General features: G+C 38.9%; 3 protein-coding genes across 3 annotated transcripts; all 3 read right to left on the reverse strand.

Annotated features, from left to right (window-relative positions):
* Window positions 1-18,234: 18,234 nt before the first annotated feature.
* On the reverse strand, window positions 18,235-18,612 carry LOC134840026 (zinc finger protein 2-like). The gene has a single exon (XM_063855653.1). It carries the CDS (start codon window positions 18,610-18,612, stop codon window positions 18,235-18,237), a length of 378 nt encoding a protein of 125 aa, XP_063711723.1.
* Window positions 18,613-24,139: 5,527 nt separating this feature from the next.
* Window positions 24,140-26,828, reverse strand: LOC134840073 (probable palmitoyltransferase ZDHHC24). Its single transcript, XM_063855728.1, has 3 exons — window positions 26,508-26,828; window positions 25,287-25,518; window positions 24,140-24,602 (listed from the first exon to the last, which is right to left on the reverse strand). Exons 1-3 carry the CDS (start codon window positions 26,819-26,821, stop codon window positions 24,309-24,311), a joined length of 840 nt encoding a protein of 279 aa, XP_063711798.1. The 5' UTR covers window positions 26,822-26,828; the 3' UTR covers window positions 24,140-24,308.
* A 4,315-nt stretch (window positions 26,829-31,143) lies between these two features.
* Window positions 31,144-47,091, reverse strand: LOC134840667 (myosin-10-like). The gene is made up of 9 exons (XM_063856635.1): window positions 43,322-47,091; window positions 42,707-43,072; window positions 42,456-42,623; window positions 42,231-42,389; window positions 41,529-41,834; window positions 41,137-41,412; window positions 33,388-33,533; window positions 31,958-32,121; window positions 31,144-31,392 (listed from the first exon to the last, which is right to left on the reverse strand). The coding sequence occupies exons 1-9, from the start codon at window positions 43,736-43,738 to the stop codon at window positions 31,223-31,225; spliced, it is 2,172 nt and encodes a 723-aa protein (XP_063712705.1). The 5' UTR covers window positions 43,739-47,091; the 3' UTR covers window positions 31,144-31,222.
* Between the last annotated feature and the right edge of the window lie 24,998 nt (window positions 47,092-72,089).

Genomic DNA, 72,089 nt, shown 5'->3' on the forward strand with positions numbered 1-72,089 from the left:
CTGAGTGAAGAAATAAATTTGCAAGGTGAATGGAGAGTAGCAGTTACAGAAATTACCTTCCCTACTCAGGTAAACAACGTAACTGACAACAACATTGTGTACTACAAAAAAGATCGGGTTATAGCAAGCATGAAAGTTGAGAAAGACAAGATCTCCAGACCTTACCTTGGAGAAACAGCAAAAATAACAAAAGGAGAATATACGAGCATTGATCAAATACTGGACGAGATTCGTCGAAAGACAGAATTAGAGAAATTGGATTACGTAATAGATCCAATAACCAAACATCTTTCCTTATGGCTGCATTATTGGGAAGGTATAACTTTTTCAAGCCCGCAAATTCCTAGCCTACTTGGATTCAAAGGCGTCAGAGATGGAACTGGTTATCATATAGGTTACAAACAAGGAAGCACGAAACATAGCACATTCTCTACCCAAGATCTTATTGCTGACTATCCCGTTGATGTATGCGCTGGTACTCAGCTTATGTTTATTTATCTGGACATAATTCATTATCAAATAGTCGGAGACACAAAAGCACCCCTTTTACGAGTCATTGATACAAATCGTCGAGTGAAAAACGGTTACGCATGTACAATTGAACCGAATCATCGTAAAGTGTTTAGTAATTTGGATTTTAAAAAACTTTTGGTCAATAATATTTCCAATATTTCTGTGAACTTGCGCACAGAAACTGGAGGACTTGTTCCTTTCGCTGGAGGGGGAAAAGTTGTTCTGACTTTGAAATTTCAAAAGTTTAGCAATTGATCAAAATGGATTCATATTACCACAACCAAGCAAACCTACCACATTTCTCGGGGCATTATAGACAACGAGGCAGTGGCTTCGGTGCATTAGCCTTGGGAATAGGAAGAGTCGCACTTCCACTGGCTCGAAAATTTGTGATACCCGCGGCTAAAAAAATCGGAAAAGAACTACTTCTTCAGGCAGCTCCAGAACTGATAGAAGTTGCAACAAAAAGAAAAAGTCCTAAGCAGGCACTCAAAAGCACCGTTAGAAAAACAATCAAAAAGCAAGTAGGAGGAGGAAGTAGATCTCGGAAAAGTCATCCGAAAAGAACGACGGCGTTTAAACGAAAAACGAGACGCGTCATTCCCAGAAAACGAACTGCACAGAGAAGTCGCTCCGATTTCTTTACAAGGGTTAAAAATGATTTCTAATTTAATCCCGAGTGAAGCAACTCACAGCTCCTTGGACTTATTTGAGAAACCGCCTTTACTTGTCACTTTTGAAAATGCATTCACCCAAAAAATTGGACCTTCCTTTTCTCCTGATGGTCCTATGCTCGAGTTTGAAGTACTCGGCGACAGAAATAATTTCATCGATCTTCAACGTACTCGTTTGGAAATAGTTGCACGAATTGTTCGAAGCAATGGAAACGTGCTTCGAACGCATGCTACAGAGGCGGCAAACAGAGATACGCCGTATTTTGTTAACAATCCTTTATCTTCATTATTTTCTGAGTGTACACTGTCTCTGAATGGTGAAAAAATATCAACTACCAATGCTAATGTTGCCCATAAAAGCTTTATTGAGACCGAGTTTTCATACGGTAAGGATGCCAAGAAAACATGGTTGGCTTGTCAAGGTTATTATTATGAAGAAAATCCATCAGCCATTGACGGTGCTGGAAGGAGAGCTGATGATGTTACGGAGCGTAAAGGTCTCGTTGCGGCCTCGAGCGAGCTGAAGCTATTTGGTAAAATTGCTTGCGACTTTTTGTCGTGTGACAAGCATCTACTTAGCGGTGTGACAATAAGATTGTCTCTTAGACGTTCTCCTAATGATTTTGTTGTCATATCTGAAGATGCAGCTAAACACTACAAGGTCCAAATAATCGAAGCTAACCTCTATGTCAGAAAGATGACTGTGACTGACTATGTTCTCTCATCAATAGAAAAAACTTTGTTGAAGAACCCGGCAATTTACAATTACATCGAAGTAGTACCAAAAACGTTTCTCGCAACTGCAGGAGTACAAAGCTGGCGACAAGAGGATGTTTTTGCAAAAGAACCTGTTCGAAGAATGATAGTAGCAATGAGCATAAACGAAGCATATTTGGGTACTAATAGAACAAACCCTTTTCTTTACCAGAAATTTGGGTTGAATGAGATCATTGTGTACAGAAACGGTCTACCCATTGCCGGAACTCCCATCTCAACATCAGACAATAAAAGAATTTATTACAATACGCTTGAGGCTCTTGATTTTGTTTTAAACACTAGTCATGGAATCAGTCTCGCTAATTATGATAATCATTATATTATGGCTTTTGATCTCACGTCTACTCAGGAGGCTTCACACGATTTTATTCATCCTGAATTGACCAATTGCACTATTTCGCTCGAACTCAAGTTTGACGCAGGTCTCGGTAATAACGTCGAGTTATTGTTTATGGGAGAGCGTGCATCAACAGTTTATGTGCGTTCAGATAGAAAAATTACCAAAAAACACTCTTATGACCTAAGATAGACATGGATAATCTTCAACTAGTAGAAATTATTAACCGTTGTAAACATTTGAAACATCGCTTTAGAGGTGTTTTTCCGGCAGATTTGCCATGCTCTTCAGTACTGAAAAACGATAATACGTTCATGATTATGAATGCCTCACCATCGGATCAACCTGGAACCCACTGGTTGCTTTTTGCTCAAGCTGGAGGACAGATATTCTTCGCAGATCCTCTAGGTAAACGATTATGTGATTATCCCCTCGTGTACAAGAATATGCGACGTACAATTCACGAGGGAAATCAACTACTGTTGAAAAAACCAATACAATCAGCTGATTCAGTGTTATGCGGACTTTATTGTATTTATGTTGCTCATGTTATAATTACAAACAAATTTCCAATAGGTTTCAAACTTAATGATCATGATTTGATAAGATTTGCCAAACATATGTTATTCTAAATTAATTTGTTGATGTTTTTGTAAAATTTATAAAATCGTTTTTTTTTTTTTCAATTCATTCTTATTAACAACAAAGTTTTTTTTCTGCAAGTTTATGCGAACCGCGAAAAGTTTCATATCAAGTCCTTCGAAATATTAAGGCATGGCCGTTTGGTTTAAGGGGCAATAGCTAACCCGGCGTTGCTCGTCGCTACGCTCCTCGGGAACGCCTCCCGCTTGTGTAGTAACATTTTTTTTGATATACAAGAGCGAAAGAAAACCAATATTTAAAACTTGAATTTCTTCTCCATGATAAATTTCACAAACAAAGTGTTTGAATCAATTTCCATACAACCATACCCACTTAAAATTATGTCAATTATTTTAGAAAACTCAGCAGCGTTTTCACCATTCAAAATATTAGTAAAGCGTTCAATTGTTACGTTAGTAATCAGGTCAGTTTGAGTTTGAACAGATTTAGTCTGCGAGCCGAAGCAAACTTGAGGCAATCGTCTGCGAACTGGAACACCACTAACATCTAAGTTGTTGATGGAGTTATAATTCACAGCTATTTTCAGTTTTTCCATCAGAGGGCCAGACAATTCATAGTTGGAGCAACCCAAAATTAAATATTTCAATGTAGAGAGAAGACAAGGAACAACGAAGGCTTTTGAAGTCATCGTGTTAAGTAAATCGGTAGACTCTTTCGTAAATTCGACCAGCACATGATAATGTTTTTCGTTGTCAATCGAATGGTTGCAAAAATCTAATTTATTCGAATGGGAGGATACTGCAAAATTTGCTTTTGAAGCGAAGCCTGAAAAGTTGGGTTCATGATTCAGGATGAAAAATTTGTAATTTTTACGGAACTGTTTGAAATAATCAGGGGATTGCTCATACATTGCTTCAACCATTGCTTTGAAGTTTCAATAGAATAACGAGTTGATCATGTTACACCACCCGACAGTTATCATCGTTTTCACTTTCGCATTCCTTTTCAGAGCATGAAGATTTTTTAGATTTGTTTCGCTTTTTTCTAAGTTTTTCAGTCACGTCGCAGTTTTTTGCTGTCGTCAACCTTTTGATTTTTGTATAATTGTCCGCCAAGGACTCGAATTCACCAGTTGACAAAGTTATTCCTTGTCGATACTTGAAAGTTCCCTCTTCGTCTTTTTTGTACAATTTGATAGTTATGTAAGTACCAGTCTGTGCGAATGTTTTTGCACCGACTCTAACTAAACGTTTATCATTCGAAGATATATCCCTAAAATCATCGAAATAGTCTACATCCGTTTCAAGAGAAGCGTACATTATAAATGAAGAACAACCAACTGGTTTTTAGTGTGGAACGTTGAAGAATGACTGATCACAGTAAACGAGACAGATCATGCGCTCCCAAAGTAAACATTTAGGTGATAAAGTTTACGAGCGCCCTAAGCCATATTGATAAGACTTAATCACCAAGGATATAATTTCTTTAACGATAAACCTCTTTTTATATGGGTATTTAGTTACTTTTTCCCCCGGCTATACTCTAAAAATCTTCTAGAGTTATTTAATGTGACGGTTATTTTAATGACTGCTATGAATCATGGTAATGAATTTCTAACAGCATAACAAAGAATGTCTGGCAAACTATCATGAAAACTTGATTTTGAGTGCTTTCGCCCGTAGCCACTATAATAAAGCTATCACATAAATCTAAAAAATCGGGTTTTCACATTCATTCCTAACATGACCTCAGGCGTCATGCTTAAAAGAATGAATAAAATTTGATAGCCTCGCCTAAAAAACTATTAGCTTTGACCTAATTGAATTATGCCACCCCTTTCCTGATCTCATTCTCATTAATAAACTTTTCATACTTTTCATTCTCTCAATTTCATTTCGGTAGTTCAGTCATTTCATTTTAACAAAACTTTAAACCTCTTCAAGTCATGACTAGTCCTTTACAAATAATCTCAGTGTCTGATCGAGAAAGAACAATTATCTACCAAACATACACGAGAGAGTCGATTGCAGTCATCCATCAACAGAAAGAGAGAGTCTCTCCGTCTACAGCAAGTCCGTTCAATGACTTGGCTCCCCGAAAAAACGACGAGAATCAAAACGAGGAATGGACTACAAAAAGTCATATCATGCTACCGAACTACCTCCTTGATCACATCGATCTACTTAGACAGAATCGAAAACGAATGTACGAGAGTTGCACTATTCACGAGAGCTATCCGGCATTAGAAAAGACGGAGATAAACGACACAACCTCGCTCGAGCAGTCTCCAAGAAAAATTCTCTTCGCGTATGACTGCGAGTCAATGCCGTTGTATGAAAATCAGGAGGGATGTATTCGTGATTATGCAGAGCGCGAAGCGTACTGGGATATTCCGACAGCAATGTCTCCCGAGTCGTTTGTTAGGGGAGCAGTTTCAACTCCAGAACATTCAACTTCCTATTCGGATGCTCGGGTTTCATCTAGTGCGGAGACAATTGATCTAGTCACCCCAGATCTCATTCAAGGCACTCCTCCAAATGCAGCTTGCTATGCGCCAAAAAAGAGAAAACTACAGTTTCGAGGTTTCTAATAACTTAAACAAAAAACTTTCCTTTGTTTCAAATATTATTCCAAGGTTTTATATTTTCATTTTTGTTTGATTTGACTTCTAAGCTGTTTTAACATTACTGTGTGTATATTTTTTGTCTCAGTTTTTATTTTGCTTAATAGATCAATTAAAGTTTGCCCCCTAAAGTTTTCAGCAAAATGTTAGAGAAAAACTAGAAAAAAATCACAAATCGAGAATAATTTCACGCTAAAATTGTTGTTTGAGAAAGAATGAGAGAGAGAGAGAGATAAATACACTTGCTCAGTAGTGAACCCCATTTGGAATATCCTTTTCGGGATATTGCTTTCTTTTCAAAAGAAAGATAAATATGGAAGGGTCCAACATTTTCGTGTTGGTAGTCCAACCATATTTATTTGGCTTTTTTATCAAACACTCTCTGTCCTCTCTCTCATCATACTTTGTGCCCGGTGGGGTTAGCCAGGTCTTACGCAAAGTAACAGAGAGTGTTTTAAGCCATAAATCTGCATTATATTACATTCATATACATGTTTTGGGTGTAAAACGGACAATTTTTTGGTAAAAATGTGAAAAAAAAAATTTGTTTTTTTTTTTCGAAAAATGAACATGACCCTTAACCCTGCTCAGAAATTCATGGCAAATTGATTGATGGTAGTTTCAATGGATTTGGAGAGAAAAAATTTTTTTCCCAATTTTTTTTTCAATATTTTCACAAAAATCAGATTTTCTCAAAAAATCACAACTTTTTAAGCGTCTACTCTCATTGATTGGGCTATAATTGTTTTTTTTTAATTTCTACGCTTGTCCTAATTACGTATCAGATAGCTCCTAAAAATTTCAAACCACATTCATTTGAATTTAAAACGAGAACGAATAATTCAAGCTAAAAATGAAGGAAAAAAGAAGTTAAAAAATTATGTTTTTTAAATTTCGAACTTGACCAGTAGAACTGTGCTCGAGGTCCCACAAAACTTACTGGTTTTTTTGTTGATAGATTTAAAAGACACTTTTTTAAACATTACTTTTCCTTTTTTCACAACATAAAAAGTTTGAGGTTTTCCTTTATTTTGAAAAAAAAAAATTCCACTTGAAATTACAGAACGGGAGGCGTTCCCGAGGAGCGTAGCGACGAGCAACGCCGGGTTAGCTATTGCCCCTTAAACCAAACGGCCATGCCTTAATATTTCGAAGGACATGATATGAAATGTTTCACGGGACACTGAATGACATGAAGGAAACTTTGATTCCGATATCTTTTACACATTCAAATGACAATCTATACTTATCATGAATCGGTAACTATCAAGGTGTCAAATTTGCAAAATTTTCATTTTTTAAGTTTACTATTTTATTTCAACTTAATTAGTTAGTTGAGGGCTTTACTTTCTGAATACTTTTATCTCATGTTTCTACTTTTTATTATACCTATTTACGCAAACCAAGAAGTGGGCTTGAAATCATTAGGAAATTACTGTTTCACGGTTAAAATTAGTCAGAAAAAGTTTTAGGCTCTATCTGAATCATTCTAAGCTTTAAATTTTGTAATTTAGTGCTGAAATGTTAATTGAAAGTCTAAACCAGTCCCCTAAAAAATGCCAAAACTTTATCGCTAACCCTTAAAATTAACAGCAAAAGTTTGAGGCTGTAAATGAATCAGTTTTTAGTATACAAAACCCCTGCACTTGAGCAGAGTGATGAGACATATAGAGCTTAAAGCTAGAATAAACCCTGTTTTTGGAAAGGAAAGTACTTATTGTCAAGACGGCGAAGTATAACTCTCGTTAATGGCTTCTACTTGCCCTTACCCGCAAAGTTTTTTGGTGCTAGTCACTTCTCGCTTTTGCTTTTTCATAACCAGTTCTACTTCTTGAAATTTTCCTGAATTACATCAATAACTTCAACAAACAATGCCGAACTCTACTTCTATCGCGACACCTGTTCCTTGCCAGCAGTGCGGAAAAATACTGAGCTCTAAAAGGAACTTGAGAAGACATGAGCAAAAAGTTCACAAGATCCTTCCTCCCCCTCCTCCTCAAACTGTTTGCGATGAGTGTCTCGAGTCAATCGAGAGTTTGTCGGAAGCCCGAGAGCACGTCGAGCTGGTACATGACATGACTTCGAATAGTCATTGTATCTATTGCCATACAATATTTCTCACCGCGGAAAGCTATGGACAACACTTGCTGAAGAAGCAAGCATTGCCAGTTTGGGACGGCATTGAGACGACGTCTTCCGCTGCCCCAACGGAAAGCGCGTTCAGAGGCAAATTGCGTCGATACGATCTCAAAGTTGGTGAAAAAAGAAATGGATTTGCTTCAAGTCATGATGCAAAACAAGGAGGAAATAGATGCTCTTATACTGGAAAGGATCAAAGAGGGTCCGAACAAGGTGCAATTCCACGTGGAAGTGGGAATGATCAAAATTCCCACTGTGCAAGACGGGGACAGTGGAAACTTCGAAAGGACCAGGCTGTTTCTGAACACTAAGACATTGACAGTGTACTTCGAGGGAATAGCTGGGGTTCAATTCTTGGAACTGATTGAACATATGGTCAACCAAGTCAATTCGTTCTCTTCTCATGGTAGCGGATGGATTATTGACAGAATTGAAAAATTGCAAATCAGTTTCGCGGCCTTCTCACCAATAAGAGCAGGATCCTACCTCGAGCTACCTGATGCAGTCAGCGCAGCATCTACTCTGCTCACAAATATCAACACTAAAGATGATGACCGTTGCTTTCTCTACTGCTTTGTTGCCGCATATCACAATGTGAATGAGCCGGCCCTCTACCCCACATCTAGACGGTGGCTGGAGAAAAACGAAGTCTCAACCTACAATCTTGACAAAGAAGGAATTGTGAAAATCAATGGGGAATACGAAATGCCAATGGGTCTGATGGATATGGACAGATTTGAAAAGTTGAACAATTGTCAAATCAACGTCTTCCGGTAAGCAAATTCTAATTGCCTTCTAAAAATTTTAAAATTCCTTCAATAATGTTCTTCACCTATTCAAACACCCTTTTTATTTCATTCCAAACCTAGGTATAAAAATTATTTTTCTGTTCAGGTACAACGATGGCGAATTGTTGCCCATAAGAGTATCGAGCAGATTCACTACTAGCCTGATTGTGGACTTGTTGCTGCCGACAGATGGATCAAAATATCACTATGTGCTGATAAGTGATCTCCAGAAACTGGTTGAGTACGTGCGGCACAAAGTGCACCGATTTCAATCTGAGATTTGTCGCAAATGTTTCTACACATGCGCTTCATTCGAAACTCTGAGAAGACATCAAGAACTGTGCTACCAAGACGAAGATGTCGTCATGACAATGCCCAAGCCGGGAAAAGATGACCACAAGTTCAAAAACTTAACAGCTCGTTGGTACGTACCCAGAGTAATCTACTTTGATTTGGAGTCACTGCTCTTACCAGTATACGGACCGCAACCTGATCCGCGAAAATCTAGCACGCAAACAATTGAAATCCATCAACCGTGCGGCTACGCGTTAGCAGTAATCGAATTTGGGAAAAAAGACCTGTTAAAGTTTGAGCTTAAAAGAGGACCGAATGTGATGGAAAAGCTAATTAGCTCCCTTGAATCGTTAGCGAGACAAATTTACGTAGAAAAAAGGAAATATTACACTTTCACTGGTATAACAGACCAGGAACGGGAAGATGCTACAATTTGTTGGATATGCGAGAATGATTTTTCCGACAATGATCAAGTGGTACTTGATCATTGCCATTACACCAACAAGTTCCTGGGTTGGGCACACAATGAGTGTAACGTTAATAGAAAAACAACAAATTACATTCCAGTGGTAGCTCATAATTTGTCAAATTATGATTTACACTTTATAATCAAAGCGCTGGCATAAAGCGATTCGGAAAACACTTTTTCCGTAATACCCGCATCTGAAGAAAAATATATATCCTTGACAATCTCAGTCTACATAAAAACGTACACGGACAAAAACGGAAAAATCAAAAAACTCTACGAAAATCTGAGATTCATCGATTCGTATAGGTTCATGCTAGCATCGTTGGCAAAACTTGTCGATAATTTGCCCAACGAAAAGTTTTTTCTGCTGGAGAACTATTTTGAAAAACTCGGCCACTCACGTGAAAAAGTCAGTCTGTTGAAACAGAAAGGGCATTACCCCTACTCATACTTCAACTCATTCGAAAAATTCCGAGAAACTCGCCTTCCCCCACGAGCAATAAGGAAAAATAGTCTAACAGGAGGGGATGTGAGTGTTTCAAGAAGCGAGTACAATCATGCCCTTAAAGTTTTCACCGAACTGAAGTGTGGCTCACTTGGTGATTACCACGACTTGTACTTGACTACAGATGTGCTATTGCTTGCTTCCGTTTTCGAAGCTTTTCGTGAAGTTTGCTATCAAACATACGGGCTGGATTGCGCCTGTTACTTCACGGCAAGTAACCTTTCCGGGACGCCTTTCTAAAAGTTTGTAAGCCCGAACTGAAACTCTTACCGGACCGTGAACATCTAGACCTTGTGCAGCGAATGATACGAGGAGGCATGTCGTCGGTTTACGCGCGCCGATTTTACAAAGCAAACAATAAATACCTCGACGATTTTTCGCCCTCAGATCCATCAAGCTACATCCTCAATATTGATGCAAACAATTTGTACGGGGGGATAATGAAACACTGCCCTTTGCCCTTAAACGATTTTTCAATAGTTGAAAAAAGTCTGGCAGACATACTGCTCACCAGCGAAACCTCAGAGTGGGGTTATATAGTTGAAGTCAATTTAACCATACCCGAAGAGCTTCACGACTTCTTTGCTGATTACCCCCTTGCCCCCTCTCGTGAAGTAGTGGACATCGGTGCAATGAGCAACGAGCAAGTCGACATGTTGGGAAAATTGGGAATCACCACACTGCCAAAAGTGCCAAAGCTTCTACAGACCTTGCATCCTAAAGAAGGTTATGTTTTGCACTACCTTACCCTAAAATTGTACCATGAGCTGGGAATGAAAATAACTCACCTCGGAAAAGTTCTTCAGTTCCGCCAAAGTCACTGGATGGCACCCTTTGTCGACCTCAACACCCGCCTACGAAAAGCCGCGGTAAATAAATTCCAGGAGAACTTCTACAAGCTAATTGTTAATTCAGCTTTCGGTAAGACAATGGAGTCTAAGTTAGGAAGAAAGAAGCTGGAGATTGTAAGGAATGAGAGAGAACTTTTACAAAAAACAGCTCTGAGCACAATGAAAAGCTTTCAAATCATTGACGATCAATTAGCCACAATTAGCTTTTCAGTAACAAAAATATTGTGGGATAAACCTATGATAGTTGGTGCGACCATCCTAGACCTCGCCAAGCGTTTCATGTTTCAGTTTCATTATCAAAAAATGAAACCAAATCTAAACTTGGAACTCCTTTACTCCGACACGGATAGTTTTATTTACGCTATAAAAACTGATGACGTTTACCGAGACTTGGAGAAAATAAAAGCTAATTTCGACTTTTCAAATTACGATAAGGACCATTTCTTGTTCGAGGATACCAACAAGAAAGTTGTGCTGAAGTTCAAAGACGAGACTGGTGGGAAGCCGATCAGAGAATTCATCGCCCTAAAACCGAAACTATATTCGGTCGTCCTTAATGGTAAATAAAATTTAAGCCACCCTTCCACCCCCCATTCCTACCTTTTACAGAACAAAAATACCACCACCAACCTACCTACACCCCTTAATTTGTTGCATTAAACTATGGGCATTTAGCTGATTTAGGCAACATTATACAATGTTGCCTAAACGTTGATTTATCTGACAACATATTCCCTCTTTTTTCCTCTTTTTTAATCATAATTTAGAGTCTTCTGCTCTTTTTGGTAAAATGAATCAATTTTTGTTCGGTATAAATTGAGTTGCTGAAGTGAAATGAAGCTATCCCCTACGGTTTAGAAAAGAATACTAATTTTGCTTCTGTTTAGAAGGCACTCAAAAATTGAGTGCCAAAGGAATTAAACGGAGTGCACAGAGAGAACTGGTCCACCAAACCTTCAGGGACACATTATTCACTGGAAAAACAATGAGAGTGTACAACTATAATATAGTTTCGAAAGGTCACACCAATATGACAGTGAAACAAAACAAACTTGCATTATCACCATTCGACTCAAAACGTTTTCTACTTTTCGACGGAATTTCGACAGTGCCCTTTGGCCATAAAGCCGCTGAAGAAAATGCTTTTCTAGAAGACATTTACATGGACACCGAGTGGGCCAACTCATACAATGAAACTGATAACAGTTCTCCCGATTTAACACTTCCGGATTGGGGATTTTTACAGCGGCCCTACTCAGAAGCAGAGCTGCAAGAAGCAGAAGAAGCTTCTAGTAGCCGAGTCCGTGAACGTCCCCCTATAAAAAACCCATTTATTTTATCTGAAGCTTCAGAAGAACGACCATCTAAAAAACAGCGCAAAGAAAACCAAAACAATAAACATTAAAGTCTGAAACATATATTTTCAGATGATTTTTACTGTTCGTCCTTTTTATACTTCGACTTGTATATGTTTTGGTTTTTACCAATTTACAACTAATAAAATACTCGTATTGAGCTCAATCACTGTTTTAACATAAATAGCTTCAGGCAAATAAACTAGTAGACGCAAACCAAGTGTTAATTCAAACAAATGTGTGAAATCCTTAGGCTTGTTTTCAATAACAAACTTTAATAGCATGACAAATCTTTGACGAAAAGAAAGAAAGCCAGGAAATGATATCCACATGAAACTAGGACGAAAAAAGAAAAGTTCAGGAATTAGGACGATTAATTTTAATTATCGCGGGAAAAGGGACCGCTTTCAAAGGAATTAGAAGGAATTATTGTATCGCGTCCCGGTTGTTGAGCTCAGCTTAACAAGACCCTAAGGAGGGGGTCTTTTACTTTAGGAGTGGGAACTTGCGATCATTTACAAAATCCTAGGATAGGGGTCCTCCAAAAAATTAAGGACCCCTTTCCTAGGATTTTGCTTTACGTGAGGACCCCCCCTTAGGAAGGACCCCCCCTTAGGATCCGGGACACGATACAATACTACTCAGGAGCACAGTCAATCTAAGTAATGACTGTTTAAATCAGAAAAAAACCGATGCTTAGAAATTGAGATAGTAAAAAATTAACAGACAAACAAAAATCAGGCAGCTCAATTTTCCCGGAAAAAAAATCAATTTCAAAAATACTGAAAAAACATGGTCAGGCCGCGATTGGAAGCCAGGCCCTAGGGTGCACAGGTAACCGCGTTACCTCAAGACCAAGTGGCAAAGAGTCTGTAACTTTCAAAATTCAATAGTGAAGCAAACTCAATTTCTAAGAAAAGTTATTTAAGGAAAAAATGCAACCAGCAAAATACTCACATCTATTAAAAACATCTCAAAAAAGCGTCTTTTCTCAATTATTACATATTAAAGCTAAACGTACCTAACATAAACTACGGGAAAACAATTTCAATTGACAACAAAAATAATTCGTTTCTGCCTTTGAAACGAAGAATTAATCAAGAGTTTAAGAAAGGAAAAATCTATACTGGTTTACTTAAACTTAACTTTTATTCAAAATAAATTCACTGCAATTATCATTTTTTTTTGCATCTTGTACGGTACTGAAACAAATTTAACACAGAGGCGGAGCAAATCTAGTGAATAGTAAACGACACAGAAACAACTATAGAAAAAACTGAGATAAGAAAAACAATCAGAAAAACATTCAAAAAACACTCACACGCAACAAATAAGCTTTTGGTATTAATTTAGCCACATAGCCGACAAAAAATGGGATGACGCCCATTGAGCCGAAAAAAATGCCCTGAGAAATTGTTGTCATAAAAGTTTGAGAGATTAAGTTTTCAAACTTTAAAATCTTTCAACAAAAACTACTGAAAATTTTTGCCTTTGAAGCAACTCAAAATAAAGTAACTAAACCGATAAACCAAGTAAAAATAAAAGCTTTTTAGCGGAAAAATGAAAACCAAGGAAAATATACAACGTCGAGACTATTAAATTCACAAATAACAGGAGTAAATTAAAACTATTTGTATCTACGATGAAAATTGCTGTCAGCACAAGAAAATTCCCGAAAGTTATCTAGCGGTAACAAAGCCGGAAATACCTTAGCAGAATCCCTTTAGGCCGAAAATTTAAAAAAAATCAAGTCCCCCACACCCTCAAATAAGCAAACACACACACACACACACACACACACAAACACACACAAACATTATTCACGCAAAAAGAATTTGAGACTAATATCAAGTTAATTAGTCCCCCTCACACTCAAAACATATACACAGCTCTTGGAACGACGCAATATGAGGTGACTGAGCTGACGTAATAAAGGCCGAAATCTATCAAGACGAAAAAAAAGGAAAGATAAAACACAAAAAAAAATCAAAAATTTGTGAAGAGAAATAAGAAGTTATGAAGTCCCCCTCCCCCTCAAAACACAGACACGCACACACAAATTTTTTTCACCTATCGGAAAAAGCCGTTGTCATGAAAAACTTGAACAATAATTTCTATTAAAACTTTTAGCATTTTGGAGCGATCCAGAGGTGAGCTTAAAAATATTGCTTCCCTTGAAAATACTCAAAATTAAGCCAGTAAGCCGATATGAAATAAGCCCAATCCTATTAAGCCGAAAAAAGGACACGAAAAAAAAACAAAAAACAAAATTTTAACATAGGCCAAGCTGAGCTTCGCACAAATTGCGATACAGCACAAAAAAAATCGATTAACGAAAATGTCAGAAAAACCAGATCTATAATATCAAGGTTTATAAGACATGCAAAAAACATGCCAAGACAATAGAATGTGGAACTAGCATCGGAACATAATTTACCAAACGGTAACAAATCTCTTGGTAGAAAACTTTTGAGCCGAAAAAAAAACTTTTGAAAATTTTTGAGCCGAACAAGATTTGAGATTTATGAAAAATCCCACTCGCCCTCAAAGCACTCAAAAAAATTATTTGCTTGTCAAATGGTACATTAAGAGACAACTAAGCCGATATAATATAACGCGAAACCTATTAAGCCCCAAAAAAAGGAAAACAAAAAACTGAAAACAAAGAAAGACTAATAAGCAGTTATTAAGCCCATCTCGCCCTCAAAACCATACAAACACACTTTATTCCGCTCGTCGATGAACTCATAATGAGCCCGATAAGCCGATATTATATAGCCCAAAACTTAATAAGCCCAAAAAAAAGGAAAATAAGAAAAATAGAAAAACAAGAAAGACTAATAGGAAGTTATTAAGCCCCCTCGCTCTAAAACACAGACACACACAAATAAACTTTTTTCCTCATCGATGGACGCAATATGAGGCCGATAAACCGATCTTATTTAGGCCTAAACCTATCAAGCCGAAACAAAAAGGAAAAAATAGATAAAAAATTGTCATGAAAAATTTGAATTATATTTCTATTAAGATATTTATCATTTTGAGCACTCCAGAGGTAAGCAAAAAATATACGTTTCATTTGAAACCACTCAAATTTGGGCCAATAAGTAGATAAAATACAGGTTGAAATCATTTGTGCAGAATAAAGTTTTTAATCGAAAAAAAAAGTAATATATACGATGTCAAGGTTTAAAAAAAATTACAAACAAACAGCAGAGGTGAACCAGTACACCTATAAAGAATCTGTAATGAAATAAAGCATCTAAAAAATTTTAAAAAACCAAACAAGCGATAGGTTGGATGGTAAAAAAAAAGCGGAAACTAAGCCAACAAAAAGTAAACCGAAATATCATAAAAATTCGAACAGCGAATTTATCGGAAAAACACTAAAAAGGATGCACAGTGAGATTAATAGATCAATGAGCGCAAATACGCACATACGGAATGCATGTGCATGCACGTCGTGTCGTGTATTGCATGCAGGCTGAAATCTGTGGACAAAGTTGTTTACGGGAAAAACGTCTAGTTCCCGATTGCAATACCGTTGCTATCGCAAGGTAATCAAATGCTTTCAAAATTTGAAAAACTTACATCAACATATTTTCACATGTTTGTTTAGATTGATGTTAAATTTGAAGGAAACATACCGAGAAACACAATTGCCAGCGTCAAAAAAGCGCAAATTGCCGCTCGGAAAACATAAAAACAAAAATCAGCTAATCCACTAATAAATATACTAATATAATACAAAAATAAATGGAAATTACTTATATATATTGAATCACTGCTTAACAATAATCTCAAAAAACTTTTCAGCAAACTCAAAAGTTTCAATGATTGCTGAACGAAATCTGGCATAACCTGGTCAGATTCGAACTCAAGACCTTGGTCGTCGCAAGCATAGACATTAAATTCCAATTAACTATACCTAAATCGATGTAAGTTGTAAGAATATTCGGGTCATTCAAAACATTTTTATACAACTTTTCGCTCTCATCGCTAAAAATAATCGCTGTTCCTACCAGTTAAAACCAAATTCTTGGTAAGTGGAAGAAATGAACTGAATATCATATGGCTGCAAAGCCGAAATAAAAAATACCATGATCTAAAAACATTTCAAAGTTAACCACGATCATAAATGAAATTAGTAGAGTCTATTTCGAAGTTAATTGTAACTACATGTCAGATCAATAGCAGCCAAAATACTGCAACTCATTTTTTGTTCGTACTCGTACACAAACACCCAAATTTCATGATGCTAATGGTAGGTCACTGTTATCTAGTTGCGACCCAGCAAATGAATCGCCAAAAAAACTATTCTTCTAATTTAATTCATCCAATTAAATCATGGCCACAATCATGGCTTGGGCAGCTGGCTCTGGCATGCCATGTCTACTCATGTAATGTTTCTTAAGGTCATGTTTGTACTTTGTAGAGTACTCACAAGTCCTGCAGTTGAACACAGTACTAGTTGGAAGATGTTTGCTCTCAATATGTCTTTTCATTGAATTGAGAAGCTTCGTCTCGGAGCCGCAATACGAGCATTTATACGACGTTTCATTAGTGGTCATATTTTGCATGACTGTCATTTGAGAACTCACGTCAATTTTTGGACCTAATGATGGAACTGAAACCTTGATTTGGGAAGCAACTGGAAGCAAATTAGAGCCTTAGTTTTGGATTTCTTAGAATCGCAGCCAGAACTCACATTGCCAGATGGTCTTTTTGGTTTTACTTTTGACGGATTTTGTAAGTCACTATTCAAAACTTGGTCCTTTGCTCTGACAGAATCGATTATGATGTTTCCGAATAGTTTTTGCGTAACTTGATCAATTATTTCTCCGGTGACTGAAAAATGAGGTAACGAATAGCTTTTGAGCATATCTTCAGCGAAACTCAATCGGACGGATTCCATTTATGAACAGGTAATCTGAAACTCTTGCGCTTTCAATGGGTTGTGTTAAATTCCACATACAGACAAATAATTCAATCATTCTAAAACGCTTTAATTTTGAAAAAAGATTGAGGCTTCTTGGATTTTTGCACGAAGAAAACTTCAAAATTAAAATACAAAATGCAATACGACCTTTCTTTTTTGAGTATCATAATAAAAAAGTATGCCTAAAACCAGAATCCGAATACATGAACGACAAATAAAAATTACACAAAGGCCAACGAATCAAGGAATAGGTATATTTCTGAAGAAAACAACAACAACTAACAAGCTCCTGCTCGAACAAACTCTGCATGGGTGATGTTGTTCCGATTCGATACTTGAGATCCAACCGGGATCGCTTTAACTATCCTCTCTTTGGTGCCACTTTAGTGACGAATTGCCACCCCTATAATGAAACAATTCAACGGTTCAGCATCAGTCATTTTCGTACCTGGTAAAGAATCTCCCCTCCCCCTTTAGCAAAAAGGGGGGGGGGATAGTTAAAGAGATCCTCTAACCGAATATGTTTAGCTTCCTCGTCCTCGTGATTGTCCTTGAGGAGTTGCGGTATTTTTGCTCTTGACATGTCTTTGCAAATTTCCCTGTAGTTGGTACTATAATAACAATGTGGACACTTAAAAACAGGAGTTGTATTCGACATCTGTTTGGTCCTAATGTGACGTTTCATCGACTTCAAGAGTTTCACTTCATTTCCACAGATTGTACACCTGTAATCAGTCTCGTTGGTGGCCATATTCTGAACAATGGTCATCAAGTACTTCAAGTCTACCTTTTCTGATTCTGACTTTTCCTCTTCTGAACTCGTAAACTCTTCCTCGCTATTCAGATTTATTTCTGTCTTCTTTGCGTCCTCTTACCATTGTCCCTTAACTCATTCCAAGTTCTTTTCTTACCTATTGAAGGGTCCGAAAATACCAATTTAGCACGCGGTTGAACCGACTTGAATACAATTAAGCCCAAGTACGAATTGCTGAAGTTGGAAACTATTTTGTTTTAGGAGTAAAAAGATTCGGCGTAAAAAACTGAGAGAATATTTTCAGTTAAAAACAGTTCGACTTGCACAGAATTTGAATCCATAAGACTCATCTAAAACTCACTGCCACTTAATAATTTAACTTTTAGTCAAACTCAATTACACATACAGCTTTTGGACACTACATATATCAAAAAACTGAACTAATCGTAGCAAATGCTTAAAATAACACTCGTAATTTCAATGAGGGAATGTCATGCTAAATGACTTTCGATTGTTTAAGTTTATCTGTATCTAATCCGACTGATAATCTTTCCTTAAAGAGATTCTGCAGCCTTGGACATAGCCCTAATTCGAACCTAGGCATTCTTTTAATTCAAAGAGCAAGCATCATTCCCTGTGCAGCCGGTTCCGGCATGCCATGTTTGGTCATGTAGTGTCGCTTCAAATTATTTTTCTGTTTGCAACTGTAATCACAATTCAGACACTTGAAATCAGGACTCGGCAGATGTTTTGTCTCTATATGTCGCTTCATACTACTTTGCGTTTTGATTTCTTCGCCACAAAAAGAACACCTGTAACTCTTTTCGTTTGTGGACATGTTTTGCATAACTGTCATCATGGAGCTAACATCTATTTTTGTTGCTGACCCTGTCGAAGTTTGCACAAAGGTTGAAGATGCATTTGCACTTGACACCAGAGGAATATCACTTACTTTGGATTTCTTTGCAGTCAAAATCAAACTAGGTGACATTTTTTTCTTCATGGGTTTCAGAATTGGGATTTGCTCAGCTTCAGAACCAAACAAAATCGTTCCCTGGCAAATTTCACCTGTTTCGTCAAAAATTTTATTCAGATGAGAATTTTTTTTGTCGTCCAAAATGTCAGCAAGGAAATCCGCAGCTAAATTCATGCAAACTCTTATATATTCTATTTTCGAACGAAATTCTGAAAAGCTAGGACAGAATTAAGTTGCACCCAAAACATTCTCAGCAAAACTTTGGGTGAGTTCAAAGGTTTCAGGAGAGCTCGAAAAGGAGAACAAATGGCGTACAAACTAATTTTTAATCTCAGCTAAACTTCATAAAGCATCAATTCACTTCGTAATTCTAGCCGGGGTTTCAACTAAAACATCGTATTTACAAGTACACTTAATTAACTCGGTTAAAATTAATTGGTATTCTAATACTCAGAATTGCCAAAACCTAAGACTAATATACTTCTAAAACGGGCAAAAAACAAGCGTCATAGAAAGAAAATCTAACTTTAGCACATCAAAGCGTAATTTGATTCAGAGAGCAAGCAGCATTCCCTGGGCGGCTGGCGCCGGCATGCCATGCTTGGTCATGTAATGGCGCTTTAAGTTATTCTTCAGCTTTGAACTGTACCCACAATTCAGACATTTGAAATCAGGACTTGGCAGATGCTTTATCTCTATGTGTCGCTTCATACTACTTTGTGCTTTATTTTCTTCACCACAAAATGAACATTTGTAACTTTTTTCGTTTGTGGACATGTTTTGCATAACTGTCATCATGGAACTCACGTCTATTTTCGTTGCTGCTCCTGTCGAAATTTGCACAACGGCCGAAGACGCATTAGTTGCTAGAGGAATAACACTTTTAGCTTTCTTTGCAGTCAAAGCCAAGCCAGGTAACAATTTTTTCTTCTGGGATTTCGGAGCTGGGATTCGCTCAGCTTCAGGAGCAAACAAAATCGTTCCCAGAAAACGCTCACAAGTTTCATCGACTATTTTGCAAAAAATTTTTTTTGGGCTTTCCAAAACTTCAACGAGCAAACCCTCAGCTAGATTCAGGCAAACTTTCATGGAATCCATTTGTAGTCAAAGCTCTGAAAACTAGGATAGCGCTAGAGTTAAATCCATTAGAAGTGATTGGAACAACACGCAAGCAATTTTTATTTAGAACTGCTATTCACCCCCACCCGGTGCTGGATCATATTTGCTAAATCATATTTCGGCCTAGCAACCCTTAAACTCTTCCAAGAGTTTCTTCGGCGCCAGCCGGGGAAAATATTATGAAAAGAAGCTTGCACAGAAATGCCAATGCAGCTGCAGTTAAGAAAAATTAAGCTTTTCATAATTTAAGAATGTTCAGGCAACTCAACAGAAAAGGATAGCTGACATAACTAAGTATTAATTCTAGGTCCAAATTCCTCATAACAAATTGCTTTACCATCAAACTCGCAACAACTCAACTGGGGCCTCGGAAATTAGACGACCGTAAAGAAACGGAATTTGGGGACAACCAGTATTTACTACTCAGCCAAAAGATAATTTAAGTCTGTAAAACAAGTTTCACGCAATTTCCACGCAAGTTATTGCCTAAATTCCGTTATTTTCTGATCGTCTAATTTGCTTGTCGTCTAAGTTGCTAAACCCCAACTTAACTACATTAGCGATCAATAACATAAGCTACAATCAGACAACTAGAGATACAAAACTATGTCTTCAATGAGTGTAAAAAATCATTTTCAAAACAGATCTATAGCATGAAGACATTCTAAATATGTTATTGCATAAATAAATCAGAGAATAAGCAGCATGCCCTGTACCGCTGGTTCCAGCATGCCATGTTTGGCCATATAATGGCGCTTCAAATTCGGCTTCTGTTTCGAATTGTAATCACAATTCAGGCATTTGAAATCAGGACTAGGCAAATGCTTTGTCTCTATATGCCTTCGCATATTTCCTTGCGCTTTAATTTCTTCGCCACAAAATGAACATTTGTAAACTTTTTCATTTGTGGACATGTTTTGCATTATTGTCATCATGGAACTTATGTCTATTTTTGTGGCTGACCCTGTCGAAGATTTCACAACGATTGGAGATGTAGTAACCATTGATATTGGAGACGCACATACTTTTGCTTTCTTTGCAGTTACAACTAAGCTAGGCGTCGATTTTTGCTTCAGACCTTTAGGAACTGGGATTTTACTAAGCTCACTAGCGAACAAAAGTGAGCCAAGAAAACGTTTGCCTGTTTCGTCTACAATTTTGTTGGTGAAATTTAATTTTTTGTCATCCAAAATCTCATGGATGAAATCCTCATCTAGACTCACACAAACTCTCACAGCTTCCATTTTCAGAAAAAATCTGAAAAGCTGAAACTAATTCAATCTTACCACAAAAATGAGACAAAGCCTCGGCAGGTTGGAAAACTTATCATGTAAAAACAGTACAAACAGGCATAAAAATTGTTTAAAAAATCCCTTTTTGGTGTTTCCGTATTTGGTATAACAGTGTAATGATTCCAATTCCTAGCAAAAACTGATTGCAAGGGGAGACTAGTGCATCACACAGGGAAAGAAACCCTTCGGGCTCTTTTTCCTCGACCCCCTATGATTTTTATCAGTAATTTTTCTGTCCACGTTGTCCGGAGGAAAAAGTCACCCATCTAAATTTATGCCAAGAGCATATGTTGACAAGATTTTGAAAAAATAACTAGCAACTCATAAAAACCCATATATTGGAAATAGAATTTGCATCCTTTGTAACAGAAAAACGTCACATCTCGGAAACTTACAGCATTTGAGCAGTCGCATTTCGGACGCAAAATGTGCAACATGAAACTTCTGAGAGTAGCCAACTACAACGTTGAGAATTTCGAAGCATGTGTACTTTTCAAAATCTAAGTTTTCCGAAAAATTAAAAAGAAATCATGAAACACGTCACATCTCGAAAGCTACAAGGATTTGAGCAGTCAAATTTGAAGATTCGAGATTCGCAACCCGTGAGACCCTGAGAGTATTTTCACAGCCCCCACTACAAAAAATGGAATTCAAATTCTTGAAGAAAAAAATTTAAATTTAAACTTTTTGAAATTTTTTTAAAAAATCACAACAAACGCCACATCTTGACAACTACAACGAACTGAGCAGTCATATTTGGAGATAAAACTCGCAAATCCGTGTAGTACCCTAAGATAGCCTCACTATAGAGATGAAATTTTCAAAATTTGTGAAATTTTCTATATCTAAGAACTTTGAAAAACCTTAACGTCATATCTCGAAAACTACAAGGATTTGATTATTCATACATGGAGGCCAAAAAGGCAACATCTGGGGAAGCCTTGAAAGCATATCACTGTTGGGTTGCTTAGTTCAAACGTGGTCAACTAAACACTGAATTCAAACTGGAAAATCAGAAAAAATCTTAACCATTGCAATGCTTAAACTTAAAAAAAATCTTTTGTTGAACATGCAAAAAAAATAAGTTGAAAACGCTTAAAAATGGCGAGATAGTTAAACCCGCATTTAAATGTATAATAGATAATAGATTAACCAAAAATGTCTCAACTCTTCAAGATATTGATGATGAAATGATGAAATTTAGTTTAAGAAAAATTGGCTTCAAGATAAAAATGATTATGCGATTGACGACCAACGTCAAAAGCGTTAGATGTAATTGTATCCCATTCAATTTTTACAAGCGACATTCATTTTAGTTGAATTCAAATCACAATTTACTTCAATTGCAGAACCAACTTTACCATTTCTTTATACTCGCAGATTTCGAAGACCTTCCTAGAAGCCAAGCTAAAGCCTAAAGAGTTTTGCTGCAGAAAACAACGAAAAAATTACTTTATTTTACACAAGCCAAACCGGATTTGCACCACTTATGTTTCACAACAAACATATCATGGCAAGCAAACCGAAAGGAAATGAGACAAAGCCACTGAATTTTTGTCTCGAATGATGTTCAATTTGACAAAAAAAAACGCAACACCCGGTGTGAAGTAAGATATCGGAAACATTTACCGAGCTATACTAAGCCCACAACATTTTGGTAACACCCGTTGAGCCGAAAACAAAACAAAAGGTTGTCATGTCTTAAGTTCTTAACTGTTCTGCCCTGCCAAAACATAGTAAAAATCTATTTTTCCCTTCAAAAGACACCAAATTAAGTGACTAAGCCGATAATATATGAGTCGAAACCATTTAGGCCGAATAAAGCCTTTAACCAAAAAAAGAAGCAATTACAAAGTCAGAGTGAGTAATATTATACAAATTAGAAATGAATCAAGGACATTCTCAAATACAATGAAACCTGCTAATAACACAAGAAAAGTCGATGAAGGGCCAACTAGGCCAACAAAACATACAGAAGAACGATAGGCCGAAACATTTTGAAGCAGGAACAGTTGTGTTCAAAAAAAAGACCCTGGCCGGAGTCAACCTAGGTCCTGACCCGTCCTAAGCCTATTCGTTACCTCCATGCCAAGTGTGCCAGAAAAGCTAAGAAGTTCGAATTGATTCTCAATTTAGCTATCACATGATTCCAGAAAAAATTATATATAACTAGCTTATAAAAGTCATATATAACTAGCTTATAGTTCCGATATGATAACGCTAGCTAGTCGCAAACGCAATTACACAAACAGATCTAAAATATTGTTGGAAAAAAGTCAATGATCGCGAGGAAACCGAAAATACTGACTTGTTTTTGAAAAACTTTCAAAATTTCGAATTTCCAAGGAAGATGATATAATCTTGAAGCTCTTTAATATTCTTGAACAATCTATGATTCATATTTTTTGATAAAATAAACCCAAGGTGAGAAAACAGGTTTTTAAAAAACTTTGTTTTTAGCTGAGAAAATTGAAAATCAAAATAATCTAAAGTAATAGTCAGATTTTTTGTGCCATTTCCGTTTCTAAAAGTGTTTCCATGAATTCCCTCCTTTTGGCAAACGAACTGAATTCAAGTTAAAAGTCAAACACCAAAAGATCGAAATTAGTAAGAACATTTTCCTGGAAAAAACATCATCACTACCTATTCAAGCGTCTTCACCACGTTCAATGAAACTTCAAATTTAGAATTCAATCAACGACAACATACGAATGTTAAAATGACCTTATAAAACGTTAAAATAGCGGAAACTTCGAGAAAATTAGGTGCGTGCTGCTGGAAATAGGCCGACAAAAACTAGTATACTTATTTCGAGAACTACAATTTAGAAACTAAAAATTTCCATAAAGCGAAAAGTACTCGTAGGCCTTCGTCATCCCAAGTATTTTAAATGGTCAGAATTAGTAACTTTTTAAAATAAATACGGAACAAGTTGAAAAACGTAACTAACATGTTGAAAAACTAACATGCAGAAATTCAAATTTGTTTTTTAAGCTCTTCAAGGGTTTCATTGCCGCTAAAAAAAACGAAAAGAAAGGCTTCAATGTGATATTTCACTTGAATTCGTACAATGTTGTTTAACTCTTCGCAGCGGTAAAAACAGCCTGATTTTATGGCCTCATACATAGAAAAGATTTATATTTACTTCAAAATATAATTAAATAGGTTGCAACAAAATAGAAAATAATAGGAAATGTACACAAATTAGGAAACATCAAAGTGATATTGTAAAAATGTACAGTATTATCTTGATTGGAGCATTTCAAACTAAGCTTTTAAGATTAAACTGAACAACAAAATCTAGAGAGTGTTTGTAGTTGTGAAATTTAGTACTTCAAACGTGGTTCCATCGCCTTTTAGTTTCACGGGAAGATATGGGACGAAAATGAGCACGGACCAGTGTAGTTTAGTTCCGAACACTGACTGTACGTTGGTGTGTTTTGACTTGCATCTGTACTTGGATAGCTTTCGGTTTCTCTCGTAAGTCGTTAGGCCAGAGTGCAAGTAGGCCGAGTGATACAGCAGTAGGTAAGTTGAGAAGAGAAACGCGACCACACTGAGCAGCAAAACTAGTACTATCAGAAAGGGCAACTCCTGAAACATCATCATCAGCATCACCAACTATGGTATTTTCAGACCATTTTTTCTACGGTAAGTAGGGGTTACAAAAGTTCACTAGTTACAAAGTCACTGTAAGTTAGCGAGTTAGGTCAAATAAAGAAGGCGTGCCCGTGGTTCAATCTTCGCACATTACATAATTTTTTTTAAAAAACAGCGATTTAATCCAAATCTTTTTCAGTATTTGCCCACAATTTGTTAAATTTTGGTTAACAGTTTAAGTTCATACCCAGTACAATAAGATGCAGCTCTCTGGGTTTATGGATTGCCTAACCTTTTTTCAACCACTAATCTCAACCATTGCCTTAAAAAAGAAGCTTTAGGATTTATAGACAGTTTTCTGTAGCCTAATTTGAAATGTTTTTTTTACTACTTTTATCTATGAAATGAAAATTAAACGAAATGCGGGAAACTTATGGAAAAAGAATGAGGTTAACTTCCATTTTTTGTTGAAGTTACAAGACCCCCCCCCCTCTGATTTTTCAGAAATTTTATGTTATCAATTGCTTTGAAACGTGTCAGCGAGAAATATTGAACATATTTATACAACATTTCGTACGTGCAAAATGGCGTGTAAACATTCTTGAATTTTTTTAATTTTACGAGAGGAAACAGTAAAATATTATTTAATTTTTTCTGAAGTTATCAAGTAAATCTTACCTTGGTAAGTCCAAACAGCCAGGCGATTGAGGGGAAGAATATGACTAGAAGTGTTCTCCAGTTCAACCCCCCACACTCAGTGATGACATAGTCGAAGTTGGTGGTCAACAGAAGCAGACAAAGAATCCACAGAAGAGCTATGATGCTGATGAAGTATCTGTAGTTTGTGAAGCCAACACACCTTCCAGTGAAGTAGCAGTGGTGGTCGAAGCGCAACACACAGATATTACACCTGAACAACTAACTGAGATTAGTTTAAGGCAAATCAATAACATATTGCATCAGCTTCATTTTTGGATCAATACCAGGGCACTGTACTCGGCAGTACGTAATTTGCGGGGGTATATTTTTTGAATAAAAATGGAGTTTTTCATTATGGGGGTTCAAAATTATCAGGGGGTCCCTCAAATTATTTGAATCGATTCTGATATATATTATGACAAAAACAAGCCAAAAATGATCTTCAACGTAAAAATAAGCAGAAAAATTTAGTTACTACATATCAGCGTCATTTTTTACATGAAATTTTTTTTTATTTGGAGCCTTCAAAAATGGCATTGTTTTCGTTTACTTTGGGTGTAAATTTTTCGGTATAAAAATTACGAAGGGGTCCATTCAGACACTCCCAAAACTTGAAGGGGTCAATATTCTAGGGGTGTGGAGTCCATGAAGAAGTCAATTTGTGTTGGGAGGTCTCGACAATTAAGTAGTGCAGAGTAATTTTCAGATTTTAATGTAAAAGCTTCCGTGTGTTTACAAAAGTTACAGTTTGACCACGTAATGGTGTTTAAATCAGATTTTTTTGTGCCAGGAGAGTAACAATTTTTGTGCCAATTGGTTCCGAAAAAAGGAGGATTACTGTTTTATTCTACAGATGTTCTGATATCACCTCAACTTAGCCTTGCTTATTATTTAATACATAGCATCAGCAAGTTTTAGTTAGAAACGACATCAGAAAATATGTAAACTAAGACAGTAACCCTCCTGTTTGTGGATCAAACTAGCGCAAAATGGTAACTCTCTTCAGCTAGAACTGAGTTAAAATCTGAAGGTCAAAACTGATGTGACATCCTACGGCTTTATTTAGCAGACGTCCGTCGAATGATGATTTTCATGGGTCGGTAAACTATAACCAACTCTCTCAGGTACTGCAAGCCCTAATTTCTATTCAGGTAATATTTTTCAAAACTCAGGCAGGAATGGATCGATCTCTTTAGATACCTTTGACAATGGTAGCTTCTAGGAGGCGAGTTCTGGTTGCAGATCCAGCAGAACTTCCACTCTGGCTTCTGCACAAAGGGTAACATGACACCTCTAGTTGTGCTATCTGTTGTGATGAGTTTAAACCAACAGAAGTAGATTGCAACAGAGAGATAACTGACAACTGCATAAGAGACACTCAAGGTCATTCCATCGAATATCTTGGGAAGGAGTAGTGTGAACTGGATGCCTATTGAGGTGGGGAATAAAAGTGCAAATAGGGTAAAAGGGATGTAGTCTGCCCTGTCAGGTGGGATGAATTTGCGCCACATCATACTCGCGTTTTCTGAAAACAAGAAAAAATAAATTGTTCGATCTGCAGTTTCACGATTGTGATCCTAGCACATAGACAATAAATAAACACCATTCTATTAAGCTTGTTAGATAAAGATCAACTTTATCTTACAGCGGTTGCTATTTAGATTGAATATAGACAGGTGCGGATTTAGGGGGGAGGGGGCGTACTTTGTGCTATTTTGAGATATCCATTTTTGGTTACGGACCCTAAAATTTTTCTAAAGGCGCCTTAGGCGCCAATATATACTAATTTTGAGGGGGAGCGCGCGCCGAAAAAACGCAATTACCTAAAAAAAAGGTCGACAAAATTTTCAAATTTTTTTGAAAATCCGCCACCCCTCGAGAAAATCCTAGATCCGCCCCTGAATATAGATACATTCACCTTTTTAACCAACTGCCGACTAAAATACATTTTTTTTCACCTGACTGTTTTTAATCAGATTTAGGCAGCTTAATTATTTCATGGACTGGTAAAGACCTGTAAAATATAGCAACACTTGCTTCATAAATATGAATGAACATGTGAAATATGAAAGATAAAAAGAAGCTAAGATTTTTAACAAGTTCTATTTAGAATATAATTTTGAGGGATTCAGATCAGGTAAAAACTTTAGAAAATTTTGACGACGTTTTCTTTCTTCGCCGCAGGCAAATTTTTGAAACAACAGGTCAAAAAAGCCGTTTTTGGAAAATGTTGACAAAAAAATCGCGTTTTTTTGGCACGCGCTCCCCCTCAAAGTTAGTATAAATTGGCGCCTTTAGAAAAACTTTAGGTTCCGTCACCAAAAATGGACTTCCTTTGCGTCGGCAGGGGGTCAAATCATGATCATATTCAACTCAACGGACAAACCAGAATGAAAAAATAATTCAAAAGAAACAAAAACAGAAAACAAATTTACTGGTTTAAATTTGAAAAAAAAAATAAAGACCAGCTATTTTAAACATGGAAAGCTCGACAAAAATAAGACTGAAGCCAACATTTTGGATTCCTCAAATTTATATACATTTTTTCTCGGATGGAGATCATTTAACGGAAACCACGTCGAAGACTTCTTGCAATTAGCACCGAAAAACTTGAAACATAGCCAAAAGACAGTTGGAAAAGAGTCAATAAACGCAATAAAACAAAAAGCACTTACTCGTTTTTTTTTTCGAAAAAAAATCTCAACTTTCGGACCTCAAAGAAAAAAATAGATGCCCTTAAAGCTCTTCCAATTTCTAGAACAATTGATGACTGGCTCTTTTTCAATAAAACTAATCCAATTTGAGAAAACTAATTCTATATGTAATTATTTTGTTTCGTTAGGAAATCTGAAAAATAAATTCAATTTTCGAAACTGGAAGTCGCACATAATTTTCGTGATGTTTTCACTTTACAGTTAGATAGTAGAGTTTGCCTTCCTTTTAACTGCCTTCCGTTCAATTTTCAATTGTAACAGCTACTTTTCAAAACAATTTAGGCTAAAAAGCATGAACATATTTTCAATTGTTCTAGAAAAACTTTTATTAATTTTCACTTTTATTAAGACGGATCTGGGAATGGGCTGAAGATTTCTCCAAAACATTTTGTAAGATTTCAACCATGCTTATAAAAACCAACAAAAACTGGAAAAAAAAATCATTCGGAATCCGATCGAAACAAAGCCAACACTCAAGATCCGAAAAAACCGAACTTTTTGGCACAAAAATACTATCAAAGGAACTCATAACAGGCACACAAGGCCCATACCTAACATGCAAATACTACATTTACCTCTGTAGTGAAATACGTTGGAACAAATTCACATGCGAATTCTGTGGACAATGTTGTTCACGGGAAAAAAAGTCTAGTACCATGTTGCAATACCCTTGCTTAACGCAAGGGTAATAGAGTAAAAAAATTCCGATTGATTCAATATTTATTTTAGACAAACTGTTTGAAAAACCTGTTCCGATTTGATAACGCTAGTTACTGTTAACATAATACCTAAAAAGGATAGCCGGTTATTGTGCAAGTAGCCTACAAAGATCCGACCAAATTGATTTCCGTCAAATCTAAGAAAAAAGAAACTCAATTTTTATTTGCAATTATTGCCTAAATTTCTTCATATTTTTTCCAGAGAGAGCCATTGAATTAGCTGAAAAAATCTAAAACGAGCGGCAACGATGGCTAAGAAATAACGTTAAAACTAGAGAAACAGGCTTAAAATTCTGGTAGAACTACAGTTGGGATCTCAGCCTCTCATTAAATGTCATCTAATTTAGTTTGAAAACCAAAAATATTCAGACCATTTTTTCTCGACACTCAGAGAAATTTTTAGTATGGGTTTATTATGATACACAACTTGAACACTACGAATATTTTTTGAGTTAGTAAAAATTGGTGGACAAAAAACATCTAGTTTTGACTTCAAAGTTCAATTTACTAAGTCAATATTTTTGATTCGTTCTTATAAAAATCTGCGTTTCATAGACCAGCCCTCTACAAACGCAGTGTAAAGAGTCCTTAAAATTCTCAGTAAAGCAAGAAAAAATAAACACAGGAGAAACTGTATTTAACACGCTCGAAACTACTAGCGAAAAAACGACAAAAAGCAGCTCTACTCTACGAAGTGAAATAAAGAAATGGTTAAAATAAGTCTTGGAAATTAAAATTTTGCTGCGGCGGATTCGATCCTACGCCCGCAAGATTCAGATTCCCCTGTCTCGCCATGGGCCCTTGACAATTTTGTAACACTAGCCACACAAAGCAGCTACATAAGCTATAAATTACCAATGCGATACAAAAGTGCCACAAAATACAAATAGACACAATTTTGTATGATTAAAACAAAATGAAGGCATCCACACTAACTTGGCATGTAACAAATTGGAAAGCATAAAGCCAAATTATGCATAAAACATGCTTTTCAAAAAATACGAGATATATTCAGTTAGAAAGTTCCTGATATGGAATTCTAATTATTGCACTGTTGATTGAAACAAATAGTTTTGGTTCATTTGATGAATCAAAATGCATCAACTGTGTTAACTTATTTATTAAATATCGAACTTTGATGCAGTGCTCCAAAATACCTCAAAAGTGCCCCTAAAAGGGCACCAAAATTTGCTATTTAGGTTGGAAATAAATACTCGTACTAACACACTACACTCGCTGAAGCTGGCGAGTGTAATAACCCAAAAATAAATGTTTTCAGAAAAATTGCTCATCATTTTAGATGATTGAAACTTTGTCGATAAAATAAACAGAAATTGGAACAACTGGATCAATCGTTAACTTTTTTCTTGCTGGGAAATCTAAAATTAACATTGATTCGCGCAATTTCTATTTTGGCTACTGTAGAGCGTTACTTGCTGTCGATTTAGCAAAAAATGATATTGAAACAGATCGAAAATCAAACCACTCGAATGAAAAACTAAGCGTGAACAATATCCCCCTATTTTTCTAATAACCCAAAACAGAGCCAATAGAAGATAACCCAAAACAGAATTATAAGATACTTTTTGAACATTAAAAATTTGCAATTCGTTCACGCTTTTCAGATTGAGACAACCTTTTATGGTTGATAAGTTTTTTCCATTACACTAACCCAATTAGGAAAAGTGGTCCTAAAAAAATTCAATCTCAATACCAAAGCTATTCAAATTTTTACTCCCTTCGCATTTTTGTAATTAGAAAGCGTAATTTGTTTTCCGTTTAGCAAATAAACTACATTTCCCTGAACAAGAAAAACCAGGACCAAAATTATTGTCTTCCATTTCCTCATTGACACTTAAAGAATACCCACGACATAAATAAATGTCTTCACTTCGCTCACTTACAAATTTCGACCCCCACGCCCCCCCCCCACATCAAACAAAATTCAAAACAAAGACATATAGAAACTTGGCTTCGCATAGCCAAGCGAATGAGCAACCTGTCGAATGAGCAAAACTTTTATACAGCTTATTTAATAAGCTTCTGAAAGTAACATAAAAAAATATCTACCAGACCGTAGAGAATTAATCCCCGACCGATAGATTACGAATGCATTTTCTAGCTAGAGCTCAATTTCTTGATGATCGCAGCTTACTGCATAAAAAGAGTCAAAAATGCATGCAACTACGACAAAAAGCTTAAGCTGTTTTGGATCCCGCAAAAAACTAAGCACTGATATTGGAACTTCTATTATAAAAAAGTTGACTGGTACTATATAACACAAGCTTCGAATTAACGCCTCTCTTTCCGGAGACAAAAGAATATTCTAGTCATTTTGTGAAGAAGAAGTGATCTAGTTTAGGATATTTTGCTGTCTCTAACAAAGTTAATTTGACCAAAAATGTATTAAAATTTTTAATTGCAAAAGTTTGTGGTTCAATATTTTACAGATACATCTGCTGAATTATAAAGCTTTCAAGAATCATAGCAATGTATTTGAAGTAAAAAACGAATTAGATGGTAGATTCAACTTCCTCGTATCGTGACAAGTATTGCGAGGAAAGACGAAGCCAGTAGGCACTCTGGGTATTGATATGGCAGCGATGTTTGGGTTATCAAATGCTCGATTTCTTCTGTGGAAACTTCTTCGATCTAAGCAAAACATCTGGCTGTAAAACATTAAGCCTAATCCTGGCCTACAATTCTTGCCTAGAAATTATCAGGATCTCTTTAACTATATCACCTCTTGGGTACCCAGTAACGAATATCCCCCACTACCTATGAAGAAATATATCAACGGTTAAGCATGTCAGATTTTTAAACCTAGTAACGAATCTCCCCACCTTTTGCAAAAGGGGGGATATAGTTGAAGAGATCCAAAATTTTTTCTGTGAAATCGCTTCAAATTCGCATGCGCGATTGCCAAATCAACTAAGAATTCATTGCCCCAATACTGCTGTTGTATATTTAGATAGTTTAATGAATCTAAAATCGAATTCAACGATTCAACTAAACAAGTGAGGAAATCAGCCCCATCTCCCTAGAATCAGTCCCTGATTAGAACTTTTTATCAATCCGCATAAAATCAGAGCATAATTACAATTAGCATGTTCCGAGCTGATACGATAATTTCATTAAAGAAAAGTGCGTTTTAGAATCATCAAACTTTACTCGGCATTTTAGAGATTTTGAACGTGTGACTTGTTTTGTTACTCACTGCTGTCGGTTTGAAATAACATGTTTTCAATCTGATTCCTCAACTCATTCGACTCCTGCTCTCGTCTGTTCACAATTAAGTTCAATGAGTTCACTTTGTCTTCTCTGTCTGCTGTGTCATTCAGTGACGACTGCAGTGCCCTTTTGAGCGATTCGTTCTCATTTCTAAAGACAAACTGATCGCTCAAATTTAAATTTATACACCAGGAAAAAATCGAAGACTAGATTAGTTTAGCTAGTTATGGCAACGGGCTAATCTGCCCCTCGTTCAAGCCTTTGCATAATTTTCGAGCATATAGAACGGGCCTTGCGACTTTAAATTGTTTTTTCAAAGATGAGGCAAAAATCGATTTACAAAAACCAATTTATGTCTGGTTTTTCTGTAAGCTACTTAATAATTTCTGATACTGATCAGGAAAAAAACTGTTTTATTGACCTTATTAACATGTTTAACACAGAGGCAAAGCTGAGCTTCGCACCATTTGCGATACAAATATGAATGACTAAATCAAACGGGGAAAAAATCAAAAAATCGTTTTGCCAATAAAAATTGCAACAAAAGCCTAATATATCCGGAACAAAAACACCTGCACCATTAATATATCATGTGAATGCTATACAGAAGCCAAGTTGTCAAAAAAGTCCTTTCTGCCTTCAAACCTTTGCCGTTTCAAGCATTTGTTTTACCTCTAAGCCAGATGCGCGGAATGGTTGATTGGATTTGAATCTACAATTACCAAGCGGAAACAAAGCCGAAAAACCTGAGCAGAAACCCTTCATGCCGAAAAGAAAATCAAAAAATTCTCAACTTATAAAAAATGTAAAAAGTCCCTTTTCCCCTCAGAGCACATACACGCCCACAAAAAATTTTCGAATGTAACGACGCAATAAGAGGCCACTAAGTCGATATTAATTGAGCCGAATTTTTTTTAAGCCGATAAAAAAGACAAAAAAATTTAAAAAGTGAAATTTTAACAAATCGAGCTGTTTAAAATGCTACAAACAACTGCAGTGAAAATTGTTTACAGCTTAAATAAACAATTCTTAGATGAGGCAACTAAGCCGACAAAACATGAGCAGACAAATAATAGGCCAAATTTTTTTTGAACCGGAACATTTACCCTTAGAAAAAAACTGTCCTGGTCACATTCGAAACCAGGACCTTTGACGTCCCAGTATTCGTTACCATCAGGCTAAATGTGCGACACTGCAAAATTTGAATTCATTATGAACCAAGTTACCACCAGGAGCCAGGAGACTAATGAGTCCTGCCGACAAAATTGTTTACGGGAAAAAAGAACTAGCACCCGGTTGCAAAACCCTTGCTATCGCAAGGGTAAACATTTAAAGTATTTCTTCAAACAATTCGTTTTTTCAACAATTGCATATTATTTATTCAGTTGCAATCAATCATTATTCTGAACCGAGTACCTCACACACTGCAACTGCATGTCCAACTCATCCATCACCATTCTCTCTTCTCTCAGTTTCTTCTCCAATTCCACAGACAAATCCATCTTGTTCTTCACCTTCTCCGAACCCACTTCAATCAAATCTATCACAGTGTTCTCCTTGTCCTTAAAACAACAAGCATTGGTTAGTAGATAACCGCTTAGTTGGCCGAAGCAATTTTTCTCAAATCTCACTTTTCGGCACTGAAATTTTTCATGCAGCAGGTTAACTCTAAATCCAGATCATAACAAGGGCGGTTTAGTGGAAAACCAGACCCCCACCCACAATTAGCACCGAGGGTTTCCAGCTATCTTAATAATCATCTATTTAAAAAATGCAAAACGATCTTTTTTGCCTTACATGATGGCTCGGAAAATTTTTCCCACGATTTTCAGACAACATTATGGTACCATAAAATAGAGATGATTAATCTTTGCATCGAAAAAATTTCCTTGAAAAACAAAACAATTAGTAAAAACAGCCAACAAACAGTTGGAAAATTTCGATGGTCTGAGAAAAAAAATATCAACCAGCAGCTCTTCGCAATAGCCTTTTGTTCAGCTGGTAATACTTAAATTAAAATATATTTTAGAAATTTTAAGTCAATCAATTTTTTCGCCCCATTTCCATTTTCGTTACTAGAGGGCGTAGTTGTCTTCCTTTTAGCAAATAAAAACGAATCGAAACTGTGAAAAATCAGATTTGATTGTACAAAATTTTTAAGCGTTTGAAAAAACTAACAAACAACCTATATTTCTCACAGAATCAGATCGATAAACAAGTTCAATTAACTTGAATTCAACAAAACGTTCAGTCGAACATATAGTGAAAACTGCATGCAAAGGAATTCGCCTTAAAATTATAGCATCTCTGAGGAATTAAAACATTTAAAAAATCGAAGACAGACGCGAAGCGTGAAAAAATATATAGATGAGCCAAAATTGTTGTAATTCTCGATAACAGATGACTATGCGCCCAGCTTAGGCTGGAGACACCTGTTTGATATTTATAAATTTGTCATACTGATCCAAGATGAAAAGGTATTTTGAAAAATTGGACTTTGTCCAAAACATTAGTTTCTATACAAAATGAAAGAGAAGTGAAAATTTTTGAGAATTTGGAACTTTGCCAAGGACATAAAAATTTTCGGTCGGAAAATTGCCGAGTTGCCTTTTCTACAAGAAAAACTCTGGCAACCATTTCTTTCGATTGAACCGTTCATCTAAGATTTGATAGGGTAGTTTCTACGAAAATGAAAAATTTTCTAAGAAATGGTCAAGTTCAATATCTTGACTTTCAGAAATCTATAACTTATTTTCAGCAAAAAGAAAGTCTTGGCCGCTTAAGCAGTGAAGATTTCCAAAAACGGATTTTTCGATTGAACGCTTAACTTAAGAATTGGCAGGATACCTTTTGAGAAATGCCATTAAAAGTTCCAAAAATGGAGACAGTTTCAAAACATTGACTTTTTTGAAGGCCCTAACTTTTTTCTTAGAAAAAAATGGGTTTAGCCTATTATTAAGGTAGGTTTCCAAAACCTGTTGTTTCGATTTCCTTTGCATCGGCAGGGGGTCAAATTATGATCATATTCAACTCAGCGGACAAACCAGAATGAAAAAAAAATCATTAAGGAAACAAAAACAGAAAACAAATTTACTGGTTTAAATTTGAAAAAAAATAAAGACCAGCTATTTTAAACAGCATGGAAAGCTCTGTTGTAATTCTCGATAACAGATGACTATGCGCCCAGCTTAGGCTGGAGACACCTGTTTGATATTTATAAATTTGTCATACTGATCCAAGATGAAAAGGTATTTTGAAAAATTGAACTTTGTCCAAAACCTTAGTTTCTATACAAAATGAAAGAGAAGTGAAAATTTTTGAGAATTTGGAACTTTGCCAAGGACATAAAAATTTTCGGTCGGAAAATTGCCGAGTTGCCTTTTCTACAAGAAAAACTCTGGCAACCATTTCTTTCGATTGAACCGTTCATCTAAGATTTGATAGGGTAGTTTCTACGAAAATGAAAAATTTTCTAAGAAATGGTCAAGTTCAATATCTTGACTTTCAGAAATCTATAACTTATTTTCAGCAAAAAGAAAGTCTTGGCCGCTTAAGCAGTGAAGATTTCCAAAAACGGATTTTTCGATTGAACGCTTAACTTAAGAATTGGCAGGATACCTTTTGAGAAATGCCATTAAAAGTTCCAAAAATGGAGACAGTTTCAAAACATTGACTTTTTTGAAGGCCCTAACTTTTTTCTTAGAAAAAAATGGGTTTAGCCTATTATTAAGGTAGGTTTCCAAAACCTGTTGTTTCGATTTCCTTTGCATCGGCAGGGGGTCAAATTATGATCATATTCAACTCAGCGGACAAACCAGAATGAAAAAAAAAATCATTAAGGAAACAAAAACAGAAAACAAATTTACTGGTTTAAATTTGAAAAAAAATAAAGACCAGCTATTTTAAACAGCATGGAAAGCTCTGTTGTAATTCTCGATAACAGATGACTATGCGCCCAGCTTAGGCTGGAGACACCTGTTTGATATTTATAAATTTGTCATACTGATCCAAGATGAAAAGGTATTTTGAAAAATTGAACTTTGTCCAAAACCTTAGTTTCTATACAAAATGAAAGAGAAGTGAAAATTTTTGAGAATTTGGAACTTTGCCAAGGACATAAAAATTTTCGGTCGGAAAATTGCCGAGTTGCCTTTTCTACAAGAAAAACTCTGGCAACCATTTCTTTCGATTGAACCGTTCATCTAAGATTTGATAGGGTAGTTTCTACGAAAATGAAAAATTTTCTAAGAAATGGTCAAGTTCAATATCTTGACTTTCAGAAATCTATAACTTATTTTCAGCAAAAAGAAAGTCTTGGCCGCTTAAGCAGTGAAGATTTCCAAAAACGGATTTTTCGATTGAACGCTTAACTTAAGAATTGGCAGGATACCTTTTGAGAAATGCCATTAAAAGTTCCAAAAATGGAGACAGTTTCAAAACATTGACTTTTTTGAAGGCCCTAACTTTTTTCTTAGAAAAAAATGGGTTTAGCCTATTATTAAGGTAGGTTTCCAAAACCTGTTGTTTCGATTTCCTTTGCATCGGCAGGGGGTCAAATTATGATCATATTCAACTCAGCGGACAAACCAGAATGAAAAAAAAAATCATTAAGGAAACAAAAACAGAAAACAAATTTACTGGTTTAAATTTGAAAAAAAATAAAGACCAGCTATTTTAAACAGCATGGAAAGCTCTGTTGTAATTCTCGATAACAGATGACTATGCGCCCAGCTTAGGCTGGAGACACCTGTTTGATATTTATAAATTTGTCATACTGATCCAAGATGAAAAGGTATTTTGAAAAATTGAACTTTGTCCAAAACCTTAGTTTCTATACAAAATGAAAGAGAAGTGAAAATTTTTGAGAATTTGGAACTTTGCCAAGGACATAAAAATTTTCGGTCGGAAAATTGCCGAGTTGCCTTTTCTACAAGAAAAACTCTGGCAACCATTTCTTTCGATTGAACCGTTCATCTAAGATTTGATAGGGTAGTTTCTACGAAAATGAAAAATTTTCTAAGAAATGGTCAAGTTCAATATCTTGACTTTCAGAAATCTATAACTTATTTTCAGCAAAAAGAAAGTCTTGGCCGCTTAAGCAGTGAAGATTTCCAAAAACGGATTTTTCGATTGAACGCTTAACTTAAGAATTGGCAGGATACCTTTTGAGAAATGCCATTAAAAGTTCCAAAAATGGAGACAGTTTCAAAACATTGACTTTTTTGAAGGCCCTAACTTTTTTCTTAGAAAAAAATGGGTTTAGCCTATTATTAAGGTAGGTTTCCAAAACCTGTTGTTTCGATTTCCTTTGCATCGGCAGGGGGTCAAATTATGATCATATTCAACTCAGCGGACAAACCAGAATGAAAAAAAAAATCATTAAGGAAACAAAAACAGAAAACAAATTTACTGGTTTAAATTTGAAAAAAAAATAAAGACCAGCTATTTTAAACAGCATGGAAAGCTCTGTTGTAATTCTCGATAACAGATGACTATGCGCCCAGCTTAGGCTGGAGACACCTGTTTGATATTTATAAATTTGTCATACTGATCCAAGATGAAAAGGTATTTTGAAAAATTGAACTTTGTCCAAAACCTTAGTTTCTATACAAAATGAAAGAGAAGTGAAAATTTTTGAAAATTTGGAACTTTGCCAAGGACATAAAAATTTTCGGTCGGAAAATTGCCGAGTTGCCTTTTCTACAAGAAAAACTCTGGCAACCATTTCTTTCGATTGAACCGTTCATCTAAGATTTGATAGGGTAGTTTCTACGAAAATGAAAAATTTTCTAAGAAATGGTCAAGTTCAATATCTTGACTTTCAGAAATCTATAACTTATTTTCAGCAAAAAGAAAGTCTTGGCCGCTTAAGCAGTGAAGATTTCCAAAAACGGATTTTTCGATTGAACGCTTAACTTAAGAATTGGCAGGATACCTTTTGAGAAATGCCATTAAAAGTTCCAAAAATGGAGACAGTTTCAAAACATTGACTTTTTTGAAGGCCCTAACTTTTTTCTTAGAAAAAATTGGGTTTAGCCTATTATTAAGGTAGGTTTCCAAAACCTGTTGTTTCGATTTACTTTGCGTCGGCAGGGGGTCAAATTATGATCATATTCAACTCAGCGGACAAACCAGAATGAAAAAAAAATCATTAAGGAAACAAAAACAGAAAACAAATTTACTGGTTTAAATTTGAAAAAAAAAATAAAGACCAGCTATTTTAAACAGCATGGAAAGCTCTGTTGTAATTCTCGATAACAGATGACTATGCGCCCAGCTTAGGCTGGAGACACCTGTTTGATATTTATAAATTTGTCATACTGATCCAAGATGAAAAGGTATTTTGAAAAATTGAACTTTGTCCAAAACCTTAGTTTCTATACAAAATGAAAGAGAAGTGAAAATTTTTGAGAATTTGGAACTTTGCCAAGGACATAAAAATTTTCGGTCGGAAAATTGCCGAGTTGCCTTTTCTACAAGAAAAACTCTGGCAACCATTTCTTTCGATTGAACCGTTCATCTAAGATTTGATAGGGTAGTTTCTACGAAAATGAAAAATTTTCTAAGAAATGGTCAAGTTCAATATCTTGACTTTCAGAAATCTATAACTTATTTTCAGCAAAAAGAAAGTCTTGGCCGCTTAAGCAGTGAAGATTTCCAAAAACGGATTTTTCGATTGAACGCTTAACTTAAGAATTGGCAGGATACCTTTTGAGAAATGCCATTAAAAGTTCCAAAAATGGAGACAGTTTCAAAACATTGACTTTTTTGAAGGCCCTAACTTTTTTCTTAGAAAAAATTGGGTTTAGCCTATTATTAAGGTAGGTTTCCAAAACCTGTTGTTTCGATTTACTTTGCGTCGGCAGGGGGTCAAATTATGATCATATTCAACTCAGCGGACAAACCAGAATGAAAAAAAAAATCATTAAGGAAACAAAAACAGAAAACAAATTTACTGGTTTAAATTTGAAAAAAAAATAAAGACCAGCTATTTTAAACAGCATGGAAAGCTCTGTTGTAATTCTCGATAACAAATGACTATGCGCCCAGCTTAGGCTGGAGACACCTGTTTGATATTTATAAATTTGTCATACTGATCCAAGATGAAAAGGTATTTTGAAAAATTGAACTTTGTCCAAAACCTTAGTTTCTATACAAAATGAAAGAGAAGTGAAAATTTTTGAGAATTTGGAACTTTGCCAAGGACATAAAAATTTTCGGTCGAAAAATTACCGAGTTGCCTTTTCTACAAGAAAAACTCTGGCAACCATTTCTTTCGATTGAACCATTCATCTAAGATTTGATAGGGTAGTTTCTACGAAAATGAAAAATTTTCTAAGAAATGGTCAAAGTTCAATATCTTGACTTTCAGAAATCTATAACTTATTTTCAGCAAAAAGAAAGTCTTGGCCGCTTAAGCAGTGAAGATTTCCAAAAACGGATTTTTCGATTGAACGCTTAACTTAAGAATTGGCAGGATACCTTTTGAGAAATGCCATTAAAAATTCCAAAAATGGGACTGTTTCAAAACATTGACTTTTTTGAAGGCCCTAACTTTTTTCTTAGAAAAAATTGGGTTTAGCCTATTATTAAGGTAGGTTTCCAAAACCTGTTGTTTCGATTAAACTCTTGATATCAGATTTGGCAGAATAGGTATCGAGAAGAATTTCCATAGAAAGTGGAAAAAATCAAAAACTCAATTTTTCCGAGAATCATAGCATTTTATGAATTCCAGACCTGAGGCTGCAAAAGCAACTGCGTTGCCTCCGAGCCAAGTGACAAGGAACCTGGAAGTTAATAGGGTTCAATAATAAAGTAAGTTCAATTTTTTATAAGGAAAATTGCGTACGGGAAAAAGCCTGGTTCCCGATTACAAGACACTTGCTCTCGCAAGAGTAATTACACACAAAATGCAAGATCTCAGAAGCTAAAAAGTTTCGGAGCATTATCATTTCACGGTGGATTTAGTGCCTGTTTTCCGGCCAGGTAAAAATTAATTGTTTTTGGTATTTAAAAAAAATTATAATACCTTCACCGGTTTTGCAGTCAACATAAAGTTGATCTTTTTCAAAAATTAATGAAAATCAGAATATCTTTAAAAGTATAACGCTTCAGCATCTTATCTTTGGGATAGCAATCGCAAACTATTTTTGTGTCAGGCAGCTTTTAAAAAACTCAATACACTTATCTACACATGCATAGTAAGTACTAGCGATCTTAAGAAATATATACAGTAGCACTTTATCAAGTTTTTCAAGAGTATAATGTCTCTAACTCGGTGTGCGAAGCAAATGATCACATCTTTAACCTTTTCGAAAAACATTTCAAGTAAAAAAAAAACATTTCGCTCAGCAGATTTAGCATTTTATTCTCTATTTGGAATTGAATTTCCCTTTATTTTGCCTTCGCATAAATGATTGTTGAAAATCAAATTATAGACACTTTGATTAAAAAAATTTAACCATTGACAGCTTATGTGTTAGTATATCCATAACTTCAATCATTAAAAAATTTCAATATTAACAGCCCATTTGTTCATATATCCACAACGCTGTCTTAAAAAAACGTCTGACAAGGCAAGCTACGGCGAATAGGACGTTCTGGCTGAAAGCAATCTTAACACAGAGGCGAAGTTGCACTTCGCATACATAAGCAAAATATGACCGATAACGCTACTGGGAAAAACTGAATGAATAAAACTTTGAGTCTGCAAAATTTGTTAAGTGACGCACGCCAATTATGAGTCTACATAACTGCTAACTGACGCAAGCCAATTATGACGCATTAGCAGTACCAGCCAGTTTGAAAAAAAAAGAAATTTACCAACTAACATGCCTCTATTTATAGAGCGGACGCATTGCAACTAGTATACGAAAAAGTTCATTTAAAAGTATCCGACCCTGCCCAGATACCTTGAAGCTAAATAGATATTTGTAATATAATAGTCTTTGTAAAAATCCTGAGCATTGGCTGTACTTAATAGCTGGTTATTGGTCAAAATGAACACTTTCAAAATGAACACAATTTGTCGCAGTATATTTGCGGCTTAGGTTGGAAAAAAAGATTTCATACTATAACACAAACTTTGTTTGTGTAAAAAAAGTTACTACAAGATCGCAAGAACTACACTCAACCAGCATAAAAATAAAAGCATCCATATCTTACTTGTAGTTCCCTAGTGAGAAACGACACTTTGATCTCGAGAGAATTCTTATCCGCAGTCACTTCTGACAGTCTGTGTTCCAAATTTCTTCTCTCCTCTCTGCTTCTTTTCAACAAATTCAGACTCATTAATTCCTGTTCATGTACACTTGTTCGGTCTTCTTCGAAACAGTTTAAAGTATCTTCTATGCGGGAAGTTTTGAGGACAGATTTGGAGTGTATGCTTTCTGAGGCTGCTTTCACAGAGGCTTCTAATTCGTTTTGAAGCTGCATAATTTCCTAAAAAGACATGCATGGTAGGACCCCATACTGCTTATGAAAACATCGGAAGCGTAACAACCAGTAGTAATACTACACTAAATTTTATTTTTGAACATCAAGTTCTGGGTACTGACCTGATTGGCACGTTCTAACTCTTCGCTTAGATGACTTCGTTTCTCTTGCTCGTACAATAACGCCTTGGATTTCTTCTCCAAATCTCTCTTCAATTCAGTGTCTGTCCTCGTTTTACGATTGGACTCCAATTCTGCTTCCAAAAACTCGAGTCTCTCACAGTTCTCTTTATACTTTTTCTCTAGCTCGTTGTGCCTGTATTCGAATTCTCTCAGATTGTTAAATTTATTTTCTATTTCACATTTCTCCTCAACAACTTCGTCGTATTTGGTCGTTGAGTCCGACAGCTGTTGTTCCAGGAATCGAATCTGATCAAAATACATAAACATTATAGACCAGTTCTAGTTATGAGTCATAAGCCCACAAATCTCAAGTACAGTAAAGGTCACAGGTATTTATAACAAACATGACACGGGGAAAAATTGCGTTCTCTTAAACGTGGCGTTGTGGCGCATCGGTAGCGATGTTGCCCAGCAATCATATGATTGCGGGTTCAAATCGCTCGTGCGCTGCTATTTATAAGGTGAGCTCTTGTAAGATAGCCATAGCTTAGTTAACCTTAAATAATTTACCTCTGGATTAGGCTGGCTAACTAAGTTAAAACAACAGAAACTTTACAATGAACACAAATCACATGCAACATCTTCGTCAAAAAACGTTCAAACATTGAATAAGTAGATCGTTGAATAACCTCACGTACTAACCTGTTCTTCTAAGGCTGCAATGCTCACTTCCGTGGATTCTCTCTCTTGTTCCAGTTGTCTAGCCAAAGACTCCACTTCTGACTCACGCGATACCAACTGCAGCTTCACTCTTTTCAATTCCTCTTTCTCAGAAGATCGCGAATTCGATGATTTTTCAGCCTAACAATAAACTTAATTTTAATTAACACAATCGCCTTCAGGGCAAATTTGTTGTATGACTTTAACCTTTTTCTGAAGCTCTGCGATTACTTTGTTGCTTTCTGTTTTGTTACTTTGAAGCGTGGAAATTTCCTCCGCAAGCTTCTTATTCTTTTTCTCCAGATCGCTTCGTTTTTTCTGTTCAGCTTTTCTGATTTCTTCGATATCATGCAATTTATCTTTCTCCATTTTCACCTGTCGAATTCAAAGTTAATCATTCAAATTTAACATAATTTTTTTTGCAAATCATTGACTTTCGGTGTTACGTCAAACATTACCTTCAAATTTTTCAAAGTTGCGATTTCGGCTTCCATTCTTTTCACAGTGCTAGTCCTTTCTTTCAGCTGATTGGTTAGTTTATCAATTATATCTTTGTCTTTGGAAAATGACTGCATCGCTCTAGTTTCGCTCAATTTCAATTCTTTCATTTTTCCTTCAAGACCGTCGATTTTATTTTTTAGATAAGTAATTTCATCAGATTTTCGTTTCATCGTGTCTTTAGATAATTTCAGCTCTGAATCGGTGGCGATCAATTTCTCTTTAAGCTTTTCCTGGTCCTTTATCAAATCCTTTTTCTTACGTTCCAACTTCTGAATTACTTCGAGGTTCTTCTCTGTCGGAGCATGTGTAGTATTTTGGTCCGCCTAAAACAAAAAAACTTCATTTGCTTAAACAATAAATGTGTTTCATATTATTTAAAAGGTTTTTGCGAAGGATAACTGCGAAAATCAACTATCTATAACTTTATTTGAACTTTTTGAGTTGATGTTTGAGAATTTTTGCATCAGTATCGATACGTACTTAAACAAAAGTTCCTAAAACTTTTCATATAATTCATTTTAAAAAAAACCTACGAATTCATAAACTCATTTTTCAAACTAAAAGCAACTTACAATTCCATTTGATTCAATTGGTTCATCGAGATACATCTGGGCATCTCTCATCAGGGCATTAATTTCTTCATTTTCTCTGTTCAATTGATCTATTTCTCTGTTCAGAGCTACTTCTGTATTTTCTTTCTCATCTAACTTCTGCTCCAAGTCTTGAATAGTTTTACGTAACACGTCAATTTCAGCAGTAGCCTGGTTATCAACACCACCATTCTGTGCTAGATGCAGTTCACCCTCTAGAATGTCAATTTCCTCTTCTAAACTCAACAGTTCTCGCTCTTTGTCTTCTTTATACTCTTCAAACTCTTTCAACAACTCTTCGTATCTTGACTCTTCCATCGCTGCAGCTTGATTCGTCTGCTGACCTGACTTAAAACTAGAAAGCCGGTTTCGACTTACAGGTATTTTCGACGACGACATTCTTGAACATTGAGAAGTTTTCAAATTCTTCGTGAAGTTGTGCGATCTTGTTTTGATTATGACTGTCAATAATCGCAATGCACAGACTAATGTTGAACATCTTATTCAGCTTCAATAGATCCTCGAGTTTGACAAAATCACTTGAGCCGAATAACACGCCTGCTGTAATTGATATTATAAGCAACCGCTGAAAAGCTACGCGTACATATTTTGTGTTAAGAAAAATTACAACGTAAAACTGGCATTAACCGTAAAAACAGACTACGCTACATGTAAAGATGAGTTAAACTTTTGACTTCAACTTAATTACATGTAGAAGTGTTCTACATAATAACCGACCATGAAAAACGAAACTTCTTCACTAAACTTCTGAATTTTAGTGAAAAATGCTAATACAGAGGCGAAGCTGAGCTTCGCGCCACTTACAATTCGAAAATGAATGACTATGATTGAAATGAAATCAGAAAAAAAAACGATTTTAGTCGAAAAAAAATTGCACAAGCCCAAAATATCCGGAACAAAATTACCTGCACCGTTATTAACTTTACTAAAAACTTTCCGAATGCTAGAATTTAGTCCAACTTTCAAAAAACTCTTTTATGTGGGGACTAAGTCAGCAAAAATAAGCAGACAGACGATAATCTAAAATAACCGAAAACCTTCAATTTGCAAAACAAACAGGTCCCACCTTGAATCGAACTCCTGGGCTTTGTCGTCTCAAGCATCAGTGCTATTACAACTTGGAAGACAGCTGAAAATTCAGAAAAAATCGGGCTACGGGAATCAAGCCGACAAAAATTGAAAGACCGGCGATAGTCCGAAAAACCACAAACCAATTTTGCAAAAAAAAAACAGGTCTACGTCGAATTCGAGCCACAAGCCTTTGCCGTCTCAAGCAGGTGTGCTGACTCTGAGCCACATCATCCGAATAGTTGAAAATAAATTTATAAAAATGTTCAAAAAATTGCTTAAGGGTTTTTTCATTTCAAACTCGAAGCTTTAGAGTGTAAAAAAGGCGTATTAAAAAACGTGTGTTAAATATCCTTTTATCGTGTTATTTTCTTCGAATTTAATTTGATAATCAATTTCATGGAATTTCATGAAAAAAAAACACCCGGCACATAAGCCGACAAAAATTGGGGCGAAATCAAGAAACCTACAAAACTCCTGGGCTGTGCTATTACAACTTGGAAGACAGCTGAAAATTCAGCAAAAAATCGGGCTACGGGAATCAAGCCGACAAAAATTGAAAGACCGGCGATAGTCCGAAAAACCACAAAAAACCAATTTTGCAAAAAAAACAGGTCTACGTCGAATTCGAGCCACAAGCCTTTGCCGTCTCAAGCAGGTGTGCTGACTCTGAGCCACATCATCCGAATAGTTGAAAATAAATTTATAAAACTGTTCAAAAAATTGCTTAAGGGTTTTTTCATTTCAAACTCGAAGCTTTAGAGTGTAAAAAAGGCGTATTAAAAAACGTGTGTTAAATATCCTTTTATCGTGTTATTTTCTTCGAATTTAATTTGATAATCAATTTCATGGAATTTCATGAAAAAAAAACACCCGGCACATAAGCCGACAAAAATTGGGGCGAAATCAAGAAACCTACAAAAAAACAATTTACAACTGAAAAGTTTTTTACCAGTACTTCTAGAAACGCATTAACTCTAGGCACTGTTAAACGCACAACGTATTGAAAAAAGGATCTCGAAATTGGAGATCAACTCGTGAACAAAGTTTTTTACGGGAACAAAAAAAAACGATTAAAATACCATCTACAGTAGCCGATTAAAACTATCAGGGAGTGAATTTTTTCATTTATGATAGGTATGTTCCTTATAAGTTATAAGCATTGTGATGTGGTTACGAACATTTCGTTCGAGAATACAATTTAACATATCGCACATTTTGAACCTTTTACAATAAGTTTTTTTATGAATCCATTTTTATTTTAAAACTGCGAGTGAATTATGATTCCGAAATCACCAAATTTTTAATTTTGACTCAAATGATTTTCAATTTGAATGAACCCCGTCCATAAAAGCAATCACCGGTAGGAATTAGATATTTGGGAACATTTATCGAGCGGCAACTAAGCCGAAAAAACTTGCGTACCCTTTCGAGACGTTTTTCATTTGTTATCAGTTCAGTTTAGTTCTTTTTCTGATCTTTTAGGCGTTTTGTCGCCTTTATCGATCAGCTCATGATGTACTCCTTTTCGATTAATTAGTCTCAAATTTATTAATTCCGCTTTTCTTCCAATGTTTGACCAGGTTGTTCTTGAAAGCGTTTAAGGTCTTCGAGTCAATTACTTCTCCTGGCACCATGTAACAATCTGTAGCTGATCTAATGGTAAAAAAGTTTTTCCGCAATTCGAATTTGGCCTTCTCCATTATCACTTTTTTTTTCATTTGTCCATGTGTCACGATTATTCGATTCGAACATGTCTTTCGTAGCTTTTGGGTCAGAACGGTTGTAACCTATTTTGAAAATTTCGATCATTGTTCCTCACCTTCTGCAGTATTCAAGTGACAATAGTTCTAGTTTCTTCAAATTAATTCGTCTGGAAGTTTCTGAGTCATAATTTTGATTTAGCCATGTACGTTTTGAATATAAAACTAAAAATATTTTGGGACTAAATTTTCAGTGTTAAATCCCTGCTCCTAAACTCATCGCGCGTGTTCAAGCCCGGTTCTCTTTCCTGATATGTATTGCCTCTAGTGTTAGCAATTTTGTTTGGTTGTTTGACCTATCTATAATTTCCCAACTAAGATCTGCGCTATTTCCCTCAAGTTGGCATTGCTGAAGGTGGAGGCCTACCGGTGAGTCGACTTTCTTATGTTCCTTAATTCTAGTGGTCAAATGTCGAACAGTTTATCCGACATAGTTGGAAGTGCATCCACTACATGACAGTTTATGAACCACTCTTGACTTGAGGTCATTAGAAAATGCTGACTTCAAGGATGGTAAACCTGATTCTAGTTTTCTTAGGGTGAAAACCACTTGAACGTTAGTTAATTTTCGTAACCTGTTAGCAAAATATTGGCTCTGGTTACCTCTATATTGCACCATCAGCATTGGAGGCTTCACATCCTTTGGTGATTGAATTGACAAACACCTCTCACTGTCCAGGGTCTGCAGCCACCTTTGCGGACCAATTTTCAGGGTACTGATTTGTCAGCCATAGCGCCCTATTAGTTTTCATAGCCTTATCAAATTGCTCCCAGCTAGATGTACTCCTAAAAACCCTGTGTACAGTGCCTTGGATAACACTACGCTTATACTGAATTGGGCGCAGCTTCTTTAGTTCAGTATAGTCCCTGTATCTGTTGGTTTATGATACCAAATGCAAGTTACACGCCTACCCTGCGATACACTTATGTTCAAATCCAAGAACGGCAAATTCCCCTCCGAATTAGTTTTGTCTAGAGTGAACTGTAGGTTTGGATAAAGAGAATTGGCGGCATCGAGAAGACAACTCGGCTCCCCTCTGACTGTTTTAACAAGGTCATCCACATACCCGAGGAACATTTTCACCTGGAGAGTATCCTTCTCCTTGTTCTTAGCTCGGCAGCAGCTTTCACAGTACCAGACTATCTCGCTTATTGATGCGTATACGTCATCGGATTTTTTTCCTCAATTTAGATGATACAAGTTTCGGCAACTATCGCATTTAACCCCCTTTGATCTATATGTGACTTTCCTGTTGCAACATGGGCACAAGCCGTTTATGTCATTGATTTGCTGCGTATCCGTTCCCACCGGTATTTCTTGTCTTAGACCAAACTCGTACTCTTTCAGCTATAAGTTTGCCAGAATTACAGCGAGGGACGCGCCCATTGCTAAACCATCAACTTGTACATACCATTAATCATTACACTAGAAATACACTTTGCTGACCGCCATATTCAAAAGCCTTTTCATGGTTGCTCTTTGAATTTCGTTAGGAAACTCCTGGCAGTACAGCTTCTGTAAAGCAATTTCAATTGCCTCCTTCAGGGGAACGTTGGTGTACAAACTTTTCACATCAAGAGATATTATGGTTTCATCCGGATCTAGAGCAATCTTTTCAATTTTCTCTCTGGCCTCTTTAGTATTGGTTTCTATATTGGCTCCATCGATGTTGTCAAAAAACTTTGCAAGCATTTTGTTAAGATTCTCATAAGAGCTGCCTGGAAGTGTTATTACTGGTCGTAGGGGTGTCTCATCCTTGTGTAACTTTGTTAAACCGTACAAACGGGCGGGTTGCCCCGATGTTAACCTCATCTTAGAATTTAATTGATCACTTATCTCGTCTCCTTTGTTCATGACTAGTAATTCTTTGTTAAGTTCCTTCTCAATTTTCAGTATAACTTCATCAGTGGTTGCATCTTTTTTCACAAACTGAGCAAATTGCAACAAGGATTCCAGCTTTGATTCATACGTTTGTTTCCTCATTATGCAAAAACCAACCCCCTTAATAAAAGGCACAGCCAGCAACCCATTATCTTTGAGATATTTCCTAGTTTTTTCAACGGCTTTGTCTCTTGGGGTTTGCCTTACGTTTTTTGCATATGCCTTTGCCGCGGCTTCTTTTTCACATAACGTTTCACCAGATGTTTTTTGATTTTTCAATTAAAAGAGAGGAAAACGTCGATATCCGCCGAAATTTGTGTTTTGTTATATTTGTCTCTATTGGAATGCTTCGGGCCCATTGATAGCACTTCATATACCCATCCAGGCAGTTCAATGTTATCAAGTACCTTAACTGATCGCTCATTTCTCCCCCAAGAGGTTTATCTTATCTCTCGGACAATTTTTTCTAATTTTTTTCTATGGTTTTTTGATGTTGTTTTTAAGCTTGCCTCAACTTGACGCCTCACGAAGCGGAATGGATGCCCACCAGTGTTCGTCAATTTTTTTTGCACCAGTACATCTCATTAGCATCTCCTCGTAACTTTTGCTATTCTCATTTGCCCTAGAAGTTTCGGTCCTTAGTAGAATCAATTCAAAATTATGCACAGCGTGGTCCGAAAAAAAACCGTTCTCGGGGACCCTAAACTTCAAAAAGTCCGGTATTAGATCACTTTTCAGACATTTCCTCAAAAAATTTAGTCTATGTACAGATTTTTTAAAGAATTTTAAATAGTCTAACACAATTTTCCAAGTTAGTTTTCTTTTTAAAATTTTTTGAGCCAAAAAGCAGGCAAAAGTACTGTGGTCATTGTTTTGAAGGCCACGAGTAATGAAACTCACAAGGCACAAAGCAAAACAAATCACACTCTTCTCACCCCTGTCTTTGAAGCGCAGACACTTCCTCTGCCTTCAGCTTCTGCTCACGTCTTGCTTTTGCCTTCCTCCTTGTCTGTGATGGTCTCTGTTGTTTGCCCCGGATATTTCCAATTAGCACTGTCAGCCTTTTTTGTGTGCCACTACCAATCGCAGAGATTTCAGCTCCAATTCACCATTCTGGTGCAGCTTCAAATAGTCCTAGGGCTGCTCCGGGTTGTTTTGCTTGCTCTTGAAGAGTAGCCGTTTTGTAGCTGGAATAATGAGCATTCCGGTGCCGAGAAATTGACAAAACAAGTCGGGCGTTTCTTCCCTTCTGCAAAAGATGATCGCCAATATCTGCTGCTTCTTCAACTTCAAACAGTTTGTCAGCTCCTCGACACCGGCTGGGCGATAGTTGTTTGTTCTGTGGCTACTAATAGTGTTGTTCACCACGTCGTGCCACACAACCACTTTTTTCTCCTTCAGTGGACTGTCTTCCAGTAATAGTCGGAGGTTCTTTCTTTGGTTCAGCAAGTCGTTATTAAGGGATAGGTCAGGAATTACTGTAACAAGGCTCTCGTATTGCTTTTTTTCACAAGTGTTAAGGGTGTTGATGCTGTGGAACAGGGAGCTAGCTGCTATAATACGAAACCTTTCGGTGACTCAAATAAAAATCGGCCAAATTTAACGTTTCGATAATAAAACACTATAAAAATGCCCCATTCTTTGATGAAAATCTATAAAAATTTTATACTATACATTCCCTATACTTTGATGAAAGTCACAAAAAATTTTTAGCTTACTGTCTGCAGCCCTTGTACCATTCGTGTCGATCATCGTTGCTCATTTTCGATTAACCTTGTGTTCTTCCTTAATCGCGGGTACCAAGCTTGATTACAGAACTCAAAATGTTCTATCTTTTTTGACCATTTTTTGACCATTCTTCCATTTTTCTTAGATCTTCTTGCTGCAACTCAACGTCATTGTTCCTGATAATTTCTCTGTATAGTTTTGCATCGTCTGCAAAGAAATACAATTTTGATTTGACTGTGTTTGGCATTGAAAACAGGTCCCAGTACAGATCCTTGGGGAATCCCACTCAGAACATCTTTTCAATCAAATCTACTGTCGTTTATTTTAACTCCTTGTCGTCTTGTTAATAAAAACTCTCTGATCCAGCCCAGTGTTTTTCCTTTTATTCCATTTTGTTTTAGGATTCCTATCAGTCTTTTGTGCAAAACCGAGTCGCACGCTTTCTTGAAATCCAAGTAGATAACATCCGTTTCTTGGCGATTATCTGTTGATTTTGTGAAATCAGCCAGCATTCTCAGGTGTTGTAATTGTGATGATCTACTGTGCAGAAAACCAAATTGTTCAATTACAAGGATTTCATTTTTTTTCTAGATGTTCCATAAGATGGTCTCTCATTATTTTCTCAAATATTTTACAACCTATTGATGTTAAGCTTACTGGACGATAGTTGTCAGCTAACAACTTTTACCCTTTTTCAAAGGTATAGGCAATGTGAGCAAGTTTACAGTCTTCAGGTAGCTTTAATTCGTCCCAAGATTTGTTAAAAAATTTTGTTAGAACTTGAGTCAGGAAATCTCTCAATTCAAACAGAAGTTTCGGGTGAATTTTGTCGGGCACTGGAGATTTCGATGTATTGAGTGAGTCTAGTTGCTCTTTCACCAGTTATGATAAGTCGGTTCCTTTTAAGTTATAAACATTGTGATTTGGTTCTGAACATTTCGTTTGAGAATACAATTTAACATATCGCACATTTTGAACCTTTTACAATAACAGTTTTTTTTTATGAATCCATTTTCATTTTAAAACTGCGAATTAATTATGATTCCGAAATCACTAATTTTTTAGTTTTGACTCAAATGATTTTCAATTTGAATAATCCAGTCAATAAAAGCAATTGCCGGTATGAAATTGATTTTCGGAAACATTTATCGAGCGGCAACTAAGCCGACAAAACTTGCGTAAACCCTTTTGACCCGCTGATCATTCAACGAACTTTGTTTAGCCTAATTGTTGTGATAAATTTAAGTTATGCTGAGAGAATTGAGAAGATGTGTCTCATTAGAACTTTATTCATGGGATGATTTACAAAATGATAAAGAAAGTAATTCTAACAATCGCAGAGATGTAAGTCGCACGATTGGAGAGTATGTCTCGTTGTAGTCCACTCCGAAGATTTGAGTGAACCCCTTCGCCACATACCGCGCCTTGTACTTGAGGATCTCTCCATCTGCACCGTGTTTGACGAAAAATGCCACTTGTCGCTGATGATCTTCCGGTTCGCTGGTTTTGGAACAAGTTCCCAAATTTTGTTGTCTACCAGAGAGTCGAATTCCCTTCACCGCTGCTTTCCAAGTCGGATCATCCAGCGCCTCTTGAATGCTATTTGGTACATCCGTCGATGAAACCACCGCTGCCATGCAGAGATGGATCTAATTGTTGAAGATGTCGTTGAGAACGTAGTCCTCCATCCACGCTGGTTTTCATCTCACTTAACCACTTCGTGTTGTTGACTGCTCCGGTTGCTCCACTGGTCGCTGCACCGGCTGTTCCACTGGTTGCTGCACCGGTTGTTCCGACTTCATGATTTGCAGCACCGCCAGTTGCACATCGTCAACTCCTTGTACAGTCGTATCACTTTCTCTTGTAGTACCATCCCCATCTGCACACGCAAGAATTGGTCCTGGTAGAAATAGGGGTTCTGCAACTCCATCCGCACAATCATCATCAGAATTGTAGCCCCCGCTATCGTCTCGATCTCCAGACTGGTTGGTCCTGTGAAGATTGGTTGTCCTGCGTCAAACGTGGTGCTGCGGGTCTGTACCAGCCGCTTTCCTCCTCGATTGTTTGGCACGGCCACAACGTATGCATTTGCGTTTGTCGTATACCCCAGAAAAATTCCTTCGACTGCTTTCGCATCGAGCTTTTTCCGGTACCGTGGTTCCACATACACGAATGCCTTGCACCAAAACACCTTAAGTCCTGCCAGTTGAGCCGAACATCATCTCGAATGGTGTTGATCCGTAAGCGGAGTGTAGACTCCGGTTCTTCAGGTGAAATGCTGCTCGTAGCGCGAAGGTCCAAAACATCGGCGGCATCTTGGCTTGATCCATCATACACTTTGTCATGCCCACCACCGCGCCCCAAACACGCTCAATCTTCCCGTTGTCCTCCGGCATGTATGTCTTGGAGACCTCGTGTCGAATCGCTTGCACCCGGCAGTACTTGTTTAGCGCCATTGTGTTGTATTCCAATTCATCGTCAGTGATTATTGTCGCTGGTTTGCCCACATCCGTCACGAACTGCAGGAACTCCGCCAACGTCTGATCCTTTGACTGCATGAAGTAGACCTCTGCATACCGGCTGTAACTGTCAATGAACCCCATCGCATAATGGTATCCATCAGTCGACTTGACGTTGAGTGGTCCCAGTGTGTCTGCGTGAACGATGATCAATTTGTCGTTAGCCCTTGTAGACCAACTCGTCTTCATTGTAGCTCGCTTCACCTTCTGGGTAGCTTATGGTGCACACTCATCGCTGGTTGAATGACCTTTGTTGATCACCATCCCGTCTGCCAGTTGTTCCAGATTCCCCACATCCTTTGTGTGGTTGTGACCCAGCCGTTGATGCCATCGCTCAATGGTCACTGCTTTGTTTGCCACATCAGTTGATGGTGTGTTGAAACCCTTCAGTATGAACAAGTTGTTCTCCCGCATCAATGGTAGCTTTGTCCCATCCGGTGCCTTGATCCACGCCTCGTCTCTGTTGAATGTTGCGACTGCTCCAATGGTGTTCAGCTTGCTGACTGACACCAGGTTGTGACTGTAGCTGGGTACGTAAGATGCATCCTTCAGCTTCAAGTGTCGCGCTCGCCCGGTACTATCGTCCACCCAGAACTCCGCTGTTCATTGGCCCTCGATCCTCGATCGGCTGCTATTCGCGTTGCCCACCACACCTGTCCAGATCCGAAAACAGCTCGCTGTCCTTCAGCATGTATCCGGTACATCCGGAATCGACGATCATGCCATATGACCGCATCTGCTCGTTGCCCCCGCGACTTTAGTACTGAATCCCGCATCGCCTCGTCTCGACGCCGGTTGTCTGCCCCCATGAAACTGACCCCAAATGGATCCTGGTTGAAGCTGGTTGCGAAGCTGCTCTGCGTCGATGGTTGTCCTTCACCACCGCTCGGTCTTCCACCATGCTTCTGCCAGCACTTGTCATCGGTGTGACCCATCTTGTTGCAGTGTCCACACTTCGGCTTCTGCGTCGACGATCGACACTCCTTCGCCATGTGTCCCTGCTTCCCGCAATTGTAGCACTTGATCGATGGCTTCTTTGCTTGTCTGCAGTCCGCATCGGATTTTCGGATCGCTTGCAGTTTGAACACTTCGGTTTGTTCCCACCACCGCTCATGAACGCGCTGTTCTGCCCACCACCGCTCCTGTTGTTCGCGAAGTTTACCAGATCCAGCTCCGCCTGGTATTCTTTCTCCTCGCCATGGTTGAACAGCGTCACAATGTTGTCGTACTCCCTCGGCAGACCCTTCAGTACGATCGCCTTGAACATCGCGTCGGACATGTGTTTGCCCACTTCATGGAGATCCATCTGCATTTCCTCTGCTCGAATCAGGTAGTCCGTCACCGCCTCGTTCGACTCCATCTTGATGCCCGTCAACCGCGTCATCGTCTTTTGTATCCGAGGCCTCTCCGAACTCCGGTACTGTTGTACAAGAGCCTTCCACGCTGCAACACCGTTCGGTTTGTGTGATGGGACGAATGAGATTGACCGCCGGACCAGACACAGCACAACTCGCAACACACTTGATACCGCATAACGTCTCGAGCCGCCTCTGCATCCTCCCGCGCCTGCGTTTCCTCAGCCAGCTACTCTGGTTTGATCGCCGGTGTCGTGATCTTGTCTCGTAATGCCCCGTCCAGTTTGAGCATATACATCCTTGCCTCAAACTGCTCCATGAATGTCATGAAGTCCTCCTCCTTTCCAGAAAATATCAACTTTTAGTGTTTTGCACGTGCCATCGTCGTGCTCGCTCGTCAAGGTCGCGTTAAAAAATTAACGTCGAACGCTAAGGTTGAATTTCGAACTTAGTCAAGTTTGATCGTTTCTCCAACTTGAACCGTCTCGTTTCGTCAACTGTTTGCCTGGTTGCCCGATCGCCTGGTCTGCGTCCGGTGTGCCACGTCATCGCCTGTCTGCTCGTCTGCTTGTCGTCGCCTCGTCTGCTTGTAGAACTGCAACTTCCTACTGCAATGATGTCGTCTGCTTGACACTCACTGCTGATGTCGTCTGTTCGAAGTCGCTCGTACTGCTCACTTCTTCTTTTGTCTAGTTCGCTCAGCAGCTCTGAAAAGTTCTTCTTTCGTCTTGTACTCGATCCCTTCCGTGCTGGTTAGACTGTAGCTCGATACTGCTGCGTCTCTCGATCCGGCTGATTACGCTGGCGGATCGTCTTGGTGATTTTGTCAGGTCAGGAGTTTTCTGGGCCCATAACTTTTTAAGTTATGCTGAGAGAGTTGAGAAGAAGATGTGTCTCATAAGAGCATTATTCATGGGATGATTTACAAAATGATACAGAAAGCAATTCTAACAAATGCTGGTAGACTAATTAATTAGTTTGGTATTGGCAGGTCCATGAATTCAATTGGAAATTGGCACTTTTGATTCGACTTGGTTGATTAAACTTGATAATAAACTTATTGAATAGTCTTTGTTTAAATTTACCGCTTGTGTGTTTCCATATTATATGCGCGCTGGGCTTACCTCTTCTGATTATCTAACCAAATGTCGCCGTCTCAGCCGTACGCGAGTGAAGCTTCCCTGGCGTATCTAAACGCAAGAAGGAGTGAGCAGGTGGAAGAACCCTTCAACAACACCACAGGTTGTACCGTTCCTACCGTCATATTTTCGTTTTTTTTTTTTTAACTCTCAGATTTGAATTAAATTCCTTGATTCATTGGCCATCCATTCCCCCAACTTCCTACGTAAGAGCTTCTCCGTTGCCTTCGCTGTCTGTGTTTCCGGTGGATGCCGCGATTCCAGGCATGGTGCATCCCTGACTTTTCACAGAAACTAGTCCGTCACCGCCTCGTTCGACTCCATTTTGATGCCAGTCAACCGCGTCATCGTCTTTTGTATCCGAGGCCTCTCCGAACTCCGGTACTGTTGTACCAGAGCCTTCCACGCTGCAACACCGTTCGGTTTGTGTGATGGGACGAATGAGATTGACCGCCGGACCAGACACAGCACAACTCGCACCACACTTGATACCGCATGTCGTCTCGAGCCGCCTCTGCACCCTACCGCGCCTGCGTTTCCTCAGCCAATTTACTATAATTTTAGTGACAGTTATAAACTAAATCCATTGGAGATGGATTGACCCTTTCCTCTTCCTAGCTACTCATACTCTATAATAACAAATAATACTGGTGTTAATTCAAATGTTTGCGACATCAGATTAGCTACAAAGTTAGTTTACTATAGTCTTTCACCATATGACAGTCTCTGGGGGCCAAGCCTCCGATTCCGCGCTTTGCCAGTAATAACGTCGTTATTACTCTAACTTTGTGGCACGGGAGGGTTCTGCTTCTTCCGTCTGCCCCACTGAAGCCTCTTTTCCTTCTATCGACTTCAATTAGCTGTTTTATCGTGCGCGATCGTCACGATAAGAAGCTTCGTTTTTTATTTCGATCTCTTCCGACTGTCTTGCACTTGTTATTCGGGTTGTTGTGTTTTTTGTCACTTTTCAACCAAATATGGCCATTTTTTGTGTTTCTCAGAAATAGACTGTCAGCAATCGAATTTTCGAAAACTAAAATTTCCAGAATATTCCGACCCTCCATTTTATTAATAAATGCTCGTTAAGGCCTCTAATGTCATATTCGTCCTGCGATGGCAGGTTCGGCTGTGCCAATCCGGGGGAATGGCACATTCCAACATCTGGTCTGACCAGAATAAAACAAAACAAAAATTTTAAAATTTTCAAAAATCAACCTTCGTTGACTCGGTCAACTTTTCACACACTATGACAAAAGAGTTTTTCATTCCTCCGCACTTCTGTTTCGTCTCGCCTTCAACTACTATTCCATGACTTCTCGTTCTTTTTGGTCCATCTCACTGTCTTCCAGCATCTTTTGCAGCATCTCAACAGAGTTCCAGGCAGTGCCCCAACTTTCTTGCTCCAGCGCTCTCTGCTCACAGCAGGGCAGGAGATATACGTTCACTTTTTGCTCCCGGTTCCAGCAGAAACTGTTGTGCAAGCTCAAGGTTACCCTCCGCTCCAGGTCAGGCCGTAAGACCTCCTTTTTCTTGTTTTCAGTCGTGTAAGGCATTCCAGCCACCCGTTCCAAAGCTGTGGCGATAGCGTTTCTATGTATCAGGAATGCTCTCTTATAACTGCACCGTCCTATATTCAGCTGGAAAGATTGATAGGCCCTGTATTTCTGGATATATGACGCTTCGAGCGTTCATACATCCACGACGTCATGGCGGCACGAAACCAACGCATTAAACTCTGCGCGGAACCAACGCATTAAACTCTGCCTTGCCCGTATCCTTTCGAGGCTTTGGGTATCCTCAGTATCTTGCAGGTGGTCTTGAACAGATCCAAATTGTTGTTGAACTTCACGTTGCATAGTGCTTAGGTGTAGGTATGGTTGCTTCCAACCACGTTGCTTCCAACCACCTCACCGCGATCATGGCGCTGACTACTAAGATCGATACAGGCTGGTTTTGGTCGGGCAATTTCGTGGAGAACAGCTCCTCCATATCCCATAAAGTCTGCGCCAGGCAGTGGCAAGAATACTGCCCATGGGTGATCAGAACAATTCTCCAGGTATGGTACCTTGAAACTTCTAGCAATGGTTCCCTCTTTGTCATTATCTGATGCATTCTGTCCTTTTCATCTATTGTGGGGATTCTGTCGGTAATGTTCCACTCGCCTTCTTTTTTCTGGAACTCACTTACATTACCTTCGCTCAACTTCATGAAGTTTTCACTCACTACGTCTTGCAATTCGCCCCAGATCGCTTCGGGACAGCCCGAAAGATCTTCGTTAACAAACTGCACAACCTCTCCGACATTCTGGCCAGTCCAACGCATTTAGGCACTGAGAAGAGTTGATCGATCAACACCTGTTGTGTACTCGCATCTAACACCACCATGTGCGTAGGTTATTTGCCGTTGCAGTATGGTGCGTAGCTTGATCCCACAAGATATTTCGAACCAGTGTGTCTATGAGGTACCCTCTCCTTCTTTCAGATTCAATTCGTTTTCCAGAGCTTCTCGCCAGCCTCCAATTTTCGGTTCCGTCTGTTACGCACCAGGGAACACTGGCACACTTAGAGCTTAGAGATGAAACCCTCTCATGATACGCTCCAGGCGCTTCAATGATTCAATCGAGCTGACCATGCTGTAAAATCCCAATGCGGTTATCAGGTTCGCCTCCGTTACTCCATGGCAACCTTCAATCAGTTCCATCTCGTTTTTGACATTACGTACAATTTGGCTAACTGGCAATGTTGCTCACTCAGTGAATTCAAGCAGTGGTGAGTCTCACACACATGCCCTTCCATTCCTCAACTGGAAGTCTAGGGCCTCCATCAGTTCAACAATCGTAGGGCCTCCATCAGTTCCAAGTCTTGTTCTTTCGATCTCGAGTCATTACTGGCTTCGTATTCCGACCTCTTGATTCCCATCGGACACCATGCTAATCGCACTTGCAGCTTTGTCCTCACGCATGGGTAGGCCAGATAAGCCAATACTGTTGAAGGTGCATTCATTACCTTATCGAAGTATATCTGGAGGTCGACCCTCCAGGAAACCTTCAACAATTGCTCTAGTCCATTTTCATTTGCCTCAGATGGCATTAAAGAGCCATATACCTTTCGTTTCAAATCAGAGACTTCCATTGAATCCTGCAAGTGTTCCTGCATGGTTTTCTTTTCAATCCAAGCCATCAATTGCCATCTCGCTACGCTCCACGCCTTCAGCATGTCCACATAGCCACCAGCGGGATCACCCATATCGACCGATTACTTCGTGGACCTGCATGGTAAATTACTTCGTCATTCACAAGGAATTCCACTGATTCATCCCCGTGTGGCGCCAGCTCATCTACCGTCATGTGGATGCCTCCTCTTGACCTCAAGACTTCATCCAGCACCACGCGAAATCTGCTTTGGTTTTTGAGCCACTGTATGGCGTTAGAGTTGTCCGACCAGACGGCAGGCAGTTTCAAGTGAAGAGGGTAATAAATATTCGGATCAATAGACCTGTTAAACGCGGGAATCATCACATCAATTTGTCCCTCTGCCAGCGTGGTTGCCCTCGTGTACAAAATTGCAATGGTTCCGGCAGTGCGGCATATCCCGCTGACAAAATAAAGATGATTTTCATCACATTCCTGGTTAAGCATTTCTGTATTGACGTCTCCGCTTCTATCATTGCTGATAGGAGCGTCATTGTTGCTTCTCCCATTATCTCGTTGCTGCGAATTGTTCCGTCCGTGAGGCTGCTCATTAGCCCACGACTCTGCAAATGATAATTTGAGCCGGCTATTATTATCACTCTCTCACGCTTGTTGCCAATCCTACTGATTGGTCCCAATCCAGCTTGGGAATTGTCAGGAAGCGCACGTCTGGCCTAAACAATGACCAGGGCGTGTAGACCTAGTCCAAACTGGCCACTATCAGATACTTTGCTTTCATGATGTCGAAGGTGTCATAGGAAGCAAACAGGCTATCACCCTTTGGTGTATCCAGCCTTATGTACCTACTGTCGTTCCCTTCTATCGAGATCGCTCGGGTATAGTCTCCTGAATCTTCACAAGGGGGTTGGAGGGGTTTTAAATAATTGCCGATAAATCTTGTGGTTTTTTGTTGGGCTTGTTCTCTGCCTTTTCGGATAGGTGGTATCATTTTTCTGGCCCTACGACGAACGTCCGTCACGGGTCGCATGTTCAGGGGTCCCATGGTTTTGTCTTGAGGCAATCCATCAAGGTCGACGAATCTAAGCCTGGTAGCAGTGCTGATTTGCTCTTGCTCCGCCAGCAGCCAGTCCACACCCGACATCCGATACAATCCTGACACCGTGGGGCCATTTTAAATTCATCGTTCTCCTGGTATCTGGCCGGCATGCCAGCGTACTCATGTTCAATCTCGCCTGTTAGCTTTGTACTGTCCCCATGCACCGGGATCTGGTCGGTTCCAAAGCAATACGTTGGTCGAACCAGCTCGCTCTGCTGGCGCGGGATTGATCGACAAGCTTCCCTTAGCAATAGGAACAGTGGCGGGCAAGTTACTCGCACTCGTGGAGGGCTGAAAGCTCGTTTGATTCCGGTCGTTGGGTCTTCCAAGCCGGCTCCCCAAATGTTGCCTTCGATTAGGGGGAGTGGTCCCCAACCTTTCTCTTAGGTCCGAGCTGGGAGCAGTGGGAGCAACATTTTTTGCTTCTGATGGCAAAGGCCCAAAACGATATGCGAGTGGCTCAGGCGCATTGCTCCTCATTCTGCCTCTGCCAGTCGAACTGGTCCTAGCCAGGGAGTGGGTCGTCCTGAGTTCCTGTTCTACCTCATAGATCTGCGTTTTTAAAGTCATCGTTAATCTACCGCCTTCCCTGCAGGGTGTTAAAGTGTACTCCATCTCTGGTGAGCGCGAGATGGTCAGTCATACGCAACGTGTTCTCCAGATCCATGAGTCGCAACTCGACTAGATTGCTTCTGACCAGTTGCGACACTTGGATCTGGTTACGTATCATTTCAATTCATTTGTTCACGTTTTTGTTCATGAAATTGGCCACCAGTCTGCCCACCTCCGGGTTCTGTGGGACCGTGCACAAAACCACGAGCCACAGTTTGTATTTTTCTTTTAGTTCATCAAAACACAAATCAAAAAATGTTTCCACTTGTTCTCCGGGTCAACCGGAGACCTAGAGATGTCGTTAGTGCCTATCATCATCGTTATCGTATGTAACTGATCTTTTCTCTGGAACTCCATAGTTTTGATCACCTGGACCACGGAGGCTCCCCCGAAGGAAACAGCAGTGGTCTGACCTCTCGCAAAGGTCTCAGTCAAACCCCTCAGCAAGCTGTCCCCCAGGAATCGGGTATGGTATTTGTGGAACTCGTTGCAGGCTGTGAGGCCTTCAGAGAGGCCTTGGGCTCCCTGGGGAAGCATAGCTCCTGTGCAATCGTCCTGGACTGCAACACCCTGGACCCATCCGAATTCATTGTCGCCAGGACTTCTGGTGACAATGGACCCTTCTTCGCCATGTATAATTTTTTCAGGTGCTTGATTTCTTCTTCTTTCAAAATTATTAACAACTCATCGTACCTCTTCTTCCACTCATGTCGTTCCTGGGCTATCATTTATACTATTCCAATTTAGCGTGTAACTCTTGTCAATGTTTCTCCTTCTTCCCAGGGTTTCGATTGTTTCCGAAGTCTGGATTTCCATCTCGTTCACGTTGATCTTCTTGGTTGGAGGAGCGGCTGTTGGAAAATCCGTCGAGCATGATCTCTTTGCCCCAAGAAGAAACTGCGCGTAGGAGTTAGGGCAGACAGGTAGGGGGCAAAGTCATGACCAGACATTTCTCCACGTCGTCATCGTATGAGCCTTTTTTAGACTCTTTTGCGGTACCGGACTCGCCGAAGGCCAACATTAATACTACTTCCGTGGGGTGGTCTCCGGGGCCTTCTCTTCCCAACATCGCCCACTCCGGATCATCCAGTCCAAAATTACATCCATCAAGCGCTGATATATCTCGTCCAGAGACATTATTAGACTCGCTGAGATGAAATCCATAAGATTATTTGTGTCGCTCATCTTTTCTTGTGTCGATTCTCTTTTCATTTTCAATTCTTTCAGTTTTGAGTATCAAAAAACAAATATCTGATTAATCACGATCTAGAAGACAAGTCACAACTTACAACCATAATACAAGCTATTTTATCTCCATGATAAAATATCATTTACATCTTTTAAAAGCAGTCACTTAAATTTTTCTTTTTATTTTTAATCTGAAAATAAGCACCGAGGTGGATTGTACACCTACAAATAACTATCACATAATCTTAATCATATAATAACACAAAATAACAATATCACACATCAACACTACTATACAAAAACTTAATACTCATTACATATGCTAAAATCTAAGTCCTAATATTGATAAGGTAAACCTAGTAGGAGACTACTAAACCTAACAAGAGAATTCCTAACCTAAATACTAGCGTTAGCATATGCTCAGATAGTACTTCCTACGCAAGTAGACTTCTATATCCGTTTCCGAGAAAATCACATGCACTAGATCATATAGCTCTCTGGGATTTAGTTTCTCCTATTGGGATCATAGACCGGTAAAGAGAGCGAGGTCACTCCCCTCTCGACCAGGAAAACTCTGAGTCAAATAAGTGCCAGCAGTAAATTTTCGGGATTCACGTGTTGCCTATCAGTGGCCTTAGTTACCAAAAAAAAAGACAAATATTTTCCCGGTATCATTGCTGGAACATGGGGCAGCGCTATCATACCTTCCAAAAAAACTTGATATTCTTATACTCTCTTTTGAAGTCGGCCGCTAGTACTGTCTTACAAATTACATCCGCAGTTATTGCTTTCGCGCACGTGATTTCGGTGAGTTTAAAAGCACTGTCTGTCATAACGATGTTGTTCGAGTAGTGATTTGGTAGGTCATAATATGACTAAAAAAATTCATTAAAAAAGCGGTTTTCCCCTATCTGCCTTGCCGATTTTTTTTATTATAAGATTTTTGGTTTAGGTGAGCCCTCCCCCACTCGCCGGACAAAAAATTTATCGAGGTCCCCGTCGAACGGCCAGGGTCGAGCAGATCGAGGTTGTATTCGGGAACGCACAAGGGGCCATCCAGTTCGACTCAAGGTTGTCGTGACTGATATTTTTGATGCTGGTCAGATCGACATCCTGGATTGTCAGGATTGTCTGTTTTTGAATCTGCAAGTAGTTCATGGAGCCATTCGAGCACTCGCAATTTTGTCAACACTTGCTAATGCATTTGTTCCACCTCAGGTTCCGATCGATCGCCAATCTAGTCTGTTTCTGTATCATCGAACAAGTCGATGTCCTGCGAGACCTTTATTTCATCCAAACCCACTACTGAGTCCGTCTTATCGTCTAGTACAATTCTGTTTACTACAAAATCCTCACCGTAAGCGTTCTATTTCTTCTTATATTTTCCCCTCTTGCTCTGTTGCGTCTCCATGGTCCAGGGAAAGTCAGGTTTTTCTCCTTTATCAACTTCGGTCTTGCTCCAGTCCTCTTCGACATAAGGTAGGATTTCGACATTGACCTCTATTCGCCCAGTTAATTCCAAGTCCAATGGCAGATCACAGTCATCCGCCACCTCATTTCCGACGTTCTTGTCACGAGTGCCTCTCTCGTTTACTTCACAGGCGGGATCCACTATCAAGTAGTCATCCTCATGCATGTCAGCCGGGATGCACCAGTCTTCCGACGAGGCATTGTGCGGTTTGATGTCGTAATGAGCCGCGAGTTCGGTGCTCAATCGATAAGAGCGACCACCTTGGTGCACTTCAGTTATTTGAAATGGACCACGCATTTTCTTCGCAACTGTTTGGTTCCCTTTGGGGTCACCACCTCCTAGAAAACCCAGTCATAGTTTCCCACCGAGTAAGCTTTGGCGTCAGCGGACATCTTATCGAATCTCCTCTTCTGCCTAATAATTTTTGACTGCTGCGTTTTCCGTCGGCACAAATCATTTAGCTCTTATTACCTTCTTATCGAATCACGTACGTACGTTTGCGTGGGTGTTCTCCTTCCCTCGTACTCAGGATAAAAGAACGTCAAAAGGAGAAATTTATCATGGCATGTTAACATCATGTGTGGACTGATTCCCGTAGTTGAGTGTTCAGTTCTATTGTGCGCGCCCATCACCTGCGTCTGGTGCTTATCCGACTCATCCATGTATCGTGAGCAATAACCCCTCAGCATGGCAACTAATGGGTGATTTTGCTTCTCGACCAGGCCTTTCGTCTGCGGTTGATATGTGGTCGAATGAGGTTCATTAATTCGTTTGTGAGATAACCGACAAATGCTTTGCCATTGTCTTACTGGAATGTAATCGGGCTCCCATGTCTAGCAATCCACACTTTTATTAAATGGTCATAGGATTCCTCCGCTGCTGCTGTCAAGCAGGGGACTGCCTCTGCTTATTTTTCTTTAAAATTGATCCTTAACAGCACTTGGCTATAGCCCGTGGCTGTCATGCAGATTTTTTGATGATCCATTTGCACCACATCGTCGAATCCTGACAATTCTATCGATTGCAGTAGAAATCTCAGCTTCCTGGAGTCGTTCGATTGTTTACATCACAGACAGGCAGAAATCCATTTTTCACTGGCGTTCTTCACGTCAAGCTATTGAAACCGCTTCTGTGTTCGGTTATACACTATTTCCACGCTTTAATGGCCCAACTGGTCGAGCGGGCAAAACAAAAGTTTAGTTTGATACAGCTGTGGTAAGATTATCGAATTATTTTTGTAAAGGGCTCTGTCTTGTTTTTTACGCTTGCAAGCCAAAATCCCGTCTTTGTTCAAGTATTATAAATCCTTTCTCTTCATTTAAATTTGCTTCAGCATCTTATAACTATCCTCTTCCACATCATCTTTGTCGGGTGCTCCGTTTTCTATTCATCTCTTTAAATTGCTCGTCATCCTGTCATTTGGCTGAGCCCTCAAAAAACCCGACAGTCGGTATCTGATTTTCAAATATTTTTTCATCATATTTAGTTGTCCGCTAATTATTCCGGAGCATGAGGATCGTCCATCGTTGTAACACACCATATCCTTTTCAAAGGTGTCGCCTCTTGCTCCAAGGGTTCTATTTTAGTACAGACGACCGTAGCATGCGAAAATTACCTAGTCGGACGCTTCGACACGGCTATTAACTCACGTTCGTCTGCGGTATGATTGACTAAAGTGCCTTCTTCGTCGGGGGTTCATTTGTCTCTCTCGGTTCTTGATGAATCGCTATCTCTGACGCGTCTGAATTTGAAGTCGGTTCAGACACGTTCCCCCAGGTTTGAGACTTCGAACCATCACTCGAATTGAGGAGTCTACACAACCGCCTTCGGGCTTATTCTTTCCCCTTCCTTCTTAGACATGACCACGCCACAGGAACAAGGGGACTTTGATCGCTCAACCATGTCATTTTCCATTAGCATCTCAATTTCTTTCCTATATGCGTCTGATTTATGTGGCGCCATTCTCCGAGCTCCTTGCCTGTGGGGTAGCGAGCCTTTTTCTATCTCTATCTCACAACTCACAAAATTGCAACAACCTATATCGGCTTTTTGTTTCGAAAAACATCTGCGTTCCGATTCAACTCTTCAATTAGGGACTCCTGTTCCTTATCCGATATTTTGCCTTTCAGATGCTCTATCTCAGGTAGGACTGGTTAATTTGCACTGGTTTAGTTCTGTGTCTGTCGGCCTCTCAGTGAACTTTGAACAACTAGACAGTCCATCGTCTGTCATCGATTTCATGGAAAACATTTATTTAAAAGACTTCAATTAATTTATTTTTTCAATATACATCCTTTGTTAGCATGTGATGGACACCCAGTCACTTTTTACCTCTTCATGCTCTCCAGACTCCGATATTCTGTGTTCAGAGGCAACGCATAGCCAAGGTTCTTACCAGGTTGTTTCGTCACCGTTTTTGTCTGTGTGTTCAACAACACACTCACACATAGTCCGTTCTGAGTGAATGAGAAGCTTCTTCCTAAAAAAATGTTACTAAGTTCATTCAAAATCCTCAACCTAAACGTCGCCACTACTGCTTGATTAGGTTCCAACCTAACTTTTCGATCTCAGAAGATCGGCATCCCTGCCTGATTTATCAAGATCTCATCCACAGGTTTCTTTTCATACTTTCTCTCTGGGTCCTTGATTCGTATCAACCCGTCGTAGAGGTCGAATTTGACGTCAAAGTTTCGCACGAAGTCGCGTCCTAAGATGAACTGGTCGGATTCGTCCAGGTTTTTGACAACCAGAAAGCTCATCCAGAGATGCCTTCCTTCCAGTTGCAGCGAGATGATGGGTGTTCTTCCGGCCACATAGATTGCACCCTGGTTGGCCGCAGCCAGCCTGATATTAGTCGGTATCGAATCCGCTCTATGAAAACCCAGGTCGGTGCCAATGGGCATGACACTGACCACCGCTCCGGTATCAAGCAGTCCCTTTACGGAGAGTTGTTTGCCCTGCATGTCCAGTGCGTGCGCGGCTAGATCGGCTTCACAGCCTATGCGGACTGCATCCTGCTCAAGCATGGCATTGTGTCCAACTCGTCGTACCTTGAGCTCCTCTTGTCCGATGTAGATCCGGCCTACTCGGTTACTTGCAGTCGTCGCGTGAGCCATCGTGTAGATGTTTATGCCATTCAAAATCATCAGAATCGGGTATGGGCATTAGACCTCTATTTAATATCCGTCTACTCTCATCAGCCTCTGACCACTTGTTTCGAGTAACACTCTCACAGCCCTGGAGTCCAACTTAGGATCTTTTTCCCTCAAGTAATCTGCATAGATATTCAGGTGTACCAGGGTAATTTCAGACGGCTCACTCAATTTTTTCACCACCTGATGACCCGCAACGGATATGATATACATTATTTTGCTTCTGCTTTCACTGTCTTCTCGAAGGTGTCCAGTTTCTCGCACAACTCCGTATTCTCCAGTTCAGATTTCAACCATTGTTCATTTTCTTTCGTAGCTAACTCTTGTTGAACCTTTTGCAATGCGGTCCGAGCCGCCAGTCCATAATCCACCTTAAGTGCATTAGCTTGGACGGCCTCCAGGCTTGAGGCAATCGCATCATCGGGCAAAAATTTCACTTTTTAGTTGTGAAGGTGCCCTGTGACTCTTCTTTCTTCCGCGACTCCGCTTCGTTCAGTAGGCGCGCTCGACTGGCCCTTACCCCGGAAAGCGCCTCTTCCTGGCGGGGTTGTTTCGGTTTGCTACTGCATCCTAACGTTGCGTGCAGTGATATTTGAAATGCCCTTCTAGGTTGCAAAAGAAACATCTTGGTCCATATCTCATTATAAGCGCACTCAAATTTTCACAGTAGCCCTCATCAGTTGTTTCCACGTCATCAAGGTAGTAGCCAATCGCTTTCATGTTTGGTTTATAACACGAGATTTATACCAACCGGAATTTGTGCCGGTAATCATTGCACTGTAATTGCCGTAATTGCTGTAGCAATTCTGAGCCCTCGGTTTTATGAGTAGGTAATTGTGCGAACTCATGCGCTAATCATCGGGCGTGGATACAGAGTTCGCTGACAGGGTAAAGTGGGTGGCCACTATGGCTTTCAGTTCATCGCTCTTTAAACGGTCCATGAACTTCGAGGCTACGGCCAAATTCCTTTCTGGAATTCTCTCGTCAGGTTTACTTCTCCTTCTCAGCAGCTCGAATTCATCCAAAAACTTGTCTATTGGACTCATCATCTCTTTGGCGCCTGTTTTCAATCTTCGCCATCGCCTAATGCCCCTGTACACCCGGGGGAATTCAGCAAGACGTCGAAAATCTTACGAGCACTGTCACGTTCATTTGTCATCCTTGCCGTAAGACAGTTTAGGGCCGTGACTTCTCGATTGCTCGTCAGTGCGCTACACTCCTGTTCCTTCAAGATGTTTTCTTCCTCAAAGTGTAACTTCATCACCTCTATCCAAGTAGCAACGCAGCCATCTGACTCAGCTTTGAAAGACTTCGGTTTCTTGAGAGTTCTTCGTGACCTTTCTCTACTTTCAGTAGACTTCGAAAGCTTAGTGATAAACGTCTCAAGAGACCTGCTTGGTGGCTCAAAGATTGATGCGTATATCGTAGTGTCATGTGAAACGGTGGTCAAAACTGAAACCGATCTGTCGTGAGGCACTGTGGGCGAACGAGCCCTTGATGGTGCTTCTGCCTCCGGCGGGATTGGATCCGTCCAACATGCCCTCGATAGGTCTCTCCCTTTGGTTAGATTCAAAACTTGCTTACGATCTCGGAGGAGCATCTGTATGTCTGGGGGATCTGAACCCGTCAGTTGGCAGACGCGAGTTCTTCCTTGGACCGAAGCGACCTTCTCGGTTGTTGCTGCTCAAAAGTTCATCAAGCTTCCGCATCATAAGATCAGCTTCAGTGTCCCATCTATTTTCCAAGTTAGTCATCGTTTGAGCATAGGTGCTTTCAAGATTGTTCAGTAGCCGCTCTATCTCTCGTGTAATTCTGCAGTCTCTCTGTTCATATTCGTTGGTGGCTAGAGTTAAAGTCTCCGCAAGGCACTGACCTGTGTTCTGAACCAGCTGGACCTGAACACCTTTGGCTTATGACTTTGCGTCTGCCAAATCATCTCTTAGCTTCTCCCGGCCCTTTCGAGCCTTCTCTTCAAGTCGGTCAATTTTTTTCTTCATATCTTGCCGCAGTTCTTTAAGACCTGTCATCACATCGGCACACAAGCCTCTCACATCAATGGCCGAGCTCAACAATGCGGAAAGACCTAGAGACGACGACGGTAATTGAGGTTGCAGCCTAGTGCTCGGTGATGCAACACCTTTCTGCGTGCACAACGACATCATTAATCTATCGAATGTCGAGGACGTTCACATCGTTAGACATCGCTTTCTTATTCTTCTCTTGCTTCGGGCTAGAAGTGAAATCGGTGTCCGAGTGCATTAGTCCCTGAAGTTCAAAGCCAGAAGATAGTTCACCAGTTTGGAGCGAAGTCATGCGTTCATCGTACAATGTATTATAACTCATTTTTTGCCTTCGAACTCGATTGTTTTTCCCTGGGATTATGCTCGACATTATCGCGTTCCTGATCCTCTTGGTAGAGAGGATTGCTCCTTTCTCCTACTATCGCTCTCGATCTCTAAGCTAGACGTTTTTGTGAACAACAATTCCTCTCCTGCATTAGTCTCGGAACGCTCTGAGATCTTCTCAGGTCCTTTGACTCTTTCCCGATCAGAGACGTAGCCAGATACGTCTAGATCGCCATGTTGGTGGCGGTTGAGTCGGAATAACGTTTGGTCCCCTTCCTCGAAGGGATCAAGTGGCGTTACATTTGCCGTCCCGGACTCAGCGTTAGGCCCTTTATCACCAATTAGATTCTTTTCGTTTCTTAGTTTCCTCACTAAGAGATCACTACGACCTTCTTTCGTTGCCTCACTAGCAAAAACGTCGGCGATGCTGCCAACCGAAGATTGGCTGCCCCGCGACTTAAACCTCTGCATACTTCCCGCGCTAAGCCTGGGCATCTTGGTCATTTTCCCTAGCGAGTCTTTCCTCTCCATATTTTGCAATAGGAGAGGTTATATAAAAAAAAGTTTGACGACAGTAAACAAATTCCACAAAAATAACTATAACTTGCGCGTTTTCATCAACTCAATTCTTTCAAGACAAGATAAACTTTTTAGTCTCTTAGAGATTCTATGAACGACTCAGCTAACGTTAATCACTGGTTCGGCGCAGTGTTGAATTATTATTAACACCAATCAATCACTTGGTTTATAAAAGTTTCGAGAAGGTTCACAAGACACAATAACCCACACACAAAACACAAATAACAATAACCTAACAACACCCCTCTTTTGTTGAAAGCGATCTCTCGTATCATTCTCAGGTTACCACTGTAAACATATCAAATCACTGCCTCGTTTAAAGTTAAACTTTTTTTGTAAATAGCAGTGATGGTTTCAATAAATATTAAAAAAAACTTGAAGATAAAATAAAACATTGTAAAACGAGTGACCCGCTGGTGTCAAACTGAATTACAACAGGGTAAGGTTACTCTGGGGTGTTATTTGAACTCTATCGGAGACTTGCGCAAAAGTTTTTCACTAAGGGGGTTTATTAAGGGGCTTACCTGACTCCGGAGGATTACTTCGGAGGGTTCCCCAAAAATCGCAAAATCAAGTGTTTTCGCCGACTTACCCAAAACAAGGTTAGTTCACCGGTCAACCTACATTGCGGGATAAAAATGGAGTTTTGAAAAAGTTTCTGTTGCTCGGAGGGTTCTCTAAAATCTGAACCCTCCAAACTGATAAATTCTAAAAAAAAAGTTTTTTTTTTCAATGGTTTCAAGCTCAAATCAAATGGGGGTGAAAAATGAACAGAAACGTCGAATTATCGTGCCAAAATTTTTCCATTCGGTCTTTGAGAAATCAGCAAAAACGCGTTTGCTAAATTAGCCTTTTTTTCGCTACCTATATCGGTTTTCAGAGATTTTTTAGCAATTCTTGCGGAAAGGGCTCAAAAACACATGGAACGAGCGCAGTAGCCCTGTACAGTACTGTATCAATGCAAAAAATGGACCAAAATTGGTTTATAAACAAAAATGTGGCCAAAAACTATCGGATTTGGACCCTCCGATTCCTTCTTTTTCCGATCTTTGAGTCGCTATCTCTATCCCCAGAGCTACACGGAGGGTTGCTTATAAACTGTTCTTTTGACTGAGCTCGTTGTTCTAGCAAGATCATAGCGCAAAAAATTGTTGTGGCTTTACCTCTAAAAACTCATTGACGAAATCCAGAAAATTATACAAAAAAAGTGTGATCGATTTTTTTTTCGCTTACTTCTACTGATTGTTTTCCCGCGCGATTTTTTTTATTAGGGGGTTGAACTACATACTAAATCACTGCGCAGAAGCTTTATATTGTTCGGAACAACTCGGATATCCAAACATTTGGGGTTAACAGTTTGGTCGAATATCAGGAACTTTCGACAAAATTATGGTGTTTTTTGGGTCTAAATGGGAGATAGGTAATATACAATAAGGTTAATAACCTCTATTAGTAGTCATTCAATAATATTTGTTTAGCCTCCTTCACACTAAAGTATCCAAATAAGGACCCTTAACTCGGAAGTTCGCAATCGATGCAGGTTAAAATTGAACAGAGCCAATTGTGTCCCCCACCACATAAGTTTACTAAAACAGTACCCGAAGGATACTAAAAATGTGATAGTAATACCCAAAAATCGTTGTGGATGTTGTCTCTGCTGTCCCGGATGCGTTTGGAACACGTATGTCAGCTTGCGACTCCACTCTCCGATCACCGGCAAATTTATCATTAACATGCTTAGATACTCAAGCAACACTCAAGAGTGGGTACTCAACCAACAAATTTGATCTTTCAATCAGAAATGATTTTAATCAAGCTGAAACAACAATAAAATGGAAAGTCAGATCTCATCTTGCCCGGAAATAATATTTATAGTGTTATTTTATGTTTTTTTTTTGTTTTTGGTCTTTTTAATTTTTTCTAAAGGTTTTTGTACTTTTGTTTTCAAGTACTTTTGTTTTCCGCTTTTTCGGAATTATAAAATTTTTTCATTTGTTTTTGCGCTTTTTCTTTAATTGTTTTTGATCCCAGAACTTTGGGATAAGTGGACTCTAGACTTCCCACCTAACTCTCCGACCGCCGGAATTTTCGGTCTTAATTAAGTTAAAAAGCTAAATTGTACAAGGTGGATGGTCCGCAACTTTAGCCTTCTACAAGGGAGGACATTAACGCCTTTTATGGAGGACATTAAAGCCCCAATTAGAGAGTTCGTTGCCGAAACATTTGCTGATCCTGATGGCCTTTTGCCTTTAACGGGCCCACCCAGGAGCGGCATTAAAACGTCTATGTAACATTCGTCCAGATATTACACAGTGACGGAGCGTAGAAAACGTACTCATTGCCGATTGGCTGACGTCAGTTACTTTATTTCCTCTCGCTTTTAGCGTCTTGACCTAGTCAGTTGTTTCACTGGTCTGTTAAGGGCTTAGTAATAAGTTACCATTCTTCGGCCATCAGCCCAACGACTTTTGATCAGCTTTCGTTTAAATGCAAAATTAAGCTAGGTTTCGGATCTCTAGGAAAAGTGATTACTATTAAAAAACACGGCTAAAAAACCATAAACTTTTATATTTTAATGACAGTTATATACTACATCCATTAGAGATGGATTGACTCTTTACTCGACTCTAACTACTCAAGCTCTGAAATACTAAACGAAATTGGAGTAAACCAAACATGTTCAGGGCAATACAGCAGTTAAAATGTACCGTTAATGTCTCTAAAAGTCTCTCGGCACCGGGCCTCTGATTCCGTACTCTCCCGGAGATAACGTCGTTATCTCTCTGATTTCGTGGCTCGGGAGGGTTCGGATCCGTCCCGAATGTCCCACTGGACCTTCCGTCCATATGATTGTGCCATTCTGCCAGATGGCACAGTGCAACCTTCCGACGAAGCACGAATCAGAGAGAAAAGGCCTTAACATCAAAAAAGTATTTGAAAGGAGGGTCAGAATATTCTGGAATATTTATTTTTAAAATTTCGATTTTCAAGTTGATATTTCTGAGAAATACGAAAAACGGCCATTTTGAGCCAAAAAGTGACGAAAATCAGAACAACGACAGATATAGTGAAAAACAGTCGTACCAGAGACGGAAAACACGAAGCCTCTTATCGTGGCAACAACGCACGATAAGAAACTTGTCAACAGATATTGGTGGAGAAGGAGGCTTCAGTGGGGGAAGAAATACACCACGGAACCCTCCCGGGACACGAATTATAAGAGATAAGAGCGTTATCTCAGGAATATTACGGGAGCGGAGGCTTGGTCCCCCAGAGACTGTTCTATGTGAAGGGACTGTGTAAACCAACTTTATAGCTGCTGTAATGTCATAGATCTTAATTAACACCGTTATTGTTTGATATTTCAGAACATGAGTAGCTAGAAAGAGGAAAGGGTCAATCCATCTCCAATGGATTTAATATAAAACTGTCACACAAAAATATGTTAAAATAGGTTGTTCGAGCCGTGTTTTTAATGACAATCACTTAGTCTGAGGATCCGAGACTAAGCTATGTGGTTGTGTTCGCATGTAAACGAAAGCTGATCAAAAGTCGTTTGACTGATGGCCTAAAAATGGTAACTTTTTACTTTGCCCTAGACAGACCAGGAAATCAACTGGCAAGGTCGAGACGGTGAAAAACGAGTAGGATTAAGGTAACTGACGCCTGCCAGTCGTTAAT

The sequence above is a fragment of the Symsagittifera roscoffensis genome, chromosome 2 (genome assembly GCF_963678635.1).
Source record: "Symsagittifera roscoffensis chromosome 2, txSymRosc1.1, whole genome shotgun sequence".
NCBI classification, from domain to species: domain Eukaryota; kingdom Metazoa; phylum Xenacoelomorpha; order Acoela; family Convolutidae; genus Symsagittifera; species Symsagittifera roscoffensis.

Bases quoted from the DNA above. Each gene is read 5' to 3' on its own strand.
- LOC134840026 (XM_063855653.1), bottom strand. From the start codon at position 18,612: ATGTCACCTAGTTTGATTTTGACTGCAAAGAAATCCAAAGTAAGTGAT.
- LOC134840073 (XM_063855728.1), bottom strand. From the start codon at position 26,821: ATGATGTGGCGCAAATTCATCCCACCTGACAGGGCAGACTACATCCCT. The intron at 25,519-26,507 runs GTATCTAAAGAG...TTAGTTGTTCAG, and splicing joins AGAAGCTACCATTGTCAAAG to GTGTAATATCTGTGTGTTGC. The intron at 24,603-25,286 runs GTAAGATTTACT...ATGATGTTTCAG, and splicing joins GGCTGTTTGGACTTACCAAG to GAGTTGCCCTTTCTGATAGT.
- LOC134840667 (XM_063856635.1), bottom strand. From the start codon at position 43,738: ATGTCGTCGTCGAAAATACCTGTAAGTCGAAACCGGCTTTCTAGTTTT. The intron at 42,624-42,706 runs GTAATGTTTGAC...TGAATTCGACAG, and splicing joins CAACTTTGAAAAATTTGAAG to GTGAAAATGGAGAAAGATAA. The intron at 32,122-33,387 runs GTACTCGGTTCA...GTTTGTCTTTAG, and splicing joins ATGCAGTTGCAGTGTGTGAG to AAATGAGAACGAATCGCTCA.